Below are 70203 nucleotides of genomic sequence, written 5' to 3'. Positions count from 1 at the left end.
CAGAAACCCTGTAAGTACAATAATTTGCAAACAGTATATGATGTATAGATGTGCATGAAACATCAGGTCAGGTTCGAGCCCACTGTCATATTAAATTCAATATTCAATCTTGATTAAACTTGAAAGCTTAGCTGTCTGACAGAATACATAAAGGTTGTACATTTGATCAGTCCTTCACAATGCACATCAGGAAGTTGCAAAAGGCCACTGTGTGAGCAACATACATGGCATATTATGCCATATCCTGGGCCAGGTAGTTTTGACAAATGTGCAAGGGAAAAATGTCACCATCATTGACTGGACTGAGAACAAAACAATTATCTTATTAGTATTGAAGCTTGTACAAATCTTAAAATAAGTAGGTTGATGTACTACACGCTCCAAACTGGAGCACATTTTTGACCCAAATACATTACCATGGTAAGACAGCTTTACCAAGTAGTACTGTAAATCAATTATTAACTTGAAACTGAGTTGAACAAACCAGAAGTGGCCAGCAATTAGAAGTATGAGCAGCCTTGACACAAGCACCACCTTGTGGTGAAAAACTGTTTCCCAAGGCATGGCTGACTAACTGATCACGCACTAATTATTTGGCAGTTTAAGTGCATTTGTAAAACTATGCTATGCCACTTTTTTTTTTATTAGAATGTTTCTTCAATACAGACTTAAATAAGTCATGGTAGCAACTTTGAGGCAGCATTTTTACACTCATATCAAAATATATGGATAAATCTGACGTGAATTTTGCAATTTACCTGCTCAAGAGCATGAATGCCACAAGAAACCACCATGAGTCAGGTCCTTTTTACACATTTATTTGAGAAACAAGTGAGGGTTTAGAATCTGAGCTTCTGGAAGAACCATTTGTTCTTGCCTGTCTTGTATCTGCAAAGAGAAAGAAAAATATGATTAGCACAAGCCTTCACCAATAGTCTCCATAGTTCTTAAAAGCCAAAGCCAATGGGGCGATCCCATTGTCCACTGCACTAATTGCATAGAGCGGGGACATCCAGTCAGGTCCTTTGTTTGTGGCCTTGCTCAGGTAGACTCGAAGGCCTTTGCCCAAAAAGGGGTCTGGTCCTTGCCCAAAAAGGGGCCTAGATAGATAGTGCAGATTCAGAGCAAGTGTTTAAAGTGATTCTGCTATGAATCCATTCCAGCCAATAAATCCATGCCTCACACTAACTGGATATGTATGATGAACATCTTGATGCATGTTCAAATACATTGGTAGATCATGTCAACAGAAAATCTGAATACCTTATTACTGTTAGTTTTGAAATGTTAATACTCCAATTTCAAAAGGTCAAGTATTAAATAATAGTTGCTCTTATATTGACTGAAGCCATCAAAGTCTGGTCAAATAAGATGACTTGTTGCAACATGTTCTTAATGTAGCCTTTCCATACATGTCAATTCTTGAAGAGTTTCACTTTCCCCAAGTAGTGGATATATCATTCAAATCAGCCACACACACTCAACGTTTTTGCACCCTGTCATTTTTAAATAAGCACTGCCAATCCTAGTGCCCATCGTCTGAAGGTTAGGATGTATTTGACTGGTGCATGTGTTCTTGACATTTTACTGGCCATTACTTTTCTTAGCAAGAGCACGCAAACATTCTATAGTATCTCTACATTTCCCTTGGCACAATTGGGATATTGTGTGCCACGCTGTTCTGAACCACATGAAAAGGAACACAGCATTCATCACCACATTATTGAGCTCATATACTTTTTGGATGAAATGAGGAAAAGCAGACTCACCTCTCCTCAAACTTAACCTTAGCCTCACGCCTGGCTTTGCGCTTCAGAGCGGGGTCCCTGAACACATCCTTATTGACAACGGTTTTGTCCAGGGGAATGTCAACAGAGTACCTGAAAAGGGTAGAAGATGTGTAAGGAGATTGAAATGAGATGAAATCAAGCAGGAAGCTAAGGAAGGGAATGCTGCATTAGGGCATCACCCATCGATCTCAATTATTTAATCTCTCAAAATCCAGATTAGCTTCAGAAAGTACACCACCAGATCTAGGACTGGTTTACCGGAGTATTACAAATGCCCATATGTGAGGGGAATGCTCCATACCTGGTTGGCATCAGGTGGTTGTAGTTGAAAACCTTGACGAAGGCCTTGATTTTAGACCTCTTGGCAATCTTCTTCTTGCCCATGGTTGTACACACCTTGCGTGGGTAGCGGTCGATGCCAGAGACCAGCGCATGGCTGTATGGGCGGTCAGCTGTACCATCATCAATGTTCTGTCAAAGGAAAAACGTCGACAAATTAATTTGGCACCAATGTAAACTCCAACTGTTGTCATGCCTGACAAAAACAGACAATGCATCATACCTGGGCCTTCACACACCCGTATTGAATGACTTGAGCTGGTAGACTTACCTTGACGATAACAGCTTTGCGTCCGGCGTAGCGTCCAGCCAGGACCATCACCACCTTTCCAGGTTTCATGAATTTGCCCATCTCTACGTTAACAAACCAAAGAGATCACAAACTAGTGTTAATACATTTGTCGAATAATGGATCGTTACCCCATATAGACCCATCACGTTAAACTTGGCTAGCTATAGTCTCATCAACCATGTTTGGGGGCTGACAATGCCAGACAAAAGTCACACGTCGACGTAGATAATTCTGCGGTTTATGACAACTTTTGAACTCTATGTGTCCGCTTGCAGTCAAATGCAAAGTCAATGTGCACATGGGATGTACTTTCAGTTGGTCCTTTCCCGACATAGCCACAAAGCTAACTAAGGCTGACTGGACATACAACGCTAACGCTAACTTAGCTAGCGTAACTTAATTAACAGACAATATACTACACAGATACAACTAAAGTCAACATTCTGAGGAATGCCTGGACTCCAAAATTATGTGCAAAATGTTCGCTCGATTACTAGACCTAAAATTAAAGCCCGTCTGCCACAGGTATGCCATGTTCGAATACTGAGACGTGAGCTTGAACCGCCGCAACAACATACCTACCATCTAAGAATCTCGTGAATAAACTAACATAAGTTACTGAAATAGATGTCAATTAAAATGTTTTCTGCCCATCTAGGGAATTGAGAACAAGAGAGATACTACTACATTTTAAGATGGATAAAGATTTTCTTCTAAGGAAACATTACTTACTGATGGTGTTCTATGGCCGCCGTTGACGGGAAAGGAAGTTGCTAGCGTCCGCGTGACCTTTCACATCAGAGAAAGCTTCAACACAAGAGAAATGTTATGTCGCCACCTATTGTTTTGGAGTAGCAATAACAAGTGACTACCTACAGCTGCACAAATCAACATTTTATAATGGGAAAATGTATAAAAGTGACGAGGGTGGGCAGTCTTATCGACGACAGGCTATTGTATAAAACACCTGAAGGTTAATGACAGGTTCGTGGTCAATGTTTGAAAAAACAAATTGATGTAGACCTAATATTGTGAAATCATTGATAATTTACCCGAGTTAAACCTTTGGATGATAACAGTGTGATAGAATATGACCTCTGCAATTTAAAAATACATTATAAGAAATTGATACCTGTTAGTTAAATTGACAGTTCATTAGATTCCCTTGATTATAGGAAATGTAATATGTAACATTATGATACAATATTATAAATATATTTAATAATATATTTTAAAATATATTAAAATATTTGAATATAAAAACATTTCAACATGATCCCTTTGTTGCCTATCTTCACACCTGATCATTTAACTACTGTAATGACCCCACGTATAGTGTATTCATATGTATATCTCTTTAAATTATTATCTTGCCTTTAGTGTTGTAGTGCATTGTACTTATATCATACCTTTGAACTTACTCCGTATATAACATTACTATTATTATTTTTTCATTTAATTTACTACCATCACTTTAAACGTACACCTGCACGTTATATATACTTATCATATCTGCACTACCTACTTCTATTGCTGCTATTCTTCTATCTATACTGTTCATACTCCATATCTTAATCCTTACTGTACATATCTTATTTATTTACATATTCCACTTTACTTTTCCACATACTCTGCACTTTGACTGCTTTTGGGGACTTCTGATTAGATGCTAAATTGCATATTGTTGTATCAGTACTTGTACTCAATAATAAAGTTGAATCCAATCTAATCTAATCTAATCAAGGTAAAGTTCAGGTATGTTATTGACTATTTAAAATTCTGAGGCATAACATTTGTTTTTAACATTTGTACATGGTCTGAAACATCTTTTTTTTAATGCATTTACAGTGTTTGCTGAGAAACCTTTGGTTTTCAAATAACTAAAAAATCAGACATATTTCTGGTGGATTTATTTGGTCTCTAATACATTGGTAAAAACAGGAGTTACACTTCGAGTAACAGCAGATCATCAGCACTGGATGTGTACAACAGGCGTGTTAAAAAACACTTTCCCTTAAATGCAGCAGGTCATTCATTTTTTCTTAGAAGACAAATTAAAAGGTCACAACAGATCTTGGTCTGAGATAAGTGTGTAACTGAATTGCTGTCAGTTAAACACAAACTTAAGTTTACCCCAAATAAGGACTAGTTCACCGGTAAATAAATAAATAAATACAAAACTAAACAGACCATGCAGAACAAAAACATAATTTCAAGAATCAATACACAAATGACTAAAACAGATGCAGTAAATTAACATCATAAAAGGGTTAACCTTTAGAGACGAGGCTCATTTGCTACGAAGAGAAATCAAATCTACCTGATTATAACAGATTGAGTATACATAGGATTTGGTACATTCAGAACTTCAGGATATGTTTATGCATACTTTGACATCTATTTTTTTTAATGAAAAGATAACAGAACATAACACCGTTCATCAAACAAAAAGAGAACCAAGAACTGAACCTTGAAATGTTCCACAAAGCATTTCCCTTGATAAAATGAAAGCTTTAGCATATAGAATACAAATATAGTTTTATTTTTTATTGGAACTAAAATGTCATAAGCAGCAGGTTGACACTTGAGGGAGGATTTAAGCAGGCCTTTTGATCACTAAAAGCCAGTGAGGTTTCAGAACTGTTTCCCCAACTTTGTTTAAGGGTATGATTTCAAGTGCTGACAAAAATGATGATATCCAGCAATTTCAGAATCACGTATATTCAAGTCAGTGGTAATAATTCAAAAATAGATAATGGATAGATGTTTGCAGTGGATGTCTTTTCTTCTTTTTTCTACATTCAGTGACACAAGAGTGACGACTAGGAAACTTGTTAATATGGTCCCTTATAGTCTGGTAACTGATAATACCTACATGTTGCTCTTCAAAGGGACACGATCATGAGACGGTCACCGTTGGGCCTTCGAACTATGACTCCTTCAACACCTGTTACAGCATCATATCATATTTTTTGTGGACAGTCCTTGTTTACCCAGATGTTTCCTCTTCTCTTTTATAGGCACTCAGTAGCACCCTTGGGTGGTTGTCAATAAAAGTTGCCCCTCCTCTCCATTTTCATAGACTAAAGTCAACAAATATCCTGTACAAGTACAAGAAACATACACAACGTAATAGTGTCAAGTGGATTTAACCTTGAATGAGTTATGTATATAGACCCCCACACACTGTATGTATAGTTGATGGCACAACTATATCTCCATGAGGAGAAGTTAAAAAACAAAATGGCATTAAAATTTAAATCATTGTCAATGGCATGCAGCGAAAGATTCCAACACTCCAAAAGTGCATAACAAAGCCTGATCTGATATCGATCTTGCTCTGCCCTCCACAGGGTTGGAGAATAACTAGTAACATGTAATGGAGTAACATAATTAAATGACAAAATGTATGTACTTGTAATCTGTAATCTCTAATTAAATTAGTTACTAATCAAAATATTGGTGATTACAAAGGGGGCTACATCCGAAGTAAATAGCATTAAAGCTTATATGTACAATATAACATTCATTCTGTTGCATCTTTTTGCCGTCTAGTCAGGCTCCATTCATTTGGCAGTATGTGCTCAAATTTTGAGCATTGTTTATGATTGGTTCACTTGTTTGAATTTGCGCCGCCTTTCGTCTGCCAATCAAAAAGTAACAGGGTACCTAGTAATCTGTAACTTATTACATTTCGAAAGTAACCTTCCCAACCTTGGCTTTCCATTAGAAATAGCAGTTTCTTGGACTGAACTTACACACATCATAATATAATGGACATACAGACAACTTTTTCAAGCATCTTAGTGTTGGTAACTTTGATATATCTGCTTTGATAGCTCTGCAGGGCACTCATGCAGAAATCACTGTAAAGCAACTTTCCAGCATTTTAAGGATTTTCATTTTAAGGAATAGCAATGCAGCATATCTAAGATTCACACTGCCCTCATTAGTTTGAATGGACAGCCAGTGGTGGCCCAAGGCCTGTGGTCTTCATCCTCTCCGCCCCATCTAGGAACTTTTCTCCCTCACACACTCTTTCCATTTCTCCTTCATTTCTACAGAGGGATAACACGGGAGCACACTTGTGAAAAGCACAGCAAGGCAAAGAGAGAATGAAAGGGGGGCAGAGAAGGGGGAAGAGAGAGCGAGAGAGAAATAAGAGAGAGGGGGACCAGAAAGCTGGAAGAGGCCCCGTGTCCAATCCCTCCTCCTCAGAAGGCATCCTTGATGTTCTTGAGCTGCCGCACGGCCAAGTCAACGGGCAGGCTGAACTTGAGGTGGCTGAGGCGGCCCAGGATGCGCAGGGCCCCCTCGAAGCCCGTCTGGGCCATGTAGCTCCAGGACTGGTAGTGGGGGCTCACCAGCGTGCCCGACTTGCAGAGCAGGTTGACCCAGGAGACCAGCCGCTGCTCGTTCAGCGCCATGCACACCAGCGCCTTGAACTCGGAGTCAGCGCCGCGCTTGTAGCGGCTGTGCTCGTGCAGCACCGAGTGCACGGCCCACAGCAGCGACTGCTTGGGCGTCACCGTCACCGGACCGTCGCCGACCGGCAGGCTGAAGGACTGCGAGAGCTGGCGCGCCGGCGACTCCACAAAGGCCGGGCCGTCCTTGGAGTGGTAGTACTTGACGAAGAGCTCCCAAGGGTGCATGTTCTTGGCCTGGCTGGGGTTGTAGGGCAGCAGGCAGGCGATGGGCGCCAGCACCAGGCTCATGCCCTGCGAGGGAGCGTACAGGCCGTGGGCCAGCAGGTCACGCAGGGCCATGGCCAGGTCCTTGCGCACGGTGGTGGTCAGCTCATCGCGGGGCCCGCCAGGGGACAGGCACACGGTGTAGCTGACTATGTGCTGCTCCTCCTGGGAGGCCGACTGCCGGCGAGGCGCCTGGATACGCACACGCTCCACCGCCGCTTCTAGACGCTGCAGCAGGGGGCCGTAGTCCTGATTGCTGGCCTCCCTGCCCTGGGCCCACAGGGTCTGGGGCACGTGGCCCGCGGCACAGCCGAACTGGCTGACGGCGAAGATCTGTAGGACAGCCAGGGCGCGCTGGATCAGCTGCAGGCCCGTCTCACGTATCCTCTGGGCCTGCTCTGGGTCCACTGCACACAGCAAAGAACAACATATATACATAACACTTGAATACACTCGTCTATATCACTAACTTATCACAGGTTACTTTAGCTATAGCTAAAGCAAGAATGCATTGTATGACATGAACTTCATAAATAGCTACAATGCTTGATAATTACAATCATTAAATTGGGGAAGGGCTTTAATTTGGCACGTTCAGACACAAACTGCATGACAAACAATAGGAAGATTATTATAGTTTAGGATTAGCTAGTATAAGTCAATGTGACTAGGACACTGACCCAAACAACTCACCTTTCTTTTTTCCCCCTGGGCCTCTTGAGTTAGGTTGGGCCGTCCCAGCCTGCTCACTGTGCTGGCCGTCAGACAGTAAAGGATTTCCCACTTCGTCTGTGCAGATATTAAAAATCAAAACATGTGGCTTAATTATTAGCAATACAATGCAACAATAACAAAATGAGAGAGAGATTCACACAAACAGTCAAACAGGACTGGTTTCATAAGTAATCAATAAAAAGATGCCACCATAGCTGTCCATGAGAGGCAAGCATTCATTGGATATACCGTGTCCTCTCAGGAATCAGTGAACTTACCTTGGATGAAGTTGATGAACATCTCCAGGTCTCGGATCTGGGTTTTGAGCTGGTCCACCAGCTGCTCTTTGACCCGGGCCGGGTTGACGATCTGTGCGATGGCGGCGTCCACTCTCTGCCTCAGCTCGTCCGGGTTCAGGTTCCCGATGTCCTCATTGAGATTCACATCAAGCTTTCTAATGAGCTCTTCAATGATCACCTGCAGAGAATATGTTTCATATGTGGTCATCATGAAGACAATATTGCTTTAACTAAACTTGATGATTTTATACATACATAAAGTAACAGGTTAATCAACAAGACTGTTCATCATTACACAGCTGGAGTCTTACCCTTTGCTTTTCCATTACCACTGACTGGGGCAGGGAATCATAGCTGCCCTCCTGGTAGGCAAAGCGCTCCAAGTCATCCAGCTGGGTCTTCAGCTGGACAATCAGGTCCTTCTGCTTCTCTCTCTGGGCTTCCAAACGCTCTCTCTTCTCCCGCTCACTCTGTGATCAAAATGACACACAGAAACAACACAATCACACACACACACAAACATCAGTCAATTAGATAGATAGAGTTCACCAGATAATCATACAAGAAACTGAAGAATGTGAAAGTACTGTGTGAATATTTGTTTGACATAATGTATTCACAGTGGTGACAATCTCTGCGTATGCTGTTACAATGAGGAACTATGTATCTGTTTATAATGGCTAGAGAGAGAGAGAGAGAGAGAGAGAGAGAGAGAGAGAGAGAGAGAGATCTGGCAGGAAATACTCACCAGTTCCTCCTACATGAAAGGCATGTAAAGAGCAAATAAGGAAAAAGGAAACCATTTTACAAATTCCCAGAAAACAGCTTTTTACTACTGCAAGGGTGGAGACAAGAAAAACAATGGTGCACTGGCTCCCCTCTGCAATCAGTTTGCACTGATGCTTGTCCACATTATTTGATAAATGAAATCAAAACCTAATCACAGCAGACAGGAGACTGTGTGTGTGGTGTGTGGTTGGTGTGTGTGTGTGTGTGTGTGTGTGTGTGTGTGTGTGTGTGTGTGTGTGTGTGTGTGTGTGGGTGAAGAGATAGATTAAGACACAGTGTTAATCTTTACTAACAGTCATCAGAATAATCCATCAGTGTGTGTGTGTGCATGAGTGAGCAAGGGAGGCTCTCTTCTGATTTGATCCCTGTTTATCACTTTCTTCCTAATATTTGTGGGTCAGTTTGTTTGCCGGCCTCTCTAATGTCATGGTGTTTATCCAGGCCAGAGCAGACAATTTTGGATCATGTACTTAGCAATGAAATACTGCAATCCCAACCATCAGACTTCTTGAGAGTCCGAGTTTGCACCGCCACAATATTTTCACTGATTAGCCTAATGGAGATTTGGTTTCTGACTTCAACTGTGCATTTCTGATAACAATGTTGTTGAATCTAAACCACAACACAATAACTGATACCCTTGTAGCAACAGGCAGTAGGCTAGATACAGGTGCAGATACAGGGACAGCTGTTAGTAGCCTTTACTCACCGAGTTCTCCAGCATTTGCGCATCCTTCGCCCGACAGCCAACAACATGCGGACAGCCTTTGAAAGCGAACTCCTCAAGATCGATGAGCATCCTCTCTTTCTCGTCGCTCTGTGCATGGACGATCTGCTTCAGTCGGAACTGTACCTGTGCAAAGTGTGACGTTAGGGCGAGAAGCGAGGAGTTTGACAGTTCTTGATCCTCTTCAAGTTTCTGTAGCCTGGCCGCCATCTCAGTTGCATTTGCCGACACCGTGCCCGTCCGCCTGGGCTCCAACAAGTCCCGTTTCCCTCGTTCATCCTCAGGGTTGGCCACAGCTCCAACCGGAGCCCATCGCTCTCCAGTACCAGCCAAGGCAGTTTCGCTGTCCGATGTTGACAGCTCCTCTGTCGACATTTGTCTCACAGCTGGACAGCGATGCCGTCCCGTGATTTGGATCAAACAGACCAGTAACCTAAGAACAATCCGGCAAACCCTTACTTTCGGCCAGTGTCCTTAACTCTGTTTTGACTCCAATTGGATCGTCTAAACCTGTAGTGGCAGGTGCTACGCCATCTTGCCACCAGCTTTGTGCGTCAATAGCTTGGTTTCAATGGATAGATAAGCTACGTCAACACAACACTAGAATTCGCTCAACCTATAAGTATGTTTCACCAGACATGGCAAGTCTTTCCCTTAATCCATTTGATATACAGCTCAGCGCTTTGCAAAACCAGGATGTCACGCAGAGCGTGATGACGCCACCACTTCCCATCTCCCTAGTACGCCTGTGTTTTAGTGACTGTGCCTTTAGCAAAGATCACAGCGCTCAAATGGGTAAGGCAGTATTGGCAGGGATAGATACGTAATGTGGTAGTCTATTGTTTAGTTTAAGAGAGGTTTTTTTAGGCTTATAAGGGTTTACAAACTGCAGACGTACCCATCCGTAATCCAGTCAAGAAGCATTATGTTGTGCGGTTTGTGTATGGGATAAAAGGCAGTTATACTTTATTGAAACTACTGCGTGTAAATTGCATTATTGCAAAAAAAAACATTTATATTTTACTTTTAATTTTTATTTTTAGGTCTATTGATTGCAAACGCAATGCATTTGCATTTACATTCATGTTTAACTTTATTTTCTTTCACTATTCACGTATCAGTGTTATTTAGGCCTACCTTTATAGACTTCAGTTGTTCTGCATTGCAACTGAAATATAACATTGTTGTTTTACAGACATATCTGTCTATATGAAGAAAACTGTGCTCAATGTTTAAACATGATCTGAAAAAAGTTGAAAAGGGAATAAAGATTGTATAAATGCCTTAACCATACAATAACAATGATTTATTCATTTAAAGTTTACAATGTTTAGCCAGCACACTATGTATTCACAACAATGCAAAATCGTTTCACTCGTTTAAAAATCACTTTATTTGGGATCACTCACATTCACATTTTAAAACAAATTTTACATCTTAGAAACTGATTTCTGACCTGAATGATACTTGAAACAGTGCATTTGATGTTCATTATCACACTTTAGAGTAACTAAGTTCAAGTACAAACAGGAACTGTCTATGATGAACTTGGCAGCAACCACTGTGTCCTGAATGCTGGTTAAATTGTTACCCATGTGGGAAATGTAACATTGGCAACGTTTTAGTGGAACTGAAACGAGTAGGCTAATGTTTAAACTCTTACTTCCTATGTTTTGATTAAGTGCAAGATTATGGAAGGCTCCCAAATGTGTAGAAATTACTGTGAACTTAGGGTTGACCCAAACATATATTGGTACTCCTCTCTGGCCAAATCAGAAAAATGGATATAAAGTAAATGAACTTGTTTGTGTGTAAAATGTAGAGCCCATACAGGCCTCTCTCATTGTTTTCAAAAGACAAGTGCTCTTTTCTTCTTTGAGAAGAAGACCTGCCAGTTATCTTTGTGGAACCTGGTGGACTGACTGCAAGAGCCTGCCTCATCGCAACTGTAGCCTGCTGGACAGCAGTGCTTCTTGTCAGTACAGCAGGTGGCCTGAGAGGACACAGGAGGGAGAGGAAAAGAAAGTGAGAGGGAGGGAGAGAGAGAGAGAGAGAGAGAGAGAGAGAGAGAGAGAGAGAGAGAGAGAGAGAGAGAAAGAGAGAGAGAAAGAGTTAGAAATCATACAGAGATACAGAGTTTACCTTTGATGTATTTTATATAATGAAAGTACTGAAAAGTCTTTTCTAATACTGACCAAAATTAATTGTGTGGCATCACCAAGGTAAATTTGTGGAATTATCGTAATATTTATTTCACACAGATTACCCACCCCTGAGTGGTAGTGTGTCATAGAAGGAAAACAGTTGCCGTTCTGCAGTTATGTACCTTTGGAGCCGGGCAGCAGCCCCAGCCTTCCTCGGCCCTGCAGCACGTCTCTTTATCGTCGCAAGAGAACGCATCATCACACTGGACCTCCGTGTCCTCATGCAAGTTAATAGGCTTTTCTGGTTCCTGTTCCATGACCCTGATCAGGGGCAGCATCTGAACTTGAAACAAAATTGACCTCTGGCAGGACCCAGCCTTCAGGTTACAGGTGTATCCCAGTGGGCAGCAGTGAGCCTGGTCTGAACAGCACACAGCCTGGGAGAGTGTGATGAGAGAGAGATGAAAATTCAATGTTCAATTAAAAGTCGAGCCATTCACTTTCACTAAACTCACACTGATAAAAAAGCACAATGGCTCCTCTTACACTTCACCCATTCAGAACGCTATCTTATCAAATAGCCTGTTAAGTGTAGTTATCTTGTAGTAGGCTATACAGTTATTTTATCCCGGTTATACAATAGCACTATATCTACGTTTAGTATGACACTTTCCTTTGCAAATCGTGCCATCCCCACAAAACAGCATTCCAGGCAATGAGGTTGATGACCATATGCTATAAATAGTAGAGTAGATTAAAACATATTCCATGTGACCAATATAGACTTGTGTCGATCCTTCACCTGTCTGTTCTGTTGGTACAGTCCTAAGCTCTAGCTTTGTATTTTGCATTATAACACGGGTAGATGGAATTATAACACGGGTAGATGGAATCCACCATTCTGAGAGTGAGTTCCGGGGTGTGCTATATTCAACGGTATAGTAACTGTACGAACTGTTTTCATCTACCTGAGCGTTCCATATCAGTGCGCACTCAAAAGAAAATATCTAACCAAGATGGCGGCGTGTTGTGGCTAATGTAGTGGGGAATGTTTCATGTGAATTAAGCTATCTACACGACTTTTTCTATGTCTAAATTGACTCGGTTAGTTGTTTCTGTGCTACACGAATGTTGCAGAGTATTGTAAGTCTTTACTGAAAGTCTCGAATATTATTTGTAGGTGACTGCAAACGCTTAGACCAAAAACCCATTGAAACACACGTAGCTTTTGTGCTAGGCTTACAGACGTGAAGTTCCCAATGCTATTTGTCTGTTACATAGCAACAGCCACACAAAGGGGGACTATTTTCTCTTGGCTACTGAAATGCGATACACAATGTTTGGTGACTAGAACTTTTTTGTGCTGAAAGGCAGCTTATCGTTTATAATTAAATTTTACTTAATATTTATAAAGTCGCTGGCAACCGTGTTATAAAAGCAATAAGGTACTCGAGTCAGTACGGTATCGTCAATAATGTACTTGTTCGAGGGTTTGCCCTGCGCGTCGGGCCTAACAACTCCCTCGAACAAGTACATTATTGACGATACCGTACTGCCTCTCGAACCTTATTGCTTAATCATCACGCGCCGCACAAACACACACACGCACGCACGCACGCACGCACGCACACACACACACCTCAGTCAGTGGGCAGCAGCCCAATTTCTCATTGGAGAGCTGGCAGCAGCTGGAGCCAGAGGGGCAGCTGCTGTGAGAGGCACAGGTCACCGCGGCAACAGATTCACTTGGGCTGGAAGGGCTCTGTGCGGGCAGCTTGTTGTACCAGGGGATGATGACCTCTCCTTTAATGCAGGTGGTCGTGTCCATATCACACCTATAGCCAGGTGGGCAGCAGTGCTCGCCATCCTCACAGCATAAGGCCTGAGGGGAAGAAAGGGTCAAGGCAGAAAGGAGGAGAGAAAAAAAGAAGAGAGGGAATGTTCTTTGTTTTATTTTGGCTACATTTGTTCACTGTATCCCGGGTGACTATGTATGTTCTGTGTTAGAGTGTGTGTGTGTGTGTGTGTGTGTGTGTGTGTGTGTGTGTGTGTGTGTGTGTGTGTGTGTGTGTGTGTGTGTGTGTCTGTGTGTGTGTGTGTGTGTGTGTGTTGAACATGCTCACATTGGGCAGTGGACAGCAGCCCCATGTCTTCTCCTTTTTCATGAAGCAGCAGGTGTTGCGGTCGGGACAGGAGGTTGAGGTGTCACACTGAGCATGGAGCGTCGGCGTCTTCTTTACCTCAGGTGACACGGCAGTTGCAGTCAGCTTTGTGAATATGGGCACAGGCCCGGTGGCACTCAAGCAGGTTTGTGCCGCGACGTCACAGGTCGTCCCCTTCGGGCAGCAGTGAATATTGTCTTCACAGCAGACAGCCTAGAAAAAATATTACATATAAGAATGTATAATATATACTATACAGCCACACAATGGTTCCACAAAATAAGCCAAATGAAAGACCCTCAAGCACAACTCATGTCCCCATGTACAGTCAAGCCAGAAGGTCTGCACACCCCGTTAACCTTTGCCACGTTTTATTACGTTACAGACATATTCTACAATAGATTGAGCTAACTTTTTGTTTAAAAATTCTACACAAAATAGCCAATAATGACAAAGTGAAAACAGGTTTTTAAACATTTGTGGGTATTTACAAAAATATCTAAATGTAAAATATCAAATGTACACAAGTGTGTACACCCTTTGATATGACACCAAAAAGAGAGCTGAGGTGTATATTTTGTTTCCAAATTGATTGGACATGATTGGGGATTGACAACACCTGCTTATATGGGCCATTCTACCGAATTGGTGCAAAGTCAGGTCGGAAATATTTTGAATTCTTTTATGTTTTATTCCCAAAACTTTGTCTGTATGTATATTGTACCATATCTAAAGTACACATATCTAGTAAAAGAACAGTCAATTTTTATATTGTATTTTCAGAATGTGTTGGAATGTTTTTCCTCTTCCAAAAATTGTCACTACCGAAACATCACATTTACTATAGTAAAAAAGTATTATCATTGACCTGTTCAGATTTTGTTTCCTTCCCTTCTCTTAAGAGTATTTTTACAAATATTTCTTGAAGGTTTTCACAATGAAATCCATAAAAATGAAATTTTTACCAAATTTTCAAGTTCAATTTATACAATTCATGAAAATCTAAGTGCAATATTTCTTTGTAAAATGCAAAATACTGATCATATTGATTCCAGAGTTGTTGATTGATGAAATTGAACATACATTAATCCAATCAGTATCATAACATTTTAGTTGATTACTCAATATACTTCATTTTTTACAAAACATCCAGTGTTTCGGTAGTGCTGCACTGTTTCGGTAGTGACATCCAGTGTTTCGGTAGTGACTGCACTGTTGGATGGATGTTCATTTCTCTCCCAAAATCATCCAAAAGGTGCTCTGGGCCGCCCTTTAGTCCACACAACACATTTATTTAAAAGTTATGGGATTGAACTACTTACCATTTCATTTTGTCACTACCGAAATCATCTGGTCACTACCATATGTTTCGGTAGTGACTGTTTCGGTAGTGACAATTCTAGCTAACTTTAAGCATAAATAAAGAATTCTAGCAAGCACACGGCTTGCAAACACATATTTGAAGAGGTGAACACACATACAAACATAAGATTTTCCATGAAACCCCAAAAGGTTTACTTAATTGAAGAAAACATGCGTTTCGGTAGTGACAATTCTTAAGGTTACACGTCGATTTTCAGACTTTGGAACACATTTATATAAAAACTATGGGATTTAGCTACTTACCATTCAACCATGAGGGACAGAGATGCAGTGTCAATGCATGGTCAAAAATGCAGAGTCGTGGCTAAAACACAGGGTCAGCCAATGGACTAAAACTCTTGTGTTTCGGTAGTGACATGAAAACTAGGGACATGATTTTTTGAGTATAGAAAATTGATTTAAAAATTAAACCCACAATAAATCTAAATATTCCAAGTTCTGTTTCAACCCAATCATAAAGATCTTTGAAATTAAATCATTGAAAAAAATCAAAAAAAATTTAAAAGGGTTATTTAAAGGCATTGAAATTTAGATGTCAGGGTTGGGGACAGCTACTTCCCAATAGAAAGTACCCTATAAATGATGATTTTGTATATATTTAGCTTATCACTATCTCATGTAATGCATTGGGTTTATATAGACCATAACATTTTCTAATTAAATATCTATGCCTAAATACCTAATTGTTTTGTTAATAGTTTTTATTGTTGAGGGACTGCATATTACACGAATTCGGTAGAATGGCCCATATAAGATTCAACTGTTGATAGTTCATGCCAGAGCAAACTCCAAGCCATGGGGTCAAAGGATTATCTGCAGACATCAACAGGATTGTGTTAAGGCATAGATCTGGAGAAGGATACGGAAAAATCTCTGCAGCTTTACAGGTCCCAAAGAGCACAGTGGCCACTATCATTCCTAAATGGAAGGAGTTTGGAACCACCAAGACCCTTCCTAGACTTGGCCGCTAGGCCAAACTGAGAAATCAGGGAAGACGGGCCTTGGCCAAGGAGGTGAGCAGGTACCCAAGGGTCACTCTGCCGGAGCACCAGCGTATCCTTGTGGAGATGGGAGAACCTTTCAGAAGATCAACCATCCAGGCAGCACTCCACCAATCAGGCCTTGATGGTAGAGTGGCCATATGGAAAAGGCTCATCACAACCCGTTTGGAGTTTGCCAAAAGGCACCTAGAGGACTCTCAAACCAGGAGAATCAAGATTCTCTTGTCCATTGAATTTTTTGACCTGAATACCAACTGTCTCATCTGGAGGAAACCAGCTCATCCCCTTGAGTGGCCCAGCCAGAGCCCAGACCTGAATCCAATTGAACATCTGTGGAAAGAGCTGAAAATGGCTGTGTACCGACATCCCAATCCAACCTGACGGAGCTTGTAAGGATATGCCAAGAGGAATGGGCAAAATGAGTACGTAAGTAAAATTGCATATTTTCTAAAAACCTGTTTTCACGATGTCATCATTGGCTATTGTTTATAGATGTTTGAGGCAAAAAGTCTGTTACGTAATAAAACTTGGAGAAGGAGAAAGGGGTGTGCAGACTTCCCGGCTTGACTCTATATACAGGAGTGGGATAAAGGGTGCATAGGCACATAATAAGCATTAGCAATGCAGATGGAACAATGCAAACATAGTTGGGTAGGAGGATGGACTTCATGTAAGGTGTGGCTTTTGGTGTGAGATCATTACCTCAGCCAGGGGGCAACAGGCCCACGCTCCTGTTGCATCCTTGCAGCAGGTGGTACCGTCTTCGCAGGCATAACTGGGGTCGCATGTTACATTATTTTCTTTGGGTGGCAAGGCCAAGGCTGGCAGCTTAGTCAACATGGGCACAGGACCCTGGGCGCTCAGGCAGGTGTCATGCGCCACGTCACATGTGGTCCCTTTCGGACAGCAGTGAATATGGTCCTCACAGCAGACAGCCTATAAAAGATACATTGGCACATAAGACTTTCAGAAGGAAGGATGCAAAGCAGGGACGTTCACAGGAATTTTGAAGGGCAGTTGCTCTGCCCTGGAAAAATGGGGCAACACGTTAATTTTTGTCACCACCGCTGCCACGCCCCCGCCCCCTGGACGCATATTTTGCCTATATCATTTTAAACTCTCACTTACCACCGCTGCCACGTCCCCGTCCCCTGGACGCATATTTTGCAGATATCATTTTAAACTCTCACTAACCGCCGCTGCCACGCCCCCGTCCCCTGGACGCGTATTCCGCGATTATTTTATCTAGGCAAACATGAAGTTCTGCAGCCGTAAATATATTTCCTTTAGAGGGGCTACTTCAGTCGAGGAGGGCAAACGGGCAGTTGCCAGAGCAACCTTAGCCCCCTCCTGTGCACGCCGCTGATGCAAAGACACGCTTGGGAAGCATGCAAACAAAGCTGTGTGGGACTTGTGTGGTTTGTTGCAGAGAGGATGGACTTCATGTAAGGTGTGGCTTTTGGTGTGAGATCATTACCTCAGCCAGGGGGCAACAGGCCCACGCTCCTGTTGCATCCTTGCAGCAGGTGGTACCGTCTTCGCAGGCATAACTGGAGTCGCATGTGACATTATTTTCTTTGGGTGGCAAGGACAAGGCTGGCAGCTTAGTCAACATGGGCACAGGACCCTGGGCGCTCAGGCAGGTGTCATGCGCCACGTCACATGTGGTCCCTTTGGGACAGCAGTGAATATGGTCCTCACAGCAGACAGCCTATGAAAGATACATTGGCACATAAGACTTTCAGAAGGAAGGATGCAGACACCCTTTGGGCCGAAACACACCAAACGCTTTTCTAAAAACGTGACGCTAGCAAAACCATTGTTTCCTATGGAAGGTGCGCCTTTCGTCTGCTCCTCTTATCTGCCGGGCGCCGCGTCTTTCAAGCGTTTTTTAGGTGCGCTTAAAAGTTGAAATATTCTCAACTTTTCAGCGCAAGTCGCGGAGGCGCACTACTCATCAATGACACAGTCAGTCCAGGCAGGTTATACACACAGCATGCAAACAATGCTGTGTGGGACTTGTGTGGTATGTTGTAGAGAGGATGGACTTTATGTAAGGTGTGGCTTTTGGTGTAAGATCATTACCTCAGCCAGGGGGCAACAGGCCCACGCTCCTGTTGCATCCTTGCAGCAGGTGGTACCGTCTTCACAGGCATAACTGGAGTCGCATGTTACATTATTTTCTTTGGGTGGCAAGGCCAAAGCTGGCAGCTTAGTCAACATGGGCACAGGACCCTGGGTGCTCTGGCAGGTGTCATGCGCCACGTCACATGTGGTCCCTTTCGGACAGCAGTGAATATGGTCCTCACAGCAGACAGCCTATGAAAGACGCATTGGCAAGTGTTAGATTTAAGAGTCGATTTAGGAGTACTCATAACTTCACATAATATGACTACATCTCAACAAATCCCTGCCAGTTAGTTTGCATAACACCAGGCCACCGCCATCAAGGTGGCACCTGGCCTTTTGTTTATGCTGAGGAGCCATCAGACATGGTTTCTGGCTTTTGTGTGTCTTGGAGACAGAGACATAAGGTGGCCTTTGTCTTCAGCCATGACAAGATGGCTGAAGCCAAAAGGTTATTAGCATTTATATGGCCATACCTGGCTATAGCCCCAGTCAAGCTTGACATCCAGACATACCCAACACCTCCCCTTTACATCACTTGTTATTTCCACACTATAAATGCTTGTACATTTCTGTAATGAATGAGAAGAAGAAGCAGAAGACCAACTCGTCAGCAGCAGACGTGCCTCGTGCACGCTTGAGCTGTATGGAGCTGACCGAGGCAGGTGTCTGAATAAACACATTCTTTTGCTAAGCCGTCTTCTACAAGTCTGTTATTCTGAACAAGCTAACTTGAACCAAGCGTGGGCATCCAATGAATTTGCCAGAGAAAAGCACATTCTTTCACACATAAGACTTTCAGAAGGAAGGATGCAAAGACACCTTTGGGAAGCATGCAAACAAAGCTGTGTGGGACTTGTGTGGTTTGTTGTTGAGAGGATGGACTTCATGTAAGGTGTGGCTTTTGGTGTAAGATCATTACCTCAGCCAGGGGGCAACAGGCCCACGCTCCTGTTGCATCCTTGCAGCAGGTGGTACCGTCTTCGCAAGCATAACTGGGGTCGCATGTTACATTATTTTCTTTGGGTGGCAAGGGCAAGGCTGGCAGCTTAGTCAACATGGGCACAGGACCCTGGGCGCTCTGGCAGGTGTCATGCGCCACGTCACATGTGGTCCCTTTCGGACAGCAGTGAATATGGTCCTCACAGCAGACAGCCTAAGAAAGACGCATTGGCATGTGTTAGATTTAGGAGTCGTTCTCATAACTTCACATAATATGACTACATCTCAACAAATCCCTGCCAGTTAGTTTGCATAACACCAGGCCACAGCCATCAAGGTGGCACCTGGCCTTTTGTTTATGTTGAGGAGCCATCAGACATGGTTTCTGGCTTTTGTGTGTCTTGGAGACAGAGACATAAGGTGGCCTTTGTCTTCAGCCATGACAAGATGGCTGAAGCCAAAAGGTTATTAGCATTTATATGGCCAATTGGCCATACCTGGCTATAGCCCCGGTCAAGCTTGACCTCCAGACACACCCTACACCTCCCCTTTACATCACTTGTTATCTCCACACTATAAATGCTTGTACATTTCTGTAATGAATGAGAAGAAGAAGCAGAAGACCAACTCGTCAGCACCAGACGTGCCTCGTGCACGCTTGAGCTGTTTGGAGCTGACCGAGGCTAGTGTCTGAATAAACACATTCTTTTGCTAAGCCGTCTTCTACAAGTCTGTTATTCTGAACAAGCTAACTTGAACCAAGTGTGGGCATCCAACGAATTCGCCAGAGAAAAGCACATTCTTTCACACATAAGACTTTCAGAAGGAAGGATGCAAAGACACCCTTGGGAAGCATGCAAACAAAGGTGTGTGGGACTGGTGTGGTTTGTTGTTGAGAGGATGGACTTTATGTAAGGTGTGGCTTTTGGTGTGAGATCATTACCTCAGCCAGGGGGCAACAGGCCCACGCTCCTGTTGCATCCTTGCAGCAGGTGGTACCGTCTTCGCAGGCATAACTGGAGTCGCATGTTACATTATTTTCTTTGGGTGGCAAGGACAAGGCTGGCAGCTTAGTCAACATGGGCACAGGACCCTGGGCGCTCTGGCAGGTGTCATGCGCCACGTCACATGTGGTCCCTTTTGGACAGCAGTGAATATGGTCCTCACAACAGACAGCCTACAAAAAAGCATTGGCACATAAGACTTTCAGAAGGAAGGATGCAAAGCAGGGACGTTCACAGGAATTTTGAAGGGCAGTTGCTCTGCCCTGGAAGAATGGGGCAACACGTTCATTTTTGTCACCACCGCTGCCACGCCTCCAGCCCCTGGACGCATATTTTGCCTATATCATTTTAAACTCTCACTGACCACCGCTGCCACACTTCCGTCCCCTGGACGCGTTATCCGCGATTATTTTATCTAGGCAAACATGAAGATCTGCAGCCGTAAATATATTTCCTTTAGAGGGGCAACTTCAGTTGAGGAGGGCAAACGGGCAGTTGCCAGAGCAACCTTAGCCCCCTCCTGTGCACGTCGCTGATGCAAAGACACCCTTGGGAAGCATGCAAACAAAGGTGTGGTGGACTTGTGTGGTATGTTGTTGAGAGGATGGACTTCATGTAAAGTGTGGCTTTTGGTGTAAGATCATTACCTCAGCCAGGGGGCAACAGGCCCACGCTCCTGTTGCATCCTTGCAGCAGGTGGTACCGTCTTCGCAAGCATAACTGGGGTCGCATGTTACATTATTTTCTTTGGGTGGCAAGGGCAAGGCTGGCAGCTTAGTCAACATGGGCACAGGACCCAGAGTGCTCTGGCAGGTGTCATGCGCCACGTCACATGTGGTCCCTTTCGGACAGCAGTGAATATGGTCCTCACAGCAGACAGCCTATAAAAGATACATTGGCACATAAGACTTTCAGAAGGAAGGATGCAAAGACACCCTTTGGGCCGAAACAAACGCTTTTCTAAAAACGTGACGCTAGCAAAACCATTGTTTCCTATGGTAGGCGCGCCTTTCGTCTGCGCCTCTTATCCGACGCACGTTGCGTCTTTCTAGCGTTTTTTAGGTGCGCTTAAAAGTTGAAATATTCTCAACTTTTCAGCGCAAGGCGCGGAGGCGCACCGCTCATTAATGGCACAGTCAGTCCAGGCAGGTTACGCACGCAGCATGCAAACAAAGGTGTGTGGGACTTGTGTGGTATGTTGTTGAGAGGATGGACCTCATGTAAGGTGTGGCTTTTGGTGTGAGATCATTACCTCAGCCAGGGGGCAACAGGCCCACGCTCCTGTTGCATCCTTGCAGCAGGTGGTACCGTCTTCGCAGGCATAACTGGAGTCGCATGTTACATTATTTTCTTTGGGTGGCAAGGACAAGGCTGGCAGCTTAGTCAACATGGGCACAGGACCCTGGGCGCTCAGGCAGGTGTCATGCGCCACGTCACATGTGGTCCCTTTCGGACAGCAGTGAATATGGTCCTCACAGCAGACAGCCTATGAAAGATACATTGGCATGTGTTAGATTTAGGAGTCGTACTCATAACTTCACATAATATGACTACATCTCAACAAATCCCTGCCAGTTAGTTTGCATAACACCAGGCCACAGCCATCAATGTGGCACCTGGCCTTTTGTTTATGCTGAGGAGCCATCAGACATGGTTTCTGGCTTTTGTGTGTCTTGGAGACAGAGACATAAGGTGGCCTTTGTCTTCAGCCATGACAAGACGGCTGAAGCCAAAAGGTTATTAGCATTTATATGGCCATACCTGGCTATAGCCCCGGTCAAGCTTGACCTCCAGACACACCCTACACCTCCCCTTTACATCACTTGTTATTTCCACACTATAAAGGCTTGTACATTTCTGTAATGAATGAGAAGAAGAAGCAGAAGACCAACTCGTCAGCAGCAGACGTGCCTCGTGCACGCTTGAGCTGTATGGAGCTGACCGAGGCTAGTGTCTGAATAAACACATTCTTTTGCTAAGCCGTCTTCTTCAAGTCTGTTATTCTGAACAAGCTAACTTGAACCAAGCGTGGGCATCCAACGCATTCGCCAGAGAAAAGCACATTCTTTCACACATAAGACTTTCAGAAGGAAGGATGCAAAGACACCCTTGGGAAGCATGCAAACAAAGGTGTGTGGGACTTGTGTGGTTTGTTGTTGAGAGGATGGACTTCATGTAAGGTGTGGCTTTTGGTGTGAGATCATTACCTCAGCCAGGGGGCAACAGGCCCACGCTCCTGTTGCATCCTTGCAGCAGGTGGTACCGTCTTCGCAGGCATAACTGGAGTCGCATGTTACATTATTTTCTTTGGGTGGCAAGGACAAGGCTGGCAGCTTAGTCAACATGGGCACAGGACCCTGGGCGCTCTGGCAGGTGTCATGCGCCACGTCACATGTGGTCCCTTTCGGACAGCAGTGAATATGGTCCTCACAGCAGACAGCCTACAAAAGATACATTGGCACATAAGACTTTCAGAAGGAAGGATGCAAAGCAGGGAGGTTCACAGGAATTTTGAAGGGCAGTTGCTCTGCCCTGGAAGAATGGGGCAACACGTTCATTTTTGTCACCACCGCTGCCACGCCTCCGCCCCCTGGACGCATATTTTGCCTTTATCATTTTAAACTCTCACTGACCACCGCTGCCACACTTCCGTCCCCTGGACGCGTTATCCGCGATTATTTTATCTAGGCAAACATGAAGATCTGCAGCCGTAAATATATTTCCTTTAGAGGGGCAACTTCAGTTGAGGAGGGCAAACGGGCAGTTGCAAGAGCAACCTTAGCCCCCTCCTGTGCACGTCGCTGATGCAAAGACACCCTTGGGAAGCATGCAACCAAAGGTGTGTGGGACTTGTGTGGTATGTTGTTGAGAGGATGGACTTCACGTAAAGTGTGGCTTTTGGTGTGAGATCATTACCTCAGCCAGGGGGCAACAGGCCCACGCTCCTGTTGCATCCTTGCAGCAGGTGGTACCGTCTTCGCAAGCATAACTCGGGTCGCATGTTACATTATTTTCTTTGGGTGGCAAGGCCAAGGCTGGCAGCTTTTTCCACATGGGCACAGCACTCTGGACGCTTTGGCAAGTGCCATGCGCCCCATCACAGGTGGTCCCCTCTGGGCAGCAGTGAAAATGGTCCTCACAGCAGACAGCCTACAAAAAAGATATAATATTATAACACATCACATACAATAATGTATAATATATAATATACAGCCAGACAATGGTTTCACAAAGGAAGGCTGACTCTCCGAGTTGCATGCACAATGCAAGTCCCATACATATAAAGGACTGGTCTGGGAGCACTATGTTGTGGTGCTGGATTCTTTTTCTGGTTCAGGTAGAACCTCAGGATTGTTGTCAAAGTGCTTCTATTGTGTGGAATGTGATGCGAGTTAATCCAAAACTGATCAGACCCCTAAAAGGTGTTTTAACATAGATTTAGGACCATTTAAAAAAAGGTCCAACGTATCTGCCTGCATTGTCACAATGGCCATCAGGAGTATGGAGTTAGAAGGTTGCCAGAACGTCACAAACCAACTGATTAAGTTTTACAAATACCGCACGATTTGCAAACAAACAGAATGTTAATTATAAATGCCCCACGATTTGCAAGTATGCAAGCAAGTTTCTGATTTGCTAGACACTAAACAGTCTGGAGTGGTCATTCCACTAAAATTTCTCTTTTATCTGAGACTGAAGCATTGAGAGTAGCAAAAGCCTCTGCTAAGTCATCAGTTCTGATTTGACTAGACTTGACAGCAGCCTTTGACACAGAGAACAATAACCTCCTGATCTCTGCGCTGTCCAAAATAGGAATTTCTGGAAAAGCACACAGTTGGATTGAATCGTACCTCTGTGGATGTACATTCAGTGTTTCTTGGCAGGGACAGGTATCACAATCTCATCACCTATCCACTGGTGTACCTCAGGGATCTGTACTTGGACCCCTCATATTTTCTATCTACACCAAATACTTAGGTGAAATCATCTGTTCCAATGGGTTCTCCAATCACTGTTACGTTGATAACACTCAACTGTACTTGTTCTTCCCCAGGATGACTCCACAATATTGGCTGGAATTTCTGCATGCCTCAGTGATATTTAAGTTTGAATGAGGGATCGACACCTTCACCTTGCATTCCCAGTCAATCCGGCTAAACAAAATATTACACGTGATTTATGCTTTTGCAGATTTCTGCTGTGGCAGATCTGCAAAGTGCCTGTTTTTGTTTACTCTGAGCTGAGGCCATTTTTCACCACTTTTCTTACACATTGTGTTAAAAAAATACTGTATGCTGTTAGTGCATTTTAATGATTTTGCAGTAGTTGTAGTAGTGTTGCAGTGACTTTATACTTCAAGTGTTTCAGCCGCATCTGACTAAATGATGTAGACTGCTTATTTGTTTGCCTCCAGCTAGATACCCTTGCTCCTAACTATCTATATAATGTAGCCAGCAAGAACATATCAGTTTAAGTAACTGGTCAAGTTTAGCACTTTGGTAGTAAGTTGTAACAATATTCACAGACTCAAATTCCTGGGATCAAAAAGTCATAGCCCTACTTGATGTGAGGGGATTCAAGATTCTATCCTGGTCTGCAATGTCAGTGGGTGCTACCAGGGAAAAGACTTCCCAATCGTTTTGCAGCTGTGTCCTTACTAAAGGTTACTTTGGACCCAGAAAGATCTTAAAATAGGACCCAGGTTGAAAATCCCAAAGTTTCCCTTTGACATCCTCTTCTATGTTTAACTAAACCAAATAGCAATTGATTGACATTCTAAAGAATGCGTCACAATAGTCAAATTCAATTCAATTTAAAATTCTTGATTTGAACTATCCTTTATTTGTTTGCAAGTAGTAGTTTTATTATTAAAACATTTTTTGAAAGATGTGTCTTATATATGCACAGGCACATTGTGTTTGATGGAGATGAGAGGTGATGAGAGGTTTTGTATTTGTAAGGCATGGTGAGCATATTTGCAAACATTCGGTTTGATTGTGACGTTCTGGCAGCTTTCTAACACCATAGCAGTGGATACACAGTACCTTTGGCAGAGGACAGCAGACCCATTCATTCTCTGCAGTCTTACAACAAGTGTTGGCATCTTCACAGGCCACTGTGTTATTGCAGGGAACGTCCTTACCTGTAGGGTAGACAAAGAGAATGTCTGAGACACATACAGTATATGTTTCCAGAGTCTGTATATATCAATCACTTTTATGAATGACGCCCCAAACCATTCAAATGGCTAATGCTTAACCACAATCTTCCTCAACAGGACCTCGGATTTGAATGTGTGTGAATGTGAGCAGTGAAAAAGCATACTCGTTGCTATATTGCTGGGTTGGGTAGCCATCTTAGCAGCGGCATTTGGCTGGGTTGATGTTGTCTCAGGCTCAGCAGTGACAGCCTCGGTCGTTGATGTCTCAAGTTTGGCTTCTGTTGTGGTTTCACCTTTTAGGAAAAGCAACCAAAAATGTACATGAAACCAGGTTATACAAACCAAGTTAGTACATTAGCCTTGAATCACTGAGATAAGATTAATAAGAGTAGTGTGGTGGGGAGTAGCTCACGGTCATGGTCCTCCCAGTCTGCTCTCAGGCGGGCAGGAAACTTAGCCCACATTGGCATGTGCTGATTGGTGGAGGATATGCATTTAGAGTTCTTTATATCACAGCTGCTGTCCTCGGGGCAACAGTGTTCTTTATCATCACAGCAAACCGCCTAAAGGGCAAGAGAAGAGTGTCAAATTGAACAGCTCATACATAATAGACACTAACACCTTACACTTAGCTGGCATTCACTGATCACTGCTCCTGTATAGCACTTGCATACTCATATAGACTAGTAACAGCCACGGTCATGATCAGCATTAGACAATGGGATAAAAATAGATATAGGGAAATCCCAATCTTTCTTCTTTTTATTTAACAGTTTTACAAACTGTTGTTTCAAACGAGACATTCTTCTATTCTAAAGATACATTTTAAGGAGGGTTTTAACCTCTCTAAAACAACTAGACAAGGCTATTATTTTCTCCAATAGGTGAATGCTATCTACCCAAATCTTACAGTAACTGAAAATAAAATCAACCATCGTTAGTTCTTTTGTGTGCCCATTACGCCCTGTACATACCCGGGGAAAGGGGCAGCACCCCCAAACTCCATCTGAGGACTGGCAACAGGAGGCACCCTGTGGGCACTCAAACATGCCATCACTGCATATTACAGCCACCACAGGCTCTGTGGACACAAACACACAGCCATGACAGTAAATGTCCCTCTATAGAACAACATGAGCTCCAGGGACAGAGTTGGTACAACTTGGCAGGGAGGACATGCCAGAACAAAGAACAAAGATGTGGTGCTGATATGCCTAAACTTGTCTTGATGCTGGTGACAAACATGCCAGCCTTACTAGTCATCTGTGGTTTAGACTGTTAAGACACATCACTCTCTTTGATTTTCCACCTGGTCTCAAGTCTGGTTGTGAGAAACACGCTAGCCTCACTCTTAAAGCCTCATAAGGTGCCCTTTCTTGGCCTGGTAACACATCTTATGAGAGTGATCAGACAAAGATGTTCTCCCCATACTCATACCACGCTCTCACTTCTTCTTTCAGCTAACCACTGCACTGGTTGATCTGCTTCCACTGTGGAGAGGGCTCTGTTTTTGGTCACCCTGCTACCCTGCTTCTTGTTTAAGCTTCACTGTCACTGTAAACACAAACTTAAAATGCTCCAGTACATTAACTTCCTTATTGTGTTGGGGAAGGCAAGCACCTGGAACTTGAAAATCAAGTCAGATTTCTTTAAGGTGAATAACAAAACATTCAACATTCTCCCAACAGGCGTTAAGAAGCATGTGCTCTTCACCACATAGTTCGTTTCACTTTCACTGGTTACTTTCTTACACTAAATAACCTTCAGTAATCACTTCCTCTTCAGACAGAACAATCACATGCTTATTGTGATCACATGTCAGAAACCAACATCACAGCAGCTTGTCAAAGAAATCAAGCAGACTTGTATGAATGAAAGATCAAGGAAAATATGGCTTGCCGGTTTAACAGCACCCAAGAAGGTTATTGTACAAGTCTGGGTGCCACTACACAATTTATCTTTCGAACATTGGTTGAATACGCTTTTGGGCAATCTTTTTCTTGAATTTTCCTCTGCCAAGGTAAATGGTGCAACCCCACAAACACTTAGAACCTGGAACAATGGCATGTCCAAAGTGAAGGACATTATAATAAAAAATAACTAATTTGAATGTGAGACCTGTTGACAACAGTGTGCTTTGTTGATATGATTTGTTATATAAATATATATCTTATGTGAGTAGGGGGTGGGGGGTTATGGCATGTTTGGGATATGTTATGACATATATGCTTAATAAGAATATATGAAATATTGTTATCCCAATTGTAAACCGATAAAACAAATATTCTAAATAACTAAAAATAATATATAAAGCAGGATAACAACTCATTAGGTCTGACCTTGTGGCTGAATGCAGGATTTCCCATCAGAACTGCACTCAAGACCTTCAGGGCAGCAGTGTTTTCCATCTGCACACACAATGCCCTGCAGACAAACAAAACAAACAAACAATCAATCAATCAAAAGACTGTTAACCGATCCATCTTGTCATGTACATTTTCCATAAACAAGGACTCTTCATATAACAATGCCATTCGTTACCTGAAGGAATATACACAGCGTTTATGTCACAGTGGTTCTAAATGCCTGGCTACACCCACCTATTGCTCCCAGCTCAGTTTTCAATGGAATAACAGTGAAGTGAATTTGTGTCTGATCCTACCACCCCATTTATAAATAGCAGTGACAATGTACTTCAATTGAAAATTTATTTTCACTGACGTCTGACCCAAATATTTCTTCACTAGATTGCTCGGCACATTTGGGCATTACATTTTATTTTGCATATTTCTTCCTGGACAGTTACTCCAGAATGCAACCTACTCCATGGATTTGGCATTCTTGTACACCGTAAAACCATGTGTTACCAAAGCCCTTCTAGGCTGACCTGGGCCATTCTATGGCTGGACTGTGGTGCTGCATAAGCAACCTGGTACCTGTGCAATGGGACAGCATCCATAGGTGATGGGCAGCTTGACGCAGGAGAACTCAGCGGGACAGAAGGTCTTGTCTGGGCACACCACAGCATCCATGTTTACAGGAGAGACAGAGATCACCCGCAGAGACTGAAGGAGATGAGAGGAACCGCTGTCAATCAAGCTGGCAGAAATTTTACAAGACTTTATTTACATTATTTTCTTTGTTGCAGATTCCCATTAGATGAGCATTCCTTGACTTCACTATGCATTTGATCTCTGTAGCCTACAGTCATCTAATGATTGGGAAGGACAGCCGTGGATGCTGAATTGACCTGAAGAGTCAAACGATTGTGAATGTATCCTGACATTAATTTGAGCAGATGAGCACTAAGAATAAAATGTATGTGTGATGCGCATAAAGACTTGGAGAGGAGCCACTGTTTATTAATGTCATACACAAAGATATTCTTATTCGTACTTTTAAGAGGCTGGACTGTCGGCTTGCAATCCTCTCTGTCCATGGTAGTGAGTGAGTGGCGTTGACACATCTTGAGTTCCCCTCCTCCATTTGGCATATAGTGTGTTCAGGGCAGCAGTGCAGATGATCATCACAGCACTCACCCTGCACAGACACACACAAGCCACAATACAATGGCATAATTTGATTATCAAGGACGAATCATGTGTAGGTTAATGCTAGAGTGTAATCCACTGTGTAAATGAGAAGTAAAATGAAGTAATAAAGTAATCTAGAGCTAAGTGATTGTAAAGGATGCAAACACTGCATTCAGTGTCTAGAGCCTTTTCGTTAGAGCACAAGTAATCGTACACTTATCAGCAAGGTGAGTATTCAAATTCGTATCTGAACATTTGGCTGTGTGACTTCGAGAGAATGAGTATTGAGAGGAACAACTTTGGCAGCTTCTAACATATTGAGGTTTGTAAATGTTCTAAAACTAATGAAAAATAAAGCCCAGAGCAGACTGAACTACACAGGGAAGTACAAAGAACTCTACACAGCCTAAGCACAGTGTTGATAAGGACTAGGTGTAACTATGACTACACCTTGTGTAGACCTCTATTCAAAGGAAAGACACATTTCATCAGTATTCCTAGGAATCTTCATCCAGAGCTATTGCATCACACACTTTGCAGTTAGCTACAGTATTTTGGGCAACATTATACACTACTACCATTACTTCAACTACTCATTTTTGGCAGTGTGACTCACTTGGTGATGAGGACAACAGCTGTACTCTCCAGTGGGACCTTGACAGCATGTGTGTCTCTCCTCGCACACATCTCTGTCAGGGCACATAGAGCCGATGGAGACCACCAGGGCCTGTACGGCCAGCAAGACTACAGCCTCTTTCAGCATCTGTAGGCTAAACAGAGAGAGAAATGAAACTAGAGAAAGGGATGTAAATTGGGTGGAGGATTTTTCATGATTTACTGACTTGAGATAAGTAGGAAGTTACTAACTGATCAGATTTTTTTATATATTGTCTCTCTCACTTCTGCTTCATGTTTTTAAGTTAAGGCTATCAGGATTTTTTTCTTGTCAGGTGATCAGCATCTGTGTCGTCTTGTTCTCTTTTTTAAAATAGAATCTATCCCCCAGTGGCTGAAACATCTAAAATTACAGAAAATCATTAGGCTGTTACGTTTAAAAGATCTATTCTATGATCTATGATCTATGAATATTCAGTCGAAGAAAATGGTAACATGGAGATCTTGCGAATAATTTTCTCCTTTTATCAGACATTGGGCCAACTTTCACTTTGCACTTTTCCCTATGAAAGCTCCACAACTTCCCTGTAAAAGGGAAAATGATCAACTTCCTCGTTAGGTATCAAATTCTGGCTGGCCATAGACGTTTTGTAGATAAAAGCGAACAGACGGTATCTTATGTGGCTGAATTGGATTGACGTTTAGCGAAGGAACACTTCAGAGCTACATTACAAACAGTCAATAAGCAGCCTGTCAGTTTCGGCTTAAAATCAGGTACCCTCTTGATACAAGGCCCTCTTGAAAAACGAAAAATGTTTCTTTGCATAAATCTACCTGCATCACCAAACACGTAATGGCTTTTTTCAAGATACAAACTTGCATTGAAGTGTATCGTATAAACAAGATAATTTATTGGCAGTCAATAGTTTAAGATAGATTAAATAATTTACTGTTGACAAATTGTGTGTATATGCTCTATATTCAAGGCTTATCACAATTAATGAGTTTCTGCATTAAACAGTAGCTGTCAATTTGTACCTAATAGATATCAGATGCGCAAGCTTACCTTCACAGGATAGAACTAAACACTACAGCACGAGTTCAACACTTTATGATTTAACACGCCCATTCTGACTGAAGAGCGCTTCCTGAGTCTCTCAGATAGGCTAAACGCCAATCCTCGCAGGTGGGGTCGTGTCCGTTTGTCAGTGTGGGTTTACATCGGTGGAAAGCCCCAAAACACCTGATAAACCCATTCTAGGTCTACTGCACACGCTGATTGCCAGTTAATTTTTTTTTTATAGTGGTTTGCCAGTTAATTTTTTCAGACGTCCAACGTGGTTTTTATTTTTAAACATTGTTAATGTTATCATCAATCTGTAATAAAAATATCTTATAGAAATGTGTAAAACTTATATATAATTTATAATAATAATAATAATGTATTTTAAATTAGTGGCTAGAGTCTTTGCATGTCACTTTAACATTTCGACTAAAAACAGGTTGCGTCAGTGGCAGAGAGAAACTATATGGGTCCTGAAATGAAACTGAAACAACTATCTGGTTCAGTTCAGTGGAGCTGCGTTGTTGGTCACGTAAGTTAAAAACGTAAACATCTTTGAAGATTGGCACTATATAATATGCTACATTTTACATGATGTCAGTAAGAGTATGCTTTTAATACAGCTGGATTCACAACGCAGTAAAGGTGTTTTTTTTAATCGATTTTTCTGGCCACAGTTTTAGAACAGCCCAGGCGAAAGTGGGCTAACTGAATTGTCAATAATCGACTTCAAAATTGATCTGATAATTTGCCTCAAAATAGACATATGTTTAGACCATAAAAGTATGTTTTTAATACAGCTGAATTCACAAAGCAGTTTAAATGTTTTTTTTTTTTTAACGAAGGCATGGTCATGGATTTAGAACCGCCGAAGTGAAAGTGGGCTAACTCAATTGTCTTTCGATCTACTTCAGAATTGATTTGATGGCCTCAAAATAGGCATATATTTAGGCCTATCTACATTCATTTTTTCATAGCAAAAGATTCCTTAAACATGAAATACGTTCCCATCCAACTCTGAACAGCCCTTAGCAGGACAGACAGGATGTTATTAGAACTGATGCGTAGAGTATACGTTTTCTAAATGTAACTTTTTTTATTTTTTTATTTTAATCAGATAGCTGTAAAGGCATTTATGCTTAGTTAAAAGTTATATTATTGGTCAAAATACATTCGTAAAAGCCACACTGGCTACACACAGGCCAACCCAGCTGACTTTGACGTGATAGGCAATATGGTATTGATCTTTGTTAATGAAGAAGAAACATACAATAGAAACAAATGTCATTGCTCTTCACAGGACCCTTAAACTTCAAGGCACTAAAATGATGTCTACCGATGAGGTAAGAGACAATTTAAACCCCAGTGCTTATTGTGAAAACACTGGCTTCCTTGACCGACTGTCACTGGTGTTGTTTTTCAGGCTTTCTCCCTGGTCTCAGGGGGTCCTGAGTTTGATTTGCACAGAGTCCTTAAAGAAATAAGCAAATGCCAAGTAAGCATGTTTATTATTGTACATTTATATGTTGTATACGTGCAGAAATCACAGCCATGTACTTGTTTTTGCCTCCTCCTCAGGCGACATATGAAAATATCCTCAGTGATCAAAAAATGCTTGCTGGGGCCCGCGACACCAACGTGCACTACACCAAAGAGTTCAACCAGCGCTGTGCTACCATGACACCAGCCCTGCAGGCCGAGAGGAAGAAACAAGAAGACATCTTGGAAAAGGAGAAAGTGAGATTGCATGTGGGCTTTACTCTTGTCTGTGACTGACTTTTTTGTGATTGCCAATTTTTATTTGCTTGTATACATTGGTACAGGTTACCAGTCACAGGTCAAAAGCATGAACATGGTATTTGACTCATTGTTACATGTCATTTCACAACCTTTTAAGGCGTTGGGATGGAACACATGCAGCCACAAAGTTCGTTAAAATCCAGTGTGTTGACTGGTTCGTGACCCTCAATAAGCCCAGTTTCAGCCATTGTGAGTCTGATGTAAATGAGCCTCATGTCCATATTACATTAAAACATTTTGCCGCAGAGGAAAGTCACTGCCCAGATGGAGGAACAGCAGAGGCTCAAGTCAGAGATTCGGAATGTGCAGCAGGACATTCAGCAAATGGATGAGACCAGCATTAATCTGAGACAGCAAACAGATGTGAGTGTGACAATGCCACTCTGACTATTAGTCTGGTGCCCTTCAATTTTGGAGAAAAAAAAGCCAGCGTGTGTGTGTGTGTGTGTGTGTGTGTATGTATGGGTATTGGGCTTTGGGTATTTCAGTGTCACTTTTACTCTCAATAACACAGGTAGTAGTTTACAGCTGTCATTACAGTTCCGTCAGAGTTGTCAACGAAGGCCCTTTTGTTGTTGTTCAGGTGTCTACTGCAGTGCCTGAGAGAAAAGTGGTTTTCAAGGGACAAACATCTGATGGGGTGGATTCCTCAGGCTTTGAAATTAAGCCCAGAATTGTGTATCCTATGGAAGGAGGCACTGCACTGATCACCTTTGAGGAGGACACAGGTGAGCAGCATAGTATTCTTTTCTTTTCACAGCAAACTTTATTTATATGGCACATTTCATACCAGGAGGTAACACAATGCGCCTAACAGAAGGAAAAACTCTTGCTCTTGGTGGTTTATATGGAGTTGCTCCCACAGTCTTGAAAAGAAGCCCAGTAAAGAAATAAGTAAACAAACTTGGTGTACAGTATTTCCACTATCAGACGTATTAAGTGTCCAACTTATGGTCCATAGGCATCACAGAAGCATAACAAAAAAAAGCTAGTGAATTGTGATTTTCTAACAATACCACTAGGGAAAGTGGGTGGGAAAAAAATCCAGAACATCTTTCTTTTCCCAAGGATAGTGCCCTGCATGTGCACACACACACCAAATGATTCATTACTCTTGGTTACAAGTGGTTTTCTTGTGAAAAATCGTACCTACTTAACCTCAGTACGAGAGGGCTAGGGCAGAATCTATACCTAATGTAACTTTTAAAACCTGCTGGGTGCTGCACACATGTATGTCCTCTCATCACTTAGAACTGTGCCTGTTATTTTTTTTTATACAGCCGCGGAAAAAATTAAGAGACCCCTTAAAAATTATCAGTTTCTCTGGTTTTACTATTTATTGGTATGAGTTAAAGTAAAGTTAACATTTTAGTTTTATTCTATAAATTACTGACAACATTTTTACCAAATTTCAAATAAAAATATTGTCATTAAGAGCATTTATTTGCAGAAAAATGACAATTGGTCAAAATAGCAAAAAAAATGAAATATTTTCAGATCTCGAATAATGCAAAGAAAACAAGTTCATATAAATTCTTATACTACACAATACTATTGCTTTAACTTTGGAAGAGATCAGAAATCAATATCTGTATATAATAATCAATATTTTTTGTTATTTTGACCAATTGTCATTTTTCTGCAAAAAATTCTATAAATGACAGTATTTGTATTTGAAATTCAGTAGAAATGTTGTCAGTAGTTCATAGAATGAAACAAAAGTGTTAATTTTACTCAAACACATACCAATAAATAGTAAAAAAAGAAAAACTGATACTTTTTTCAAAGTGGTCTCCTAATTTTTTCCGCGGCTGTAGATAGCCACTTTCACCTGATCATTTAGTTTTACTTCTTGCTTTCATTCTTCGCCTTATATTTTGCCCTGTTGTCTCTAGTGGCCCAGAATATCCTTAAGCTGAAGGACCATGAGGTTCAGCTAGAGCAGAAACTCACTCTCAACGTGCAGGCCTTACCCGTACATCTCCTGGTGCCTAGCTATGTGGAGGTACAATAAACACTTTGATGTCATTGCAGTGATACAGTAAGACATACTGTCATTTAGATGTTTTTTATTTAATTTTTTATCTCCATGTTAATTTTGCCATGTGTAAAACACCATTGCTAGTGCCTAATTGTATCTCAATGACAACACCTTGTGGAGCATTGTGTGGATGTGCTATGTCAAGTTTGTTTAATATAAGCAGCTTTAAGCGTATTTACATTGTTTGCATGGCATTTTAAGTGGAAGGACTGCATGGTGCTCTGTTTTGTGTTTGTATATGAGTGCATGTAAACACGTGTCACTGTCTCTCAGCTGGACACTCAGGTATGTCCTCGCCGTGTCCTGGTGTCCAATCTGCCCAAAATGGAGGCTGAGGATCGTATCTTGGACAAACTGGAGATCTACTTCTCCAAGAGAAAGAATGGAGGTGGGGAGGTGGAGGAGGCAGACATGCTGCACGACTCTGGCAATGTGGTCATCACCTTCACAGAGAGCAACAGTATGTACAACTCGGCCCTTGTACACACAAACACACATACACACACACATACACACACACACACACACACACACACACACACACACACACACACACACACACACACACACACACACACACACACACAAAGAGACTTGCTCCTTCTCATTCCATCACACACCTGACAGGTTTTTGAGCAACTTCCTCTTTCATGTAGTGCCTTCTAGTGGACACTCTTAGCTGTACAACATTCAGCTACTCATGACATTTCTCCCCCAGTTGCCAAAGGCCTGACAGATAAGCAGGACCATGAGGTGGAAATGGAGAAAGGGAAAAGGCACAAGGTTAAAGTGACTCCATTCCTCAATGGAAAAATTGCCAACTTTCAGGTAAGTGGAACTCCTGAAACGTGAAATATTGTCCTGTCCAACTCTAAACAGCCCTTAGCATAACAGATGGGGCGTCACAAAAAAACTGCTGCCTCGAGCATTTCAAATCTTTTTGAAGCAATTTTTGCATTTAAATCTTGCAAACAAATAAACAACAGTAGAACCTTAAATGCTTTTATGTTGGCCAAAGTATACCCGTTCGTTCATAAAAGCCACCCTGGCTGCATACAGGCCGACCCAGCTGCCATTAAAGGGATAGGCCTGTGGCATTGATCTCTGTGAAACATGAATGACAAACAAATTGCATTGCTTTTCGCAGTGAAATGTCTCTGATTAGCAGTGTTTATTTATTTAGTTGTTTAGCATTTATTAAGTTGTGGAGAGGCCTTCTCAAAACCTCTCACCTTTATTATTTTGTCTTTTTTGATGGTTGATAATCTCCTCGAGATTTCCACCATATCAAAATCATGAGGTGCTGATTTGAACTTACACTTTCTTTTCAAAAGTTTTGAACCATAGAGAAGAAACTTTGTGAGGCACAGGAAAAAGGAATGGATGCTATAGGAGATTGATGGAAGCTAACTCTAACGCACAAAAGTGTTATTTTAAGCAGAAATCATTATTTCTAACTTTGACAATGACTCGAACTTAGTGTATGTGGTTGATAATAGTACATTTCATGGCAAAAATGGTCCAACTAAGGGCTGAATAGGAGAGTCTTCAGTTTCCCTTTCTATCTCCACACCTCAGATTCGTGACGCAATGTGTCGTCGCACCGTGCTGCTCACGGGCGTACCGGCCATCGCGGACCAGGACAGCTTGCAGGACCTGCTGGAAATCCACTTCCAGAAGACCAGCAACGGTGGGGGAGAGGTGGACGCCATCATCTACAACCCTCTGGGCCAGCACACACTGGCTGTGTTTGACGAGGACTCTCCCACCGAAGCCCAGAGGCAGTGAAATGTCCCAGCTGGCAACGCGCTCTCAGGGTCTGCCAGGGAATATCAGCTGAGTTGCCTGTTGGAGGAAACTTTAGTTATCTCATAATTATGTATGGGGATGTTTGTTTGGGTTATTGTACCTTACATATAACAATATTTTTTCTTTCATTGTGTGCAGATCAATGTGTTTCATTGTTAGATCATTGCTTATACTATGAAGATATATGATAATTTTACTTTCAGTTCTGTACTTTTTTTCAGTGATAATGACGACTATTTATCACTTATAGATTCTCTTGTACAATGTCCAGAATTAAATGATAATCTTGAGTAAACAAAGACTTAATTGCTGTGGGCTTTCTTGCTTTATTTTTTTTCCTACTTCACAAATCACTTTAGAACTAAACGTTTTTAAACCTTTGAAAACAAAGGGGAATTCCAACTGACTATCAAATCAGTCCCAAACATGCAGCAACCAGCAAAAAAATGAATGACGTTGAGATTTTGAGAGGACAATGCCTCAATCTGCAGAAGGAATGCAGTTACACAAGAAAATCTTGGTTAGGCTACAGCTTTGCCACTTGGCCACTATGTAGCGCTGTTTGACAATTAACAGCTCAGTTGGTTATTCTGGGCTATAATGCCATAAAAAACCCAATGAAGTCCAATTTAAAGCCTATTTGACAATAGTAATCAATCTGATTAAAGGCTTCATATAGGAAGTGATGGTTTTATAGTTATTTCAATCTATCACAGTAACCGTATTTACTGTGTTTTCAGGACACATTAAGTCATCCACTAGAACACCATAGTTAAGATGGAAAACTACCTGGACAAGTATAAGATATAAATTCAGTATTAACTTGATAGACACATTTATTGTAAAAATAGGTTAACAAAGGTAGGAATAACAACAACACCTTGATAAAACAAACAAACAAACAAAAAAAAGTACAGTAAAAACACCCAATAAAAGACTTGGCAGCAAATCCCTAAATGGAGATGCTGACGCTCCCTAAAGTGTATAGAGCACAAGAACACAGCACCCTACTGACTACATCCTATTCCATCAGGCACTTAGAGGGGCAAGGTAAGAGAAGGATGCAGTGTCGTTTGAAACAATAAAAGCAGAGGCAGGCTAAAGAAAACAGGAATGAAAACAAACAGGATGAAAAACAAACAGGGAAAAAAATAAGAAAAATAAGGCCTGTTACATGTAGGGTAACTATATCAAACCACACGTACAAGACACTGGTTTTCCACACTTTAGCAACAAACTAGAATAAGTTAAATCCAAGACAATCTTTGCCATCGTCCTACAAGAATACTAAAAAAAATGCACTGTACTGTCAACACACACACACAAAAATGCACATAACATGACACGTAACCTAGTGCAGTAGTGTTCCTGATAGCATTTTCTAAAAGTGGTCTGGTTCCGGCTTTTACTATGCAGCTTACATACAAGTTCTTCATTTGTGCGTGCAGGTTCGATTTGACCGCTACCATTTAATCTCAAGCTGGTTCAACAACAAGTTGTCATAGTAGTAACTTGCATCAAAGAAATAGACATACAAACTATGCATGCACACATACAGACACACTCTCATTCACCCAGACAAAAAAATTATAATCTATGATTCTTAGAGAAAGGAGAAAAGAACCACCAGAGTGAATGTGCATATAGCATGATATAACAGTTGTTTGCCTGGCCCATTTAAAAACAAAAACCTATATGTCCATACAGCATCGTAGAAAATAGCAGTATTCCAATGACAGCATTTGAGTACCTCTGTACAGTTCATAAAACCGAATGATTACAACAGTACGGCTACATTAAAAAGAGTGACCATTAACATCTTGTTCCTATAGTACCTGTTTGCCCCCCCCCACCCCCCGAAATTGTTTCACAACAACAGAACATGTGTCCTTCAAACTGAACATCTGCATGAGGAAAAAAGGAGCATGTGAATGTGGGTCAGTCTGTTGTGCATTCATGAAGTTAGCTAAGCTTCCTCTGGTATCGTGTGCTATTTGCTAGCTTGGGGGACGTGTGCCTTGGGAGGCAGTTGTGCGCTGCTAAGACAGTGGATGGTTTAACAAAGGCTTGAGTTTGTGTGTGTGTGTGTGTGTGTGGGGGGGGGGGGGGGGGGGGGTATGGGGATTCCAGTAAATTCTCTAGATGTCTGATTTTAAAGCCAAGACCCATGAGGCCCATTCACTGCAGTGCATAACTTTCCATCTAGTGGTTGCTCTGTGATACAGTTAAAATCAGACGCATCAGTACCCAAGTCCCTTTAAAAGTCTACATAAAAAGATACATGGAAACAAAACAAACTAGTAATAAAAAACTGCATCCAATGTGACCTGGGAGCACCAGTTAACACCTGTCCATCTCAGTCACACATGTGCCAGTCAGGAAGAGTGCATGAGTGGGTGGAGAGGGAGGCGGACTGGAGCACAAATTCTTTGCCTTTGCATATGGAAGAATGGTCATGGTCATGACTGGCACGGGCAGGGGCCAATCAAACGACCAGTGGCGCCCACTCGCTCTGTTTGTGTCCATACTGAGTGCATGACGGTGAGAGGGAGGAAGGATAAAATTAGGCGTCAGACAAGGCAGAAAACATTAAAGCTAACTGAGACATACAAAGGACATACAAAATAGTAAACATTTCATATCAAATCACCTTCACTCATCATTTTTTTAAAGTTCTTTGAGGAAAACATAGATATAATCTATTACCTTACAGAAAATAGAGGGAGGATGAGACACTGATCTTACCTGTATGTCATTGAGCTCTTTGAAGAATCTCTTTGCCAAGTCTGGGCCATTCTGCATTGTAGGAATCTGGTAAGTCTATGGGACATATTGAAAAAGAACATTACAATGACAAAATGGCAGGAACTAGTTTGTCAGTTGTCAGGGTGTGGTGAAAGTCAGTTTCACCTTGCCCCCCCCCCCCCCCCCCCCCCCCATCCCACACACACACACACACGCACCTGTCCTTTGTAGAGCAGGCTTCCTACAGGGCAGACGACACAGGCTGTGCCAGCACCAAACACCTCCAGAACCCGTCCAGCTTCCAGACTGTCAATGAGCTCTTTCATTGTAATGGTGCGTTCTGTCACTTTAAACTCTCCCTGAGGAGAACAAGAGGCACAACAGAACCCACCGACATCAATTCATACGACTTGAAAAAATAATGTACACTGTTGCGTGTACATTTGGACCACAATCATTGTTTTGCTAGCCTTCGGCTGGAAGCTTCTCCCTCCTCCCCCATAAATCACTGAGGCTGTTGGTGAGCTGATCTCTTAAATAATTTCCGGCTTTTCGGAATTCCTCCTGCCTATTTCCTTAATCCTTTCATTTCCCTCTCTCTCTCCCTCTCTCTCTTCTCTTCCGCCGCCCCCACCCCTCCTGACTTACCCACTGCCGGGCAAGGTCCAGCAGAGACTGCCTGGTGACTCCTGGAAGTATGATGCCGTCCAGAGGGGGGGTAAGCAGCTCCTTCTCTGTGGAGAACCAGTGACATGAGTATTCGACTACACGCGCTATCAAAGGATGAACATCTCAGCTCTTGTTCTTCGGATTTCAAATCTAGAACGGTGATTCAATGATTCATTAAATCCCTGCCACACAAACTAGTACATACATGATTGCGCAACTTAAGACTAAGTGATTTTGAGACCATATTTATTGAAATAATTCCTTTGAAAACACACACACACGTTCAAATTGTAGAAACTGTTCACAAATGGCTTGCAAAGCAGGCAGTTAGGCCTCAAGCATTTCCACACATAGCTATTGATAGATTGAAAGTACCTACAACTCAATGTACACACTGCTCACCCAAGTTTAGTCAACGGGGGGGGGGGGGGACAGTGACAGGAATGAATCGAATCTTTGTCTCAGTCATACATAGATGCGTACACACACACACACACACATACACACCTCCTGACTCCGTGGTCTGGTAGATGAAGAGGTTCATGGTGCCGACCTCTGTGATCTGCTCGTCATCCCCATACAGCCATAAGACCTGCTGACAGCCCTGTTTCTGTGCCTCGCTCTGGACCGCTATCGTGGGGCCATAGTTACTGAGGGACGGGAGAAAGAGAGACAGAAAGAAAGAAAGAAAGACTCAGTCAGTCCAACAAAAATATCAAAACTGCTTTGCCAAGAGCACTTTTGATAAGGGCACATCCTCTGTAAATAGATCCAGATTTCATTGCTCACACCTCTACAGAATTTTAAGCGATGGCGTGCTTTACCCTTGTGAAGGAAGAATGTGCCAAAAACCAGCATGACGGACAGACAGAGAGAGACCAAAGATTGAGAGAGAGAGAGAGAGAGAGAGAGAGAGAGAGAGAGAGAGAGAGAGAGAGAGAGATATGAGACAGGATGTTTGGAAACCAAAAAACTGGCCAAACAATACTGTGCACCGACCAACCACTTGTGTGATTTGCCAACTAACAGTTCACACCACAGAAGCTGTCACTAACAGTGACAGAGCTCTTGGGCCACATCCAGGTACCAGGCAGCCGTTCAGAGCCCCTGCGTTAGCCCATGACCCAAAAAAAAATCTATAGCATTCTTTGATCACTCTGTTGACTTGCATAATCTTTCTGGCAAGATGGAATGAAAAGCAACCCACACTTTCCACTGTAAAAACATTCCACGGCCTTCCCTGTAGACAGAGAGCTTCATTGACTTAAGAGGACTGGGCTGGCCTTGTTAAGTCCTCCCCGTGACAAATGCAATGACTGTATTTCATTGCAGTGCTATATGCACTTTTCTCAGCACAAGGGGAACATTTTCAATCAGTGAACCAAACTGAGGCAGTGTGAGGCATCTGAGCCTAACTGTGCCAATGAAAGGGTTTCTCTCTCAGGCGGACACTGAAAGACTGATGCACTTTCACACGAGCAGGCTAGACTACTGTAACTCGCTCTTGTCTGGTCTACCAAAAAAAGCCGTTAGTCAATTACAAATAATACAGACTGCAGCAGCACGAGTCCTCACCAAAACAAGACGGAGGACGCACATCACACTAGTCTTAAAATCACTGCACTGGTTACCTGTTAGTTTCAGAATAGATTTCAAGATTTTTTTACTAATCTTTAATACACTCCATAGTCATGCATCTTAATATCTGTCAGACATGCTCTCAAGGTACACACCCAGTAGATGCATGAGGTTTTCTGGCACTGAACTCTTAACAGTTCCAAAGGCCAGTACAAAGAGACATGGAGAGGCAGCTTTTAGTTTCTATGCTCCCAGCCTCTGAAACACTCTGCCAGAAGACCTAAGAATGGCTGAAATGGTGGAAACCTAAAAACGTGTACTTTAGACATACCTCTTTATTCTAGCCACCATTCTCTGCACTATTCCGCCAAAGTTTTGATTTGATTTGTCTAGGCCAAGCTGTGGAAATGTGAGGAGACTAAACCAAGCTGTGCCAAGTGGTAGTGACTCAGCACAGGTGCTTTATTTAGCAGAGGAATCAATCTGTACACATCACATTACAAGGAAGTGTGGTAGGTACAACGATAAATGAATGCAATGTTCTTAGGTTATTTTTTAATGATTGATTTCCTGGAGCAAAGGCAACACCTTAATCCCTTTGTTCATTGTCAACTCTGCAATGGTGAAACAAGTCATTCTGAGAACTGCTTGCCAAATGAAAACAGGAAACAAACCAAACTGTGTCTAGAAGAGAAGAGGTTTTAGTCATAGCATGGGACTCTTAACTCTCTTAGCGTCTATGTGTGCGCATATGTGTGTGTGTGTGTGTGTGTGTGTGTGTCCGTGTGTGTGTCCATGCATGTGTGTGAATATATGTGTGTGTGTGTGTGTGTGTGTGTGCGCATATATGTGTGTGTGTGTGTGTTTATGCTTCCTTACTCACCCTCCCATCTTGTAGGCCCCCACTCCACCCCTACAGGCCCTGACGAAGGCAGGGTCGGCCAAGAGAGAAACAGGGTTGAAGGTCCCTGTAGTGAAGTAAGGCCCAACGGGGCCAATGATGACGAAGATTAGCGCATGGCTCGCTCGTGACACACCCAGTGAAGGCTAAGAGAGAGTTTTGAATTAAGTTCAGTAGGGAGCAGCGAGTTTGAAAAATGTCCAAAATCCAAAACAACGGAGCCAACAACAACTGGCTATGTGACAGACTCTGCCACCGGTAATTTATGTCTACAGGTTAGGTGAGAAATACAAAATCAGTGTATACTTTTACAAAGTGCCAATGAGCCTGTGTGTGCAGTTTCATTGTGTCGAGGCGGTGCACATGCTCTAAGACAAAACCACCTTGGCTGAATTACCAACCTCAATCCCAATGAATGTTGGCCTGATGTACAGACTGGCATCTGCGGACTGAGGCACCCACTCCTGGTCCACCTCCACCAGTTTCCTAATACATTCTAGCATCTCGGCTTTTTCAAACAGCTACAAAAGACACCAAGACAGACATCAGGAGATTAAAACAACTACAACAAAAAAAAAACATAAAAACAAGGGTACATAGATTCAGAAAGCCAGAATTTAACTGAGTATCAATATGAGTGTGTAAAAGTGTTAGCCAGCTTTCCTGCAGCACAAACCTGCTGGGGAGGGTGTGTGTGTGTGTGTGTGTGAGTGTGTGTGTGTGTGTGTGTGTGTGTGTGTGTGTGTTGTGTGTGTGTGATTGAACTCACCGGTAGGCAGCACCTGTCAGCACTGCGATGCATGCGCTCCATGTTCAGCATGGGCCTGAACAGGCGAATGTGGTTGTCCACTCCACGGAATGCCTTCATGCCCTCAAACAGCTGTGAGACACACAGACAGACGCACATACAAAGACATCAAACCAAGCTTCCGTGCTTCACTTTTCTTAGTAAATTCAGTCAAAAAGGCCTTGAGGGGAAAAGCACAGTGTGTGATCTATGAGTGCCAATGACATCGGGATAACAGAGCCTTTTAGATATTACCTGTATTAGTAATATTGCTTCAGAAATGTCCGGTTACAAAACTGAACCAGGATGTTTTGGGGGCTGGGTCTGCCCTATTCTCACCTCTATAGAGTAGTGCAGGGCAGAGGCTGCTGGGTGGAGGGAGAGGTTCTGGAAGGGCTTGATTTGTGGGGCCTGCCATCCGTCTTGCTCCGACCAATAGATGGTCAGCATGTGGTCGGAGAACTGCTTGCCGAACAGCAGCTTTGAGGGGTCGGGCTTGGGCTTCGGTGCAGAGTTCCTCTCGATGGTGAGATCGGCAGCCTACCGCAGGCCAGCCAGGCAGAGGGCGAAAAGGGAGGAAGGGAGAGAGCAAGAAAGAAGAGGGAAGCAGTGCCAAAAAAATAAAACATTTCTGTGGATTATTATGGATTTCACATACATTCGAGGGGGGGGGGGGGGGGGGGGCAATTTGTCATGCCAGTTGAGTGATTTAATTTAAGTGGATTAAATGTAATTTGTTAAATGGAGAGAGCAGAGCGCCAGGGAGGAAGAAAAAGTTTAAGAACAATTTAGGAAAAGAGCACAACATGAGCATAACAGGGGGAGAGAGAAATTAACAGGTGAATCAGGAAGACAAAATAAACATTCAAAAGTAACTTCCTTCATGAAAGAAACCCAAAATGTCAAATAACTGTGTGATAAACCAGTCTGGCGGAACTTGCAAGGCGACATTCCGCTCTCATTAGCTTCAGGTACAGACATCCAATTAAGACTATATAAGGGGGGCGTGCAGGAAAGCAGTCGGTCCCATCAAGGTCTGACACAAAACGGTTTGAAATGAGGTTGCTTTCAAGTCAATGGAAAATAACTTGCCTTGAAAGAGGAGCTGGCAAACCGCAATGACCCCAGGCAGAAGGGGAGGGGCTGAATGAAGCGTCCATGGAGTGCCTAGGCAACAACGCAAACATATTAGAATAAAGATAATAGAAAATGAATATTCTATTCCTATGAACAATGCCTCCAAGCGTTATAACAAAATACAAGATCGGGTTAAAAGCCGAGACACTTGGTTGGAAGCTACGTATTCTGATGACCAAGGTGAAAGTCTACATTATTAATAACTACACGGACAGAAACCCACTGCAAGAGGAGCGTGAGAGTACCTGCGCTTTGTCAGAATGTCTGTCGGACAGCTGAGAGCTCATGTTGGGGTGCTTTAAATAGCAAATGCTAACTGCAAACTAGTTTCGAGACGTTGGCCACATCCACTTGGCAAGTGTGCCTCTTTTCTATGCCAAAGTGATCTGGCCACATTTTTGATTTCCAAATATTACCACGTTACAAATAATTGATCCAACTGAGCTCGTTGCAGTAAATCATTTTCGCCTTGACTGTAGGTTAGCAATGCATATACCACTCTTCCGACCTTAACCAAAGTCATTTCCTTCAAGTCAGTTTTGGCTCTAAAACCCACCACGTTGCAGAACGTTTCTCAGGGAAACAGTGGTGCAGACAAGCCCCCGGACGAAATATTGTAATGCAAATGTAAAAGTGTATACAAAATTAACAACCCTAATTTACTTTGTATTTGTAAAGTATATCTACTGCTCTTATTACATATGCATAGCCGTACCAAAATGTATAACAATGCGCTATACTCGCCCACTGTTTAACGTATTGCCAAGTTTACAGCCAGTGTAAAAGCAGACCAACTTGGCTTGTTCAGCTAACGTTGACTGGCTAATGTTAACTAGGAAGCGGAAACACTTACAAAAGCAGTTTCAATAGCTAATATTTACAGGTCATTTTCCCTGATGTCAGCAAATGCATCTACTCTGTGAATTATTGACAAAGCCGGTGATAACAGAGAGATAAATAGTGATCTTTGGACTCACCTTCCTCAATGCTGCCATTGCCGCTATGTAATGAATGGAAAATTGTCCGAGTGGAAGCAAATTCTATTACATGACACACTTCACGTTCCGGATTGGATGGAGAGAGTGACGACATTCCGCTGTTTTTGTAAACACTAGGGGAGAGGATAGATTTATCCTGTTTATCCTCTGTTAGCTTAATTTATTTACATTTAACAAAAATGTCCATGCATCCTTCATGTCCCCGTTCCCAAGTCTGTATTTAATGTACGTTTGATAATCGAAGTGCGACCTCTACAAGGATATTATAGTGGGCATTCAGGGTTTATTAGCAACGTTCGAATTTGGTATACTAAGTATTCGACATAATGGACATCCTCGTAAACATGATATAATATTATGTTTTACATTAACTCATTACTTTACTACAGTGTATTTCTTGATTGCAACAAAAGCAACATTTACTGATTATGAAACAGGCCACAACGGGTTAAAAAGAAAGCCTTATGGTAGGCGTGACTATTGTCCAACATGTGATTGGATGGGCCGAGGGTCTGGATTCAGCCCAAACAAACTAAACGGAGGTTAAACAAGTTCATCAAAATGGAATACACATCGCCTCTATTGGATGAGAGGTGGGGAGTTGTTGCTTTATGATTTTTTGATTGGTTGAGTGAATAAAAAAACCGAAACCTAAATAATTGCCTCTTCTTTATAAGTCCCTCTGAACAATATAGCAGCCTATTTCAAGTCAAGTCAAGTCAAGTCAAGTGTACTTTATTGTCAAAAATCTATGTAACAGGGTTAGCACAGAAGTTTCAAATTGCGTTTGACCAGTCTCCAATGTGCAGTTTAAAACATTTAAATAAGACATTGACAAAATCTCTCTCACACACACACACACAAACATTTAAATAAGACATTGACAATAATCTCTCTCTCACACACACTCTCACTCACACACACACACACACACACACACACACACACACACACACACACACACACACACACACACACACACACATAGCAGCAGAAGTACAATCAGTGGTCACAAGGTGCAACAGTAAAGTAAAGTGCCAGTGGCATGGTGAAGTGACTATGGAATGTTCATGTGATTTTCTTCAGTGTGTTGATGAGTCTGATGGCTTGTGGAAAGAAGCTGTTACTCAGTCTGCTTGTGCGGGCCCGCAGGTTGCGGTACCGCTTCACTGATGGTAGAAGGGAGAACAGACTGTGTGCTGGATGAGTTGTGTCTTTGATGATGTTCATTGCCCGCTTGGAACAGTGTGAAGTGTACAGTTCCTGAATGGCTGGTAGGGATGACCTGATGATCTTTTCTGCTGTCCTCACCACCCTCTGCAGTGCCTTCTTGTCTGCAGCTAGACAGCTGCCGTGCCAGACAGAGACGTTGCTGGTCAGGATGCTCTCAATAGCACCTCTGAAGAAGTGAATCTACTTTCTTTCTGATTGTATAGCACGGAGCCCCTGTTGGTTGTCATTTCAACGCCAATGTTAACAAGTCAGAGCATGCATCTTGTGAAAATCCGTGGAAAGAGGTGGTGACGCAGCCAGTGAGAAACGGGCCTAAAGATCATGGAAGTGATTTATTTTCTGGCGCTGCTTTTTGCCTTCCTTCGCAATAGCTTTGGGTTTCCACGCAATAGTTTGCATTTCCTCTGAAAACTCAACACAAAAGTATTGTGAGGGTACACAAACATATTGCGGGATTCTTACAGTAATGCAAAAGTATTGCAAGGGAACATAAAATGCTTAAAAAATAAATCATCACCAGGATGACTGGTTTTCGTCCAACATTATCATATCACAATATCTGTAGTCTATTATACATTGGTAGAAGCATGACACATATTGAACCGACGCACATTTTGTATTAAATTGAATATGGTCTATATTACGTTGTGGTGTCAAATCAGATTCAGAATACTTAACCTAACACATGTGTTTATGCCACTTACTGGTAGCCTACCTTATTGCACACCAGTCTGAATATCAACACCAAGCGTACTGAATTAATCTGGGGTACTAGTACACACGATAACTTTTAAAGGCTAGTGGAATATATGGGGAATTAAATGTTGGGGATGCTCAGGGCCAAAGGCAACCTAAATATTGAGCGAGGTCCAAGACCAAAAACACCAAGGTGCTTGTGGTTGATACTCAGGAGGAACACATACTTACCATAAAGGAATTTCAACCACACGAATATGTTCCACTCAGGCCTGGCCTCCACAGGGCTACATTTGTACCTAGTACCTTTGAGGGCAACACTAGCATCTGGATAAAACTACTCTGATTTGTACCTAGGACCTTTAAGGGGATTCACACTAGCATCTGGATAAAATAACTCTCATCTGTCAGGCCTGTTGGTGTTCAGTAGAGGATAAAAACGTACTCTTTAAATGTCTTAAACTAGTCAGAGGTAGAATCCATCACAGAAATCTATGAATATATTTATTGTTTTGTAAAAACTGTGTGCAGTGGTATTTATGTATGATAAAAGGTCTCAGTGATGCACAAGTGAAAGCTTGATTGCTGCTTTGTTATAAGCACGTTAAAATACACATGATAAAATAAATATCCAGGGAACACAGCAGACATATGCCTTTTTTCATTGATAAAATGTATATGTGTCTGCATTAAAGCCACAACTTCTGGTGTATTGTTTATAGTGCAGTATTATATTATTAAACTAATAATAACTAATAACTATTAAAACACAGGATTTAAAGGAATGGAGAACAACACTACAGGGCATACAGGTTATATATTAAGAATATGCTGGTGAAGGTGCAATAAGCTGTAATGGCCAGCAGGTACAATTTTTCCCTATGCATCCTGAAAAGAATGAAATCACAGTGGAATTGTGTCATGTTAATCACATGGTGCTTTTAAGCAATCATATTGGCTTTGCCATTATTTACATGACTAGTCTCTTCATTAAATGTAAACAAAGTAATTGAGTCTGTAACAGTAAACGTGTAAGTAAAGCAATGTATAAACTGTGGAGTGAAGCAGAGACTGCATGCCTTATGTGTGGGCTGTATATAGACCCTTATGGTTGTTGCACCTGACTCTTGAAGCCATAGTTAAGCTCAGCCCCCCCACTGAGAAGCAAGTCGATCCCTGTGCAGAAAGTGGCATCTGCAGCCAAGAACAGAGCAGCCAGTCCACTCTCCGCCTCTGTCCCCATCCGACCGAGGAGCTGTTGGTGATTAGAAGGGACAGTAAAAATTAGTAAGCCCAGCATTCCATAGAAACAGGGGGTCTCTCTCTCGATAATAAAGTGAGCTATTAGAACAAGGTCAAAGTGACAACGGTGAAGCCAGTAATTTCTATGAGTCCTATTTGATTTCTGATTTCCTGATTTCCTATCTGAGGAAAATGCACCTCTGGCAACACAGAATGATTGTGGATCATTAGTTAACAATTACATTTTAACTAGGCTAATGTGAATTGTTTTCTGTTTTTCAGGGACAAGGATTATGTCCTCCAAAATAATGATAAGTGCACCTACCTGTGCATGCTCTCCTTCTTTAATTGTACGAGCAGCATCCTCTGTCTGGGCAGCAAGCTCCTCCCACATAGGAGTCATCACGTTACCAGGGGGAATACTACAGAACGAATAACCAGATGTCGACAAAGACTTAGGGGAAATAGGAAGAGGTTATGGGGTTCCTGAGAGCAGGAGAGAGAGAGAGAGAGATAAACCAATGGTGCTGTTTCAAGACTACTTATGTTGAAAAACAAAACAAACAAACTTTAAAAAAATGCATCAACATTTTGTTAATATCTTCACAAGTTGTGTATGTGTGTGTGTGTGTGTGTGTGCTGTTGTGTGATCATTTAAAAAAGACACAAAGAGACACAAACAAAAGGGGCCTGGGCAAAGGATAGTCTAACAGACGGGATATTATATTTACCAATTGACTCGAACATGATAGCGACTCTCATCAACAGCCATGGCTTTGGTCATGGCTATGACCGCCCCCTGGTGGATAAGATAAGTCAGGCCCCACAATCCCAAAGCTAAATCATGCACTTCTGGTAGCAACCTTTACTGTACACCAAAATGAACTCACCTTGGTGGCTACATACGGTGCAGCATGCTTCTGGCCAATGGAGGCCACCAGGCTTGACACGTTTATGATGTTGCCTTGCACTTGTCGCAGGAATGGAAGGGCATACTGCAGAGTAAAGTGCTACAATTACCGTCAAATACCATGGACACAAGCCCAGACTTGACCCTTTTTCAGGTTTCACTCAAGCGCTTCAAGGCCTCAGATGAAAATGTGACGCAATACTGGGGAATACTTACTGAGGTGTTCTCCTTTGCATATCTATAGGCTACTACGTACATAAAGGAAGTCAACTTTATGTCTTCTAAACAATGTTTTTTCCCCCAGAGGAAGGGGGTAACTAGAACCTTACAGGATGACAACTCAGATAAAGTTTAATGATTAATGCTTTATGAAATTATTATGTAGGCCTAATTATGTAGGCCTAATTACAGAAATTGTGAAACATACACAAATAAAAAAACGCAGCTGTCCATATTATATTCAGACTGGCTTTCAGACACAGCTGACTGACATTCTCAGCCAACAAGCAATCAAGCTTTCACCTCCCAAAAACTAGCACTACCAGCATAGTTTTTCTGTATCAAATCTGTGAAATACTTCGGCATCTTCCAAGAAGAACAACCGTTTTTCCTGCTCCATGTATAATTGTTTTGCCAGAGTAAAATCAACATAAAGTCAACATGACCTAGAAAATGGATTGATAGTTTACCTTGGAAGCCAGGAAGTAGCCAATGAGATTCAAGTTGAGAAGATCTCTGAACTCGTCTGCTGTGGTGTCCTCTGTGGGCTTGTGTGGAGGGTCTAGGGAAGAGGCAGATGAGAGCAAGAGAAGGCAAGAAATTAGAAGAGATGGTATGTGACAGTGAGCAAAAGTAGGATGCTAGGAAGTTACATCCACTATAACCTAGTATTGTCTGTTTGAGTTAGTTATTCAGCCTTGAGAGCATTGAGCCAACACAGACAACGAAGCCTTAATATAGGAACTAACGTTACCGTAACCCTCATGTATTTCAGATGGAAACTGTAAAACACCTACCCTACCCCTTCATCTGGGAACTAATAAACCCTGACCTTGACAGGCATAATGCCTTAAGTACAACAACGTCAATAAAGGAAGAATCAATAACGTGATGGATGGGGCATTGTTTGATGTGTAAACTAGTCATAAGAGGATGTACCCTGTTGGCTGTGTGCCCTGTAATCAGTTCTCCAAGTTAAACACTAGATGGAGGTAGTGACAAACAGGAAGACACTCACGGCATCCTGCGTTGTTCACCAAACAGTCTATCTGTCCAAAGTGCTCAACAGTTTCTGCGATTAACCGCTGGAAGGGAAGAGAGTCACGTGAGGACTTTAGTAACAAATAAAACATGGCAGTATATTCACAAGGACAAACAAAGACCTAACAGCCTATCCAAAACCCTATTTGTTACACTTACAAATGTCAAAACTGTACTTAACGAAACCATAGAGGGTCAGGTAAGTCTCAGTGCATGGGACCTGAAAGAATCCCCTTAAGTCATCTGACCAAAGGCACGGCATGTTGCATATGACTGCCATCAAAACCACTGACTGTCAGGCGACTAGGCATGTGTCCTTGAACAAAAGTAGTTTTTTTTTATGCTGCAGAGATAGGTTTCTGCAACCTACCTGTCGCAAGTAATATTGTGAATACTGTATAACTACTCATGCATAACATGTCAAGGTGATTCATTAGGCGAAAGAAGCAGAAAACTAAACACAGAAGAAGTAATATTTTACAACCAACTAAACATTTACAGTGAGCACTTCACATACTCTTAACCAAAAGTTTAACTATTCCACACACATAACGGCATGGCATGCTTACAAAGAGTCCAGTTAACTTGTTTGCTTGAATTTGAACACTCTTATACACTGTAATGAGAAACATTTGATGAGCTATAGAACCTTAATGTCATCCTCCTTGGTCATATCACAGGAAACGAAGAGACAAGTTCCAGGCCCCTTCTTGTTTAATTCTGCCTCCAGGGCCTCCCCTCCATCTCCTGTAGAGATGGCATGGTCATCTTCATTTTTGATTATCAGGACGAGCTTAATATAGACAGGTGGCATTATGTATTAATGTATAGCTCAGTTTAACTTAGCCTACATATTTTATTTTGGACTGTCACTTAGTTTTTGGCACGAGTCCTACAAAACATGGTAGGACTTATTTAATCTGGAAATCACCTAGTTCATGTTTTACAGATAATTGGCTTAAGGTAATTTGTGTAGAATGATACTTACCCTCTTTGGCACAGAAAACAACCTTGGCCCCGTTTTGAACTGAAGAGGCAAGTACAGTAAGGGTCGCAATTACAGTCAGTTTTGGCACTGCTCAGAGCTCTTTGACGTAAACACAGCCTATGAAAAGCAGTCTTACCGAAAACTTTAACAATCCCTCTTCCAATCCCTCTCGAGCCTCCTGTAACGATGGCAACTTTGTTACAATAACGCAGAGCAGTGGCCATCCTCGCACTTTATCAACTTTATCGTCCCCTGAAATCACTTTCGGTAGCCTGTGACAAGTGCGGTCTTACCAGGCTTAAAATATACGCTCTTCAGTTCTTCCTGACTACCTTTCCCCCGTGGCGTTATAGCGATAGTACCGTTCGACGTTCTAGGATAACAAAACTAGGTTTCATGATTGAATCACCTGATTTTGCTACTTGTGTAGTACAGCATGGGCTCGAAGTTCCCTATAGTCATGAGATTGGCCAGAAACCGCACAGGGTGTTGTGGGGAATGTAGTTGTGTAAATTGCATATGAAAACATGGTCCATGTGTTATGTAGTTTTAAACGAACGAAGACGGATATTCACCATTCTGGAGTGTATGCTAACCTCAGTTTTGACGATAGGTTTCCGTTCGTGCATTTCATGAAATCATACTTCATTATCAACTAATTTGTGCACCATAGGCCAGGCTACATGTTAATTTTAAGTTGCATTAGGATGTTCTCAGGTTTTTTTTGTTTCAGTTCGTAATGCTAGTATAGGCCTACATGAAAATAAACAGACATAAACTCCAAATGAAACAGATTACCATCAGACTAACCAAATACCATATAAAAAAGATAAAAATTGAGCCTACTCTCAAGAGTTTTGTTGATTTTTTTTATATAAAATATGTATCTAGCAAAAACAGCCTTCTGAAAATGTCCTTTGTTTAATTTATATTTAAAACAATGGTAAAGTAATAATATTAAATTCATTTTAAAACAAATTCATTTTTTCCATGTGTTTCACACCTTCAAGATGTACGCCTGCCAAAGTTTAATGAAACATTGAAAAACAAACAACACAAATCTATATATTATTTAAACAATGTGTGTGTGGGTGTAAGTGTGTGTATGCATGTCTGTTGGTCTTGTGAGCAGAGGCAGTGACATCTGAGTGGGGGGGTTGTGAGTAGGTTTGGGGGGGTGCTGAAGGGGTCAGTATTGAATTTCGACATGACAGCATTCCCCAGAGGACTGTGTGAGCGTGAGAGTGAGAGTGAGGAGAGATGAGAGATTGAAGATAGTGACCCACAAACAAGTTTAACTATCCTAGCTGCACCACAGGTGGGGAGAGAGAGCCCCAAGTTGTAAGATCAACACACCCCAGTATTCTCAAGAGAGAGTAGGAGAGGAAGAGAGAAAGAGAGAGCGCATGAGAAAGAGAGGGAGAAAAAGAGAGAGATAGTGAGAAAGGGTTGGAGAGAGAGAGAGAGAAGGAGGTGGAGGAGGAGCAGAAGGCCCCCTCATGGGCACTAAAGGAAAGACAGAGAAAGTGACACGCAGAGTGACAGATTGACTAACTCCAACCACAGACAGCGTAAGGAGAATCCAGATGCCACATGGTGTTGTGGAGGGAATCAAGACATAGCAACTGGCCCGGCTGTGATCAGTCTGAATCTGCCAAGGGTGAGTTGGAGAAAATAACCTGTAACATACACACTCACAGAGCCAGTCGCAGTCACACATACACACACACAGACATACACACACAGCCAACCAGACATACTCTCTCTCTCACACACACACACACACACACACACACACACACATACGCAAGCAAGATCCCACGCGGGCCCACACACATGCACATACACACACTCACATACACACGCAGGCAAACACGCAGGCACACACACACACTCACACACATGCACTTGCCTCTTTACTACTCTTACGCTCCTGTGCTGGTGTAAGCTTGCTCTAATATTATTACTACTAATATTATTAACTCGCATGACTAGTTTAACTTGGCATGGTAGATTGTAGGGGTGATTGTTACTTTAAATATATATTTTTTATGATGATATAATAGTGGATATAAATAAGTTAATTATTTGTACATTATAATTTGTAACCAGTGTAATATGGAGTCAGCAGTTTTGAGTTATAGCCTGTCATTAGTCCTTACAGAAGAGGTTAAGGGGACTGCATTTGAGATTATTTAAAATTTTAACATTTCTCTGTAAAGTAACCATTTTCATTCAAGCATGCTGAAGTTACGACATTTTAGATTCAGATATTATGTAACAATATGATTCAAGTATAATCACTTGTGCTAACTCATTGTTCTATATTTTTGTCTCAGTACTGTACATTTTGTTTATGATCAGAGACACTGTGTTTCAATGGTTTATTGCTACTGCCGTTGACCTTGGCTTTGATAGTGATATATCCACTAATCTAAACGGCATTTAATACACTTTACACTTTTATTTGACAGACTTGGACAGAGATTAAAGTCTCTACTTAAGTGCTTTTGACTTTTGACTTTGACATTTCTCAGTCCTTAGAACTCACCCTCACTCTTCCAAACTCTTTCAGACTGAGACCAGCATAGCGAGTCACTACTTGGACAATGGACAATCACAACCAAGATGCTGAGGAAGAAGGGGCAGAGGACGGCAAAAAGCTATTCATCAGCATGGAGGAGAGCGACAAGCAAAGCAAGGAGCAACGCAACAAGGCAGAGAAGGGCGAGGAGGAGCAACTGGGTCTCTCAGAGAAGGAGGGTAAGCGTGATAGCAAACGCTCAGGCTCGTGGCGTGGCGGCTGTGCGCTGACGGAGCGCCTGGCGATCAACGTGTCGGGCATGCGCTATGAGACGCAGCTGCGCACTCTGGCGCAATTCCCCGACTCGCTGCTGGGCGACCCACGCCGACGCCTTCGCTACTTCGACCCGCTGCGCAACGAACTCTTCCTGGACCGCAGCCGCGTCTGCTTCGACGCCATCCTCTATTTCTACCAGTCGGGCGGGCGCCTACGCAGGCCTGCCAACGTGCCACTGGATGTCTTCATGGAGGAGCTGCGCTTCTACGAGCTGGGCGAGGACATCGTGGCACGCTTCAAGGAGGACGAGGGCTTCCCCAAGGAGGTGCCAAACCCACTGCCTGAAAATGAGCTTCAACGAAAGCTGTGGATGCTGTTTGAGCACCCGGAGTCGTCCGGCAGCGCACGCATCATCGCCATCATCAGCGTCATGGTTATCGTGCTGTCCATCCTCATCTTCTGCTTGGAGACACTGCCCGACTTCAGGGCGGAGAAGGAGGCTCGAGAGGTGAGGCCCCGGGGGGGGGGGGGGGGGGGGGGAATGCATGGACGACAGAGGAAGAGAGAAACACAAATGAAGTTTTGTAAAGGTGCTGAGAATCGAGCTTAAAGGGTGTATAGTTCACCCAGGGGTAAAAGAGCAATCATGAGGATATAGGTTAGGCCAGGTGAGTAAGACGTCACAGGAATCAGACTGGAACTGAATGATGAAGGAGGTGGACAATGACTGGGGAAAGGTGCCTAAGAGTGAAAAAGGTTAGGTGAATACGTTTCCTGAGGCAGCAGTGAGAATCACTTATGGAGTGACCACCAGCTGGTGACAGTTGGTTTATGTCAATGCCAGATGTGAGACATTAACACTATGTGAACGAACAAACACCATTAAGGGGCCATACTGAACGCACACAAAGACACAAACATACACACACACAACACATGGATACACACCACACACACACATACAGTACACACACACACAGACACACACAGTAACTCTCATAGACACATGTACATACCTCTCCACCCTAACTGTGGGCCAGAGGGGGCCAATCAGGTCGCGTCACATGGTGAGGACAGACAAACAGAGAGGTTAGGGGGGCAGGCCTAGGGTCAAAGTGCGTGTTCTGCTGGGAACCTGGAGAGAGAGAAGGGAATAACGACAGAAAGAGACACAGATGGAGAAGGTTAGAAGGAAAGTGAGAGACAGCATGGTTGATGCGAGATTATTTTAGCCATGTCGTTAAATTCGATACGCGTAGATTGAGGGAAGGAATGGCTGGGAAAGGAGAGGAGGGTGAGAAGGTGGAATGCTTGGCGGCAAGGAAAGAAAAACACTGGGGAAAAATGGAGCCAGAATGAAGTAAGAGAAACAGTTGGAAAAAGCGAGAGGACAAGGAGATGATAGTCAGAGAGGGTAGGGTGTGGTGTGAGCACGTGGAACTGAGGAGGGAGAGAGAGGGGCGCATGACAGGGAGGCGGGTAGTTTTCTGCTATGTTAAATCTGTTTCTTAATCTCGGCCCAACTGCACTGCTAATACCAGTGGCTTGCTTGGAGAGAGCAGCAGTTGGGACGGAGGGAGATGATATGGGAGTATGACTGACTGGGTGTGTGTCTCAGAGGGGGAGAGAGAGAGAGAGAGAGAGAGAGCGGGGATAGGCATGAGGTATGAAGCAGGGGCACGATCTTAAGTTACACCTTGGAGATCTAAGGCAGACTATATATAGAGGAAGGACAACCCTAGTAGCACATCAACACATAAACGGCAGCCTGTATTAATAAACCCACTGACTCATGGGCTGAAAGAGGCATGGAAAGAGTCTTTGAGAGCACCTATTTGATGACTCGCACAAAATGATATTAACCTCTCAGCATTCAGTCTGACAAGGTGTATGTAATATTTGTGAGTACAAACGCATGACACCAAAGAACATAGGCCTCACATGACATGTTCCAGTACAAAGACGGTGGCTATTCACACAGAATATACACTTATGTAAAGTGAAAATATACACAAGGTCATATTTACACACACTACAGACTGTATCCTTACACAAATTCACCCACTTGACATATTTGTCTATGTCTATGTGTACAAAAAAAACAGAGGTGAGAAATTTCATGAATTATACAAAAACCCACACACCAACATCGAGTCAACCTACACATGCTGACCTACACATGGCTTGTTATTGAACAGAGCCAGCTTTTATGGGGTGACAAAGAGTACGAATTGCCCCTAGAGCTGCAGGTCAGTTTGTGAACCTCACCAACGCGACAGAGCCGCCTGACCTAAAAGTGGGTGATAAAATCCTTTAGGAAAAAGCTTCTGTCACCTGCTGCTGTTGAAAGCTTTCACACTAGAGCTTTTTTTGAGAACCAGCAAAAACCTTCTTATCCGAGCATCATTTGTGGGAGAGCGAAAATGAATACTTTCACAAAAAGATGAAGAAAAAAACAAGCAGAGTGCAGTTTTCCATTTTTTCTCCCTTACTTTGCATCATTGCCAGATTTACTTTAAGTCTCCACTGCTGAGAGGTGCTCAACCCTGGCTTACGGTATAAGTGAAGTGTTAAATTCCAGTAGCTCGAAGGCACGTGCTGTTCCACAAACATACGCCAAGCCTGTGGTGTTTTTCTTCCAAGAGTGTAAAAATAGAGCACGTTCATATCAAAATGCAGTGAAGAGATAAGTTAGCAAGGCAAAGACAGACAGACAGACAGACAGACAGACAGATATAGATAGAAGGAGAGGGAGTGCCAAAAAAGAAAGAGCAAGAGAGAGATGGAAAGCTAGATATACTATACAGTGATGAGTGATGTGTTTACAGCACATGCTCAGTGATAGTAGTCTTTCAGTCTTTTTACTCAGTCCACTCTTTTATTTTCACTTTCACTTTCATTCTTCCAGAACCTTTCCACACTCTTTACTTTCTCTGTTCTGTTTCAGCTTTTCAGTAATTGCACCTATTTCTTTCCTTCTAAAAATTGTAAACTCACCAATTAGTCAAGTCATTCACTACCTCAGGCTTTAAGACGAATTGTGTTATATGAATAGGTGTTATGACGTAAAAAAAAAAGAAATCTCCTGTCCTCACTTAGTCCCCTTCTCTTCCTCCTCTCTTTCATTTTTTCTTCTCTTTCTCCAGCAATTCAAATCGGTACCTCACCCTCACATCCCCAATGTCACCATTTTGGTGCCTCCAGACACAACGCCCTTCGACGACCCCTTCTTCGTGGTGGAGACACTGTGCATCTGCTGGTTCTCCTTTGAGCTCGGCATGCGCTTCATGTGCTCGCCTAACAAGACGAGCTTCTTGAAGGACGTGATGAACGTCATCGACTTCTTCGCCATCATTCCCTACTTCGTCACGTTGGGCACTGAGCTGGCCAGCAAGGGGGGCCCCCCACCCTCCGTGTCACTCGCCATCATCCGTGTCATCCGTCTGGTGAGGGTCTTCCGGATCTTCAAGCTCTCCCGCCACTCCAAGGGCCTGCAGATCCTCGGTCAGACGCTGAAGGCCAGCCTGCGCGAGCTGGCACTGCTGATCTTCTTCCTCTTCATCGGTGTCATCCTCTTCTCCAGCGCGGTCTACTTTGCCGAGGTGGACTACCCTGACACGTCATTCACCAGCATCCCCGAAGCCTTCTGGTGGGCCGTGGTCTCCATGACGACGGTGGGCTACGGCGACATGTACCCGATTACGGTGGGTGGCAAGCTGGTGGGCTCCATGTGTGCCATCGCCGGAGTGCTTACCATCTCTCTGCCCGTGCCCGTCATTGTCTCTAACTTCAGCTACTTCTACCACCGCGAGACGGAGTGCGTGGATAGCTCCGAGTTCACCCACGTCAAGACCTCGCTCTGGGAGGATGAGGACGCTGAAGGAGAGGAGGAGTACGAGGACAGGGAAGGTATGGAAGGAGAGGGTGACTACACGCCCCTGCAAGGGGGCGGAGGTGGCAGCGGTGGCAGGGGCATCTGCGGCCCTCTTAACGGCACACTACTGGCGGGACTTTGCGCGGGGCAGGGTGAAGACCTCAGGGGAGGCAACGTGTACCTGCGGGAGCCACTGGTTACACAGGTATGAGGGATGACAAAGCGATAGGAGGAAGGAGATAGAGATTGAAAAGCAGTCACTTTGGGCGGACACAGACTTGTATGTTCTGTCTCAGATATGAAAAAAGAAAGCAGAAGAGAAGCAAAGGATGGACTCTGATGTATGCTACTTACACTATGACTGACTGAGACTTGTCATGGTACGCACATCAAACAGGGGTGGCTATGGAAAAATATGTTTCAAAATGTTCCATATTACTGTTAAAACACTTAACAGGCTCTATAGCTCGTCATCACATATTAAAACTCAAACACAAAAGTTACAACATAAAATATTTATATTTGTCTACCATTTGTACTTTAGATGTTATCTGAATTTGAGGAAAAAATAGAGAATAGAACTCTGAGTTATTTTGAATTGTAGTGTTTACAAGATTTGCTATTGGAAATGTCATCGCTGCAGTGTTATAAAAAACAAATAAATACACAAATAAACATGTAAATACAAATATTATCTTAAAAGACATGGTCTCAAATATGAGGGAACAGTTTCTCCAATGGTGTTAACTGACTTTTTATAGCTGTCTCACTGGCATGTGGCAGAGGTCAATCTGGAGTTGTATATGAACCTTATCTGTAGACACTGGTTTGTTGTCATAACAACTGTCATCATCAAAGGGGCAATGGTAACTAAACCATAAGTCTTAAGCGCATAATCCCCTACTGGTGAATGATACTTACACAGATATTACATTACAATGTGTTATACAGCCAGCCAATGAGGATCATAATGTACTGTGTAAGTGTAAGTGTATTTTACTTGTGTGATTCTGGAAAATTCTGCTCATGTACTAGAATGTGAGCAATTGCACAGACTGGAGATTTGTATTATGTGGCTGAGTGAGCTTGTGCAAGTGTGTGTTTGTCTGGGTGTGTGTGTGTTTGTGTGTGTGTGTGAATGAGTGAGTGTGTACAGTACTGTGTGGGCTGTCAATGTGAAAGTTGTGTGGACGTAAACAAGCCTGTGTGTTCTTAGATTATTTAAATGTATTTAATAAAGACTACATCTATCACCTTACCCAATGTATAAACTATTTATTCAGACCTCTAGCTTCTGCAAAAAAATTGTTTGATGTATGTAATTGTGTGAAAAGACATCGTAGTAGTCTGCTAAAAGCTTGGGTTACAATGGAATGTGTGACATTTGTTAACCCTGCTAATAAAATAGGGCACCAGCATTAGCTGGCAAATGGACTTAGCTGTCCTTTGCTGGGTTAACCTATTCTGTTTCAAGGCTAAACTTGGCCTTGCTAGTTTATGCTATGAGACAACTTCAACAAGTAAATGCTTGTCCAAGAAAAGGGAAAACCCTGCACATTTTAAAAACAGACTCTGAGATAGCTCAAGATGGGCAAACATTGTAAACCAGGCTCTGAGATATCCTGCTTTATCAACCATTTGCACAATTACCTACGTTTTTAGTATGGTTAAAAGACAAAATGGTCAGGAAGTGCTTTAGTATAGAGTCAGATATAGTCAGAGGGGTTGTGCTTAATGTGCCCTAATTTTCGTGTCAAAATGTAAGAATATGTTGTTGTTGTTCTCTCACAATATTCTGCTTATTTTGGTCTCCTTTTGTTTTCTTGCAAAATCTTTCGTCCTAGCCTCTTTTCACTATACAGACTAGGCCTATATCGAGGGAATACAACACACAGGAGTTGAGATTTTAAATATTGCCCATGTTCTTATAAGGGTTTCGATGTGCATTCTGTGGAGTGACCCCTACGTTTGAGCACTCGTTCAGGTGTGTTTGTTAATACCAAGGATTCATTCTATGAGATCAAATTAAAGCGAAAGATTTTGAGATGATGTGCAATAATTTTATATTTTGTGCATACGTGAAAAACCGACGGACACACAAATATCCAACCTTTGTACAATGAAGTTACAAGCTTACACCACTCAAGTTTAAATTTTGTCACTGTTTTTACTCCTGAGCTAACTAGCCAATCAGCATGTTATTTACTGACTAGCCAATCAGCACGTTGCCTACTGACTAGCCAATAGATTACCTTGGAAGCCTGTCCAATAATTGTATTAGTCCAGGATGAAGTGCTACTACTGTATATGAACAAAATGCTAATATGTGTCTAACGATGGATACATTTTTTTTTTTTTACACGTTTGATGTTCAAAACTAGAGTTCCGTCGTCCATGCCTGTAATGGTTATCACCACAAGGACATATTCATTGGAGTTCTTTCTCACCTTTGACATGATTGGCTGGGCACGTCTGTCGTCTGGGAGGGGCCATTCCCCAATGTCTGGCAGAACACCATTCAGGGTTAGCAACTTCTCCTCGCTCTACACAAGAAGGATGGCCTGGTGAGATATCTCGCTCATGCAATCAGAGAACTGGGGTTATGGTCATATCCTAAAGTTCTCTTTCAAGCATTAATTTGGTAACTCACCTATTACATTTAAACTGATGTCGATTTCAGAGCCTTATTCAGGCAGATACGAGTGCAGTTTCATATATTGTCATCATATTCATGGATGAGTATAAATAGGCAGGCAACTACAATGCGTAATGACGTACAATGGCTGCTTTGGCACTGTTGGAAGATTTGGCGAATGGAAGAATTCAGAGACCAGCAAGATTTACAGGCCAATTATGAGTAGCTTATGACCTGGTTCCTATTACCAAGAGCTGTACTCTTGGATCTCTGTACTGTAGTGGGCCCAGTTTTATAGAAACTACCCTCAGAAATTAAACTGTGCTTGTCCCACCCTTGGATATCTGGCAACTTCTGGCAACTGGCACTTTTCAAACGGAATTGATCTAAAGCAGTATCACTTCATTAATGTTCAAATCACATGTGATGCTGACATGGTATGCACTAATGTAGTGGCTCAGGGGTCGACCCATGTCTCATTCATCTGTAGAGACAGCAGTGTTGGGTGCAGACTTGAGGCCAGAGCTATGCGTGATGGCTGGCTTCTAGGTACGGATGAGTAATGTAGAAATTCTTAATCAATTGCAATTTTTCTCTACTCTAGTGCCTAACCTATTCACTAACCTTGCAGGTCACAGTGGATTTCCCCTCAAGCAGTGTCTGCTCACCCCTTTCTCCAACCCACAAAGTGCAGAGGAGAGAAACTACGGTGTGTGCCATTGGCAAGCATGTTGTGGAGCGCACTATAGGGCTACTGAAGGGCAGAGGGCGCTGTCTTCCTCAGGCGGCAACCTTTTAAACAAGCCTGAAAAGGTCTGCCACATTATGTAGCACAGCTAAGGAATGTGCCTTTACCCCCTGACGCTGTTGGTTGTATTGGCCCCGACCCCGACCCCGATCCTGAGGCCCCCCGACCCCGACCCCTATCCCCTAACGCAGCTGCAGTGCACCAGCGTGTGAACGTGATGCTTCGCTTGTAAGAACACAGGGTATGGAAACAAACAACACTATTTATTGAAGTCTAAATAAGTCTTTCAATGTACAGCTTATGTCACACAAAACGTTTATTAATTCCCTTAACTTGTTTATGGCGACCTTGTTAATGGCGGTGATGGTGTCTATTTGCATCTGCAGGACTGCATCTGTGAGCACACGGCTGCTGGAGGGCTGTGATATATACGGGGAAGCAGTGGAGACACCCGGGGCTGTGCGCACTCAGCTCCTTCTCTGCTGCAGGACCACTGATCCCGCTGGAACACGCAGCGGCTAAAAACAATATCAAGTGTCACAGTTGTCACAATGTTTAACACAACTTGAATGCGTATGGTTAACTTTCTTTTCAAGCGAGGGATCAATAACTATTGCGCCTACTCAAACCACTTCTTTTTTTTTATCTCTGAGGGGACAGCAGCAGAGAAAGCAGCATTTGCAGCTTCAGCCACATGCTGCCACTCTAATGCCTTTTTTATATTTATAATGCCTACACTGTGTCAACCAAACATTATTTTTTACATAATAAAGAACAAGATACAAGAACTTCCTTTTTTCACTGGGTGACATTTCCAGAAACCAGTGCCATAAGCAGTCGGCTCGAATGGTGGTCCCAATAAAGCTTCCAACACCAGTGGCAAATCAAATTCCACAAGATAATAATTTTGACACAGGACGTAAGTGGCGTGCTCTGCACACGAAACCACTGACCAGGGGCTTCTGTCCAACTGTCTTGCCGTTAAATCCCACTGGACACACAGCTTGGATATAGCTTTAAATGTGGAGGAGGCTTTCTCCTTATCAAAATGAGTTTGTAGAAATGACAGCACAATCCCCACAGAACAATGAAAGAGGACTTCCTCAATGGCGGTGCACAAGTCCTCAAACACACACCTCTTATCATCATACAAAGTATATAAGCGTTCTCATACTACAAAATGGTCATCACAGCATTCTGGGGGAGTCAGACATTACATTTAACCCTCACCTGTTTCGCCACTTCTGGGTAAAGTTTCCACTTCGCGGATCACTTTCTTAGTGCATATCGTGCCACTGACACGTGCCACTGATGCAGGGTCATCGCAGTCTATTGAAACAGCATACAGTGAAACTGTAGGTCCAGGCCGAGTTTTGCCACCCAGCCCTGAAACTCCCTCATATGCAACCTGCTTAGGGGGACAGCAACCAGTGCAGTGGCGATCAAGCCCTTTGGATCCACTTCAACATCCAGGAGGTGGATTTTTCTCGGGATGTGATAGCCTGGATAAATTGAGGCAGCATGCTCTCTCCTGCGTGACCATGATGCTCATTGCCCTCCCCGAGGCAGCACAGTGGTGTAAGCAGAGGCATAGGTCAGTCACCATGCACATCTCGTCCCATGGCTTGCAGTCCGGGATGACAGCCATCTTGTCCTGGAGCTCAACTTGATGCCATCGGCATGGACAGGCTTTCAGTGTTTGTACTCAGAGAGCAAAAGACCTGTATGCCTTGTAAGTCATGGAGGACTGGGATTTCTCAGCCTCCTATGGAAAGCTTGGAGCAGATGTTGCTATGAAGGTCGTCTGGCTTGGGTGGAGGTGGTGTGCCACCATCTGCGGCAGCCTGGTCAGCCTGTTGTCTCCATGGCTGTACAGACCAACATAGCTCCCGCCTGGATCGAGCTCTTTGACGTAAAATGCTTCAGACAGGTGGAGGTAGCTTCCTCCAGACACTCGGGGAACAAGCGGAGTAGTTGTCTCTCTGTACTTTTCACCTGAGGAAAGCGATTGCCTTCGTACTAGGAGCTGGTCTTCTCAGGCCGAGTGCTGGGCCATGGAATGCCCAATGTTTCGGCAGTGGGGTTATACACTTCGTGCAGCCCTCTGCTGATAACCAGGGAACCTCCATCGTCGCCTGTAGTGTCAGTGCTTAGGTTGCTTGGAGCTTTGGGCATAGGTGCCCCAATGGATGGAAGAAACGGACGTTGTCCATTCTGTGCAATGATTCCAACTCTGTGTCAAAGATTCATTGCACAGGCAGTCGGAGTCACCAAGCAGTTTTATTAATCTGCTCAGCCCAGTCCGTACTGGTGCTCACTATGGTTTCCTGGGACTGACCATCAAGCATGTAAAACTCTGCCATCATGGGGTCCTGTTTGGTCAAGCTAGCCAATGGTGAAGACTCTTCTTGAGCAGGTGAACACAGTGGACGCTGGAGTCCATGAGGATGGTGCCGGAGAGGGAGAAGCCATGGTGCCATTCCTAGCATCACACAAAACTTTGTATAGCGTTGCAGCAAGGTGTTCGCTATGGCCAGTGTTGTACCTGAACGTGTTCATTGAACGAAAGTTCATGAACTCGTTCATAATTTTGGTGAACGTGAACTGAATGTACTGTATTACTGCCTGATGAACGATACAGTGAACGCATTCATTCTTGTGTCTGAGAACGGCACGTTCACTCTTTTTATTTAGTTCAATAAGGTGCCAGATTTCTAGAGACTTCCAGGCGAAAAAGAGAGGTTGCTTCTGAGCAAGAAGTGGTTGCTGAATGACGTTTTACCAACTGCCACTCGAGCATAGTAATATAATAGCTGGTGGCCCCTTCCGAACATCAGACGTGGCCAGCCAATAGAGTATGGAAGTCGACCAAAGTTTGTATTTTTTAGTTTTAACATTTGAACACTTCCTGGTTCCAAAGGAAAAAATCCATATGGAAAAATGAATTAGTTTTCGCAAAGGCAAACAGATGATGAGATAAGTGACTTGCTTTGTAGTCTGATATTTTTTTCTGGTAGCAGAGGGTTATTTTAGAGATATACTGGGTCTACAGCTTATACAGAGATGACATACATATTCGACACATAATTAAATGTGGGGTCTCTCAGGCAGTTATTTACTTACCATGGGTGTTATTTTTCGAGTGTTTCCAAAACCCCATTTCTTGTCTCATAGGGATTTTCTTTTTAAAACTGGAACTTCCAAAAATGCCAATCCACCACGTACAATATGATGACACTCACTCCCACATTAAGGTCATCCACCTTAATAGCCTACAAATCAGACAGTGACTGGATTTTTTCGTTTTTTCAAAAACCTTAGGTATAGTTGAGTAACATTTGCTAGCATCTGCACCACATTTTCTGTTACTGCCATAAACATTCTTTCTTATTCGCTGTTTAAACAACATGTTTAATAAACAATCTGGTCAGCATCCCTAGATTAAGCAATGCTATTCAAACATTTAAGATATTACCCAGGTGCCCTCACCAGACCCTCTTCATTTGTGTTGAGCTACACTTCATGCCTGGACTGGAAATTCATCTTTACAGTTAATGTTAAAGTTAATTTGATAAATATTTCAATGAACATAGCCTGCTGGCACAAAGACACAACATTGGTATTGCTGTGCAAAATAACTGGAGAAATAGCACCTTTATGAAAAAGTAATTCAACACACTATTAACAGACATATTTCAACAGATTTCAATAAATAAGATATTTATTAAATAACATATAATGCAGATACAATATACAAAAGACACAATAAAACAAAAATGATGTTAGCACACAGTGTTTTCAGCCAAATCAGTCACCCATGCCATTCACATTCGTAGGCCATAAAACATCCAGACATATCTCAAAAACGATGCGTCACCATGTCCCAAAAGTCTATGCGTATGGTGAATTCCTATCTTTTCATGTCCAGACTCGGGCTGAAGACGGTGTGGGAATGGGACTGTGACATCCCCAAGAGATCATCAGAGTTGAAATTTGTGCCATGTTGGACTCTTCTCAAGGGCTCTTGCTGCTCCAGATATTTTTGCTCCTCACTTAACAGGTCGCTTGTCAGCGGCAGGAACTTGGAAAATATCTGTCCGCTTCTCCGTTTGAGGGACAGAGGTAGCCCACTGTGAGGCGACAAGAAGATGGAATATCCATCTGCCGTCAGCACCTCTTGTAGGTTGCAGTTTGAGGCTATAAAGGTATGCTGTGAAAAGTACAATGATATGTGAATTTGATGAGATGAACAGTCGTAAAGCATGAACATGTCATAGTATTGTGCAGTAAGTGGTTTTTGTTGACAGAAAATCAAAATGCTTTTGGACTGATGTATTTCTGATGGCATGATATACAGTGTTCTCCAATATTACTGTTCACTTTATATAGGCTAACGTTCCCTTGTTTCTGCCCTTTTCAGTATATATTTTAAAATACTGCATATAAAGATATATCCGGGCCCTCAAAATAATGCGTAAACATTACAATGAAGTGTATAGGTATAATACTTAAAATCCAAGTAAAATACAAGTGATCTTAAAATCACCTCTCCCCTGAAGTGTCCTTTCTGGTCAACGCAGAGGAACAGCGATGAAGACAGGCCCTTTATGACAGTGTGTCCTGCTTTGATGGACCGCAGCTCCAGAGCAGCTGGAAGAGAGGCAACAGTAACATGTAATATGTAACATGTTCAGTGCCACCCGGTACATGTTCCCTTTCCCCAGCCTATGGGCCCTCAACCCCAGCTAATGACTAGATCAAGCTTTTTTTCAAGTAGCCTTTGGTGGCTTTATACTTAGTTTGAAAGTATTATATAAAGTGTATATAGTGTATACATTGTGTATACAAGATACATTCAATTATGGAGTTATGAATTTTTAGACATGTTGTTCCTTAGGCTATTTGAAATAAATCATGACCAATGTTTTTTAGAATCTTACACCTTATGAAGTTCAATGGATATAGTTTTAAAACAATCCTGTAAATACAAATTCTTCCTTATTGTAAAACCGTTGTAAAATCATGCAAAACAGCCTTCCTTGCCTTGCCTTCCAATGGCTTGCAAGAGTTCAACCATAAAAAAATCGAGCGTGCGTCCAAGCGTGCACAGTCAGGCATGCTTTTGAGTCTCAATGTGCAGCAAAGACCTTGTTAGAGGCTCTGTTGACTTACTGTATTGAGACATTGTGGGGGAGCCAGCTATGGAACCATCAGGCTTCATCTCCAGGAACTGAGCCTGTCTTTTAGTCTCTGAAGATAAAGAAGACACAGGCATAAGGTCATTCTTAGAGATCAGTCCTGACTTCAAATGCAGATCTCAGTGCAAAAACAAACAAACAAAAAAAGTTTGACTCTATGGATAGCCTTTTAACATGGGCAATATATAATTGTAGGTTACAAAACACAGTTTGAAATTGCACTTACAAAAAAGAATAATAAGTATAGCATGTCCTATAGTATGCATAATCACTGGTATGTCCTGCAGCTCAAATGCCTTAAAGTTTCTGTCACTCTCCGCAATTGCACTCTGCACATCTAAGTGATATGTGCACAACAGACAACAGAACACAAGTCCTCTTTAAAAACTAAAAGCACCGAACATAAAACCTAGAAGAAGGAGGGGAAAAAAGGAGAGATTTTGTGAGCCTTACCTGTATAGAGATGCCGTTGTCTGACCTGATCGTTGAAGGATGAAAGAACACTTGAACTTGGCACATAGAAGCAGAGAGACAGCGATGGTAGGAGGATGGGGAGGAAGAGACGGAGAGGTGAAGGAGACAGAGACATGGAAGACGACACTGAAGATATAGTACAGATAAAATACATATACAAATGAGATGGGCACTCAGTCACTTGTATAGATGCTCACGACGGAAAACTACGCTAAACAGCCTCAGTTCTGTGTAAGTCAGACAAGTCTACAGTACATCAGAGAAGTTTTTGCAGGACTTATATACACAGAGGGGGCAAAATAGGAAGGGGTTGAGATGAACTGAAAATGACTCACTGTTGAGCAGAAAGGAAGTGAGATAAGCAAAGGAGTTCTTAGGAAATACGGGCGTCCCGAAAATGGACGTCAACAGTGCCAAGTCCGCGACACTCATGGCGCTTACGTAGATGAGTAGGCTGGTTGTAAGGAATTTCACGGATGTAAACCATTATAGGAGATAACTCATCATCTCGTAAAACTAGTGACGGCCAATCCTTTTGGAAGGTGCCCCAGCGGCCTTCCTCCTCTCTAATTGTTGAAGTCACGTGTCAACTGGACCTTGTCATTGTGGAATGCAGAGCGCATTGTCAGGAAGGCCCCTACTTTTAGTGTAAACTGTTGTGGTGATGGAGAAGCCTGCAGCTTGGCTCCTCCATATATCTACTAAACTAAACACACTGCTTTACGATGTTGACAAAGCACTTGTAACTAGTTTATTGTCATTCTGCTTCTATCCTTTGTTTTATTATCTTGTATCTACCCATATGCTCCCCTTCCGGTTAAAGCCTATAACTCTGTGAGAGATGCTGGGTCCATGCTGAATGCATGGATGTCTTGAAGGCAACACTCCGTAATGTTTTTAACCATTTTTGAGCTATGTTCTTGTCTGTAAGTAGTGTAAGATATTGGTAGGTTTCACATACTTGGCCATATCAATTGATTTCTGTCCTTTGTCTCAGCGACACCAGGTAGCTGAAGCTTGGCCTATTAGAAGGGTTTCGCATATCAATTGATCCCTGCCCTCCGTCTGAGCCATGAGCAGTGTTGGGAAGGATACTTTCAAAACTTATTTCGTTACAGAATACAGAATACATGTCCAAAAAATGTAATCTGTAACGTATTCCGTTACATTAACTAATCTGAGTAACGTAGTCTAAATACTTGGATTACTTCCACATTGAATTGCATTTTATAAGTGTAGGAATGCGGCCATCAAATCCTGCTAACTAAACAGGCCTTTTCTGGTGTGTTCTTCTGTTCCAATCAGAATCAGAATCAGAATTCTTTTAATGGCCAAGTACATTCACACATACAGGAAATTGACTTGGTGTGGTTGGTGCATAACACATAGCACATAACATAACAACAAAAAAGCATAAACAAGAACAAAGGACAAATGTTTTTTAAGATAATAATAAATAATAATAAATAATTTGGGCACATGGAGGGCAAGTTACAGTTAATTTGAGTACGTAAACTCAGAGTCAGTGTGATGCAGGGGGCTTGTTTGTGAGCCCAACTGCCGTGGGGAAAAAACTGTTCAGGTGGCGAGAGGTTTTGGTCTTAATAGCCCGGAATCTTCTGCCGGATGGGAGACTCAGAAATAGGTGGTGACCGGGATGTGAAGGATCAGCATTGATCTTCCCTGCTCTCTTGCTGGTCCTTAAGTGAAACAGGTCTAGAAGAGACAGCAGGTCGCAGCCGATGACCTTCTCGGCTGACCGAATGATCCGCTGCAGTCAGCTTTTATCCTTTGCAGTAGAGGCAGCGAACCAGATGGTTATTGAAGAGGTGAGGATGGATTCAATGATGGCTGTGTAGAATTCCACCATCACTTTCTTCGGCATGTTGAATCTCTTTATTTTGATTTTGGAGGTGATGTTCTCCGCCCACCTTAGGTCTTGTGCCATGACTGTTCCCAGGAATCTGAAAGACTCCAACATGTTAACTGGGGAATCACACATGATGAGGGGGATGGTTGGGGCTGGGCTCCTCCTGAAATCTGCTACCATCTCTACAGTTTTTAAAGCGTTCAGCTCCAGGTGGTTCAGGCAGCCTCATCCCCATTTGAGATTAATCCAATGAGGGTGGTGTCATCTGCAAATTGTATGAGTTTGACAGAGGGGTGGCTGGAGGTGCAGTTGTTGGTGTAGAGGGAGAAAAGTATAGGAGAGAGCACAAAGCCTTGTGGGGCTCCAGTGCTGATGGTCTGAGGCTCCGAGACAAGCTTCCCCAGCCTCACTCGCTGCTTCCTGTCTGACAGGAAGTCAGTGATCCACCTGCAGGTGGGCTCAGGCACGTTCAGCTGTGTTAGCTTGTCTTGGAGGAGAGCTGGGGCGATGGTGTTAAATGCCGAGCTGAAATCAACAAACACGATCCTGGCATAGGTGCCGGGGGAATCAAGGTGCTGGAGGATGTAGTGGAGTCCCATGTTGATTGCGTCATCAACCGACCTGTTGGCTCTGTAGGCAAACTGCAGAGGGTCAAGGAGATGGTAGGTGATGGCCTTGAGGTGGGTCAGCACGAGGCGCTCGAAGGTCTTCATTACCACAGAGCTCAGGGCGACTGGTCTGTAGTTCCAACTGGCTGAATGTGAAAAATGTTTTGTTTATAGTCCCAAACTGCATACCGTATTTTCCGGACTATAAGGCGCACCAAAAGCATTTTCTCAAAAAACTACAGTGCGCCCTTATAATCCGGAGGGCCTTATATATGACTTAATTCTGGTTCTGCTTACTGACCTCGAAGCGATTTTGTGTGGTACACGGCGCTCTGTCAAAATGTTTAAGTACGACTTTGGTAAACTACAAAGCAGCACCGCTTGCAGCATTACGGCTACCGAATTTTATATAAACCCTCAAACAGT

General features: G+C 42.8%; 7 protein-coding genes across 9 annotated transcripts; 2 read left to right on the top strand and 5 right to left on the bottom strand.

Annotated features, from left to right (window-relative positions):
- Positions 1-802: 802 nt before the first annotated feature.
- Positions 803-3223, bottom strand: rpl27 (ribosomal protein L27). Its single transcript, XM_080856910.1, has 5 exons — positions 3154-3223; positions 2401-2483; positions 2092-2261; positions 1770-1880; positions 803-888 (listed from the first exon to the last, which is right to left on the bottom strand). Exons 2-5 carry the CDS (start codon positions 2479-2481, stop codon positions 840-842), a joined length of 411 nt encoding a protein of 136 aa, XP_080713036.1. The 5' UTR covers positions 2482-2483; positions 3154-3223; the 3' UTR covers positions 803-839.
- Positions 3224-6575: 3352 nt separating this feature from the next.
- On the bottom strand, positions 6576-10057 carry rundc1 (RUN domain containing 1). Its single transcript, XM_080856900.1, has 5 exons — positions 9624-10057; positions 8437-8595; positions 8105-8303; positions 7806-7901; positions 6576-7519 (listed from the first exon to the last, which is right to left on the bottom strand). The coding sequence occupies exons 1-5, from the start codon at positions 10014-10016 to the stop codon at positions 6636-6638; spliced, it is 1731 nt and encodes a 576-aa protein (XP_080713026.1). The 5' UTR covers positions 10017-10057; the 3' UTR covers positions 6576-6635.
- A 1085-nt stretch (positions 10058-11142) lies between these two features.
- grna (granulin a) lies at positions 11143-29861 on the bottom strand (the record flags this gene model as incomplete). Its single annotated transcript, XM_080856898.1, has 19 exons — positions 11143-11634; positions 11968-12222; positions 13425-13667; positions 13909-14160; positions 17034-17267; positions 17809-18042; positions 18417-18650; positions 19381-19614; positions 20344-20577; positions 21052-21285; positions 23321-23554; positions 25450-25547; positions 25730-25858; positions 25978-26128; positions 26540-26646; positions 27905-27989; positions 28502-28630; positions 28962-29105; positions 29715-29861. 19 exons carry the CDS (start codon positions 29859-29861, stop codon positions 11491-11493), a joined length of 3522 nt encoding a protein of 1173 aa, XP_080713024.1. The 3' UTR covers positions 11143-11490.
- A 1340-nt stretch (positions 29862-31201) lies between these two features.
- ifi35 (interferon-induced protein 35) lies at positions 31202-36713 on the top strand. The gene is made up of 10 exons (XM_080856904.1): positions 31202-31308; positions 32077-32119; positions 32200-32271; positions 32355-32513; positions 32823-32939; positions 33160-33304; positions 34472-34581; positions 34891-35077; positions 35336-35445; positions 36196-36713. Exons 2-10 carry the CDS (start codon positions 32102-32104, stop codon positions 36403-36405), a joined length of 1128 nt encoding a protein of 375 aa, XP_080713030.1. The 5' UTR covers positions 31202-31308; positions 32077-32101; the 3' UTR covers positions 36406-36713.
- A 531-nt stretch (positions 36714-37244) lies between these two features.
- On the bottom strand, positions 37245-52021 carry LOC308379673 (branched-chain-amino-acid aminotransferase, mitochondrial-like). 2 transcript variants are annotated; one of them, XM_080856909.1, is made up of 18 exons: positions 51707-52021; positions 51571-51609; positions 51232-51329; positions 50560-50626; positions 50012-50103; positions 49303-49407; positions 49144-49211; positions 48738-48834; positions 44199-44273; positions 43446-43646; positions 43089-43199; positions 42721-42840; positions 42302-42465; positions 40348-40490; positions 39820-39905; positions 39390-39530; positions 39172-39246; positions 37245-38953 (listed from the first exon to the last, which is right to left on the bottom strand). In XM_080856909.1, the coding sequence occupies exons 1-18, from the start codon at positions 51792-51794 to the stop codon at positions 38912-38914; spliced, it is 1812 nt and encodes a 603-aa protein (XP_080713035.1). In that variant the 5' UTR covers positions 51795-52021; the 3' UTR covers positions 37245-38911. The 2 variants fall into 2 exon arrangements, with proteins under 2 accessions (XP_080713035.1, XP_080713034.1); XM_080856908.1 differs by lacking the exons at positions 48738-48834; positions 49144-49211; positions 49303-49407; ... (3 more) ...; positions 51571-51609; positions 51707-52021 and adding an exon at positions 45221-45274.
- Positions 52022-52858: 837 nt separating this feature from the next.
- kcna7 (potassium voltage-gated channel, shaker-related subfamily, member 7) lies at positions 52859-59656 on the top strand. Of its 2 annotated transcripts, none has more exons than XM_080856901.1 (3): positions 52859-53230; positions 54146-54878; positions 57517-59625. In XM_080856901.1, the coding sequence occupies exons 2-3, from the start codon at positions 54180-54182 to the stop codon at positions 58453-58455; spliced, it is 1638 nt and encodes a 545-aa protein (XP_080713027.1). In that variant the 5' UTR covers positions 52859-53230; positions 54146-54179; the 3' UTR covers positions 58456-59625. The 2 variants fall into 2 exon arrangements, with proteins under 2 accessions (XP_080713027.1, XP_080713028.1); XM_080856902.1 differs by lacking the exon at positions 52859-53230 and adding an exon at positions 53278-53513 and having other exon boundaries at positions 57517-59656.
- A 5881-nt stretch (positions 59657-65537) lies between these two features.
- Positions 65538-67414, bottom strand: fgf21 (fibroblast growth factor 21; the record flags this gene model as incomplete). Its single annotated transcript, XM_080856117.1, has 4 exons — positions 65538-65837; positions 66174-66277; positions 66800-66877; positions 67279-67414. 4 exons carry the CDS (start codon positions 67412-67414, stop codon positions 65538-65540), a joined length of 618 nt encoding a protein of 205 aa, XP_080712243.1.
- Positions 67415-70203: the final 2789 nt, after the last annotated feature.

This window comes from Sprattus sprattus (assembly GCF_963457725.1).
Source record: "Sprattus sprattus genome assembly, chromosome: 18".
NCBI lineage: Eukaryota > Metazoa > Chordata > Actinopteri > Clupeiformes > Clupeidae > Sprattus > Sprattus sprattus.
Note: the sequence above shows the minus strand (reverse complement) of the source record. Positions and strands in the feature narration are given on the sequence as shown.

Bases quoted from the DNA above. Each gene is read 5' to 3' on its own strand.
- ifi35 (XM_080856904.1), top strand. The intron at 32,514-32,822 runs GTGAGATTGCAT...ATTTTGCCGCAG, and splicing joins ACATCTTGGAAAAGGAGAAA to AGGAAAGTCACTGCCCAGAT. The intron at 35,078-35,335 runs GTATGTACAACT...TTTCTCCCCCAG, and splicing joins CACCTTCACAGAGAGCAACA to TTGCCAAAGGCCTGACAGAT.
- rundc1 (XM_080856900.1), bottom strand. From the start codon at position 10,016: ATGTCGACAGAGGAGCTGTCAACATCGGACAGCGAAACTGCCTTGGCT. The intron at 8,596-9,623 runs GTGAGTAAAGGC...TTTTGATCACAG, and splicing joins CGCAAATGCTGGAGAACTCG to AGTGAGCGGGAGAAGAGAGA. The intron at 7,902-8,104 runs GTAAGTTCACTG...ATATCTGCACAG, and splicing joins GTTCATCAACTTCATCCAAG to ACGAAGTGGGAAATCCTTTA.
- LOC308379673 (XM_080856909.1), bottom strand. From the start codon at position 51,794: ATGGCCACTGCTCTGCGTTATTGTAACAAAGTTGCCATCGTTACAGGA. The intron at 50,627-51,231 runs GTTCTATAGCTC...CTTCCCTTCCAG, and splicing joins CCAAGGAGGATGACATTAAG to CGGTTAATCGCAGAAACTGT. The intron at 39,906-40,347 runs GTGTGTATGTGT...GGTTCTCCACAG, and splicing joins CCAGACCACGGAGTCAGGAG to AGAAGGAGCTGCTTACCCCC.
- kcna7 (XM_080856902.1), top strand. From the start codon at position 54,180: ATGGACAATCACAACCAAGATGCTGAGGAAGAAGGGGCAGAGGACGGC. The intron at 54,879-57,516 runs GTGAGGCCCCGG...CTCTTTCTCCAG, and splicing joins CGGAGAAGGAGGCTCGAGAG to CAATTCAAATCGGTACCTCA.
- rpl27 (XM_080856910.1), bottom strand. From the start codon at position 2,481: ATGGGCAAATTCATGAAACCTGGAAAGGTGGTGATGGTCCTGGCTGGA. The intron at 1,881-2,091 runs GTATGGAGCATT...TACCCTTTTCAG, and splicing joins AACCACCTGATGCCAACCAG to GTACTCTGTTGACATTCCCC. The intron at 889-1,769 runs GTGAGTCTGCTT...TTCTCTTTGCAG, and splicing joins AAGGTTAAGTTTGAGGAGAG to ATACAAGACAGGCAAGAACA.